At 31.0% G+C, this 67858-nt stretch overlaps 15 protein-coding genes across 16 annotated transcripts; 9 read left to right on the top strand and 6 right to left on the bottom strand.

Moving 5' to 3' along the window:
- Positions 1 to 21941: 21941 nt before the first annotated feature.
- MED14 (mediator complex subunit 14) lies at positions 21942 to 27618 on the bottom strand. Its single transcript, XM_070646038.1, has 8 exons — positions 27379 to 27618; positions 27155 to 27256; positions 27057 to 27091; positions 26903 to 27000; positions 26670 to 26842; positions 23330 to 26606; positions 22759 to 23208; positions 21942 to 22588 (listed from the first exon to the last, which is right to left on the bottom strand). The coding sequence occupies exons 1-8, from the start codon at positions 27429 to 27431 to the stop codon at positions 22085 to 22087; spliced, it is 4692 nt and encodes a 1563-aa protein (XP_070502139.1). The 5' UTR covers positions 27432 to 27618; the 3' UTR covers positions 21942 to 22084.
- Positions 27619 to 27797: 179 nt separating this feature from the next.
- LOC139094840 (PRKR-interacting protein 1 homolog) lies at positions 27798 to 28699 on the top strand. Its single transcript, XM_070646029.1, has 2 exons — positions 27798 to 27999; positions 28059 to 28699. The coding sequence occupies exons 1-2, from the start codon at positions 27892 to 27894 to the stop codon at positions 28620 to 28622; spliced, it is 672 nt and encodes a 223-aa protein (XP_070502130.1). The 5' UTR covers positions 27798 to 27891; the 3' UTR covers positions 28623 to 28699.
- Positions 28600 to 29396, bottom strand: LOC139094841 (uncharacterized). The gene is made up of 2 exons (XM_070646030.1): positions 29037 to 29396; positions 28600 to 28979 (listed from the first exon to the last, which is right to left on the bottom strand). Exons 1-2 carry the CDS (start codon positions 29338 to 29340, stop codon positions 28702 to 28704), a joined length of 582 nt encoding a protein of 193 aa, XP_070502131.1. The 5' UTR covers positions 29341 to 29396; the 3' UTR covers positions 28600 to 28701.
- Positions 29397 to 29750: 354 nt separating this feature from the next.
- On the top strand, positions 29751 to 30263 carry Tim8 (translocase of inner membrane 8). The gene is made up of 2 exons (XM_070646031.1): positions 29751 to 29937; positions 29999 to 30263. The coding sequence occupies exons 1-2, from the start codon at positions 29839 to 29841 to the stop codon at positions 30173 to 30175; spliced, it is 276 nt and encodes a 91-aa protein (XP_070502132.1). The 5' UTR covers positions 29751 to 29838; the 3' UTR covers positions 30176 to 30263.
- A 59-nt stretch (positions 30264 to 30322) lies between these two features.
- LOC139094839 (small ribosomal subunit protein mS39) lies at positions 30323 to 32486 on the top strand. The gene is made up of 2 exons (XM_070646028.1): positions 30323 to 30700; positions 30757 to 32486. Exons 1-2 carry the CDS (start codon positions 30377 to 30379, stop codon positions 32437 to 32439), a joined length of 2007 nt encoding a protein of 668 aa, XP_070502129.1. The 5' UTR covers positions 30323 to 30376; the 3' UTR covers positions 32440 to 32486.
- Positions 32487 to 34169: 1683 nt separating this feature from the next.
- Positions 34170 to 40334, bottom strand: sti (sticky). Its single transcript, XM_070646027.1, has 6 exons — positions 39970 to 40334; positions 39796 to 39893; positions 39369 to 39732; positions 39174 to 39313; positions 35354 to 39116; positions 34170 to 35259 (listed from the first exon to the last, which is right to left on the bottom strand). The coding sequence occupies exons 1-6, from the start codon at positions 40184 to 40186 to the stop codon at positions 34220 to 34222; spliced, it is 5622 nt and encodes a 1873-aa protein (XP_070502128.1). The 5' UTR covers positions 40187 to 40334; the 3' UTR covers positions 34170 to 34219.
- Positions 40335 to 40474: 140 nt separating this feature from the next.
- On the top strand, positions 40475 to 43597 carry pav (kinesin family member pavarotti). Its single transcript, XM_070645997.1, has 5 exons — positions 40475 to 40615; positions 40691 to 41431; positions 41488 to 42350; positions 42416 to 42927; positions 42996 to 43597. The coding sequence occupies exons 1-5, from the start codon at positions 40605 to 40607 to the stop codon at positions 43449 to 43451; spliced, it is 2583 nt and encodes an 860-aa protein (XP_070502098.1). The 5' UTR covers positions 40475 to 40604; the 3' UTR covers positions 43452 to 43597.
- A 26-nt stretch (positions 43598 to 43623) lies between these two features.
- Positions 43624 to 47281, top strand: exd (PBX homeobox extradenticle). 2 transcript variants are annotated; one of them, XM_070646000.1, is made up of 5 exons: positions 43624 to 43781; positions 45045 to 45457; positions 45525 to 45699; positions 45797 to 45907; positions 45972 to 47281. In XM_070646000.1, exons 2-5 carry the CDS (start codon positions 45064 to 45066, stop codon positions 46408 to 46410), a joined length of 1119 nt encoding a protein of 372 aa, XP_070502101.1. In that variant the 5' UTR covers positions 43624 to 43781; positions 45045 to 45063; the 3' UTR covers positions 46411 to 47281. The 2 variants fall into 2 exon arrangements, with proteins under 2 accessions (XP_070502101.1, XP_070502100.1); XM_070645999.1 differs by having other exon boundaries at positions 45510 to 45699.
- Positions 47282 to 48898: 1617 nt separating this feature from the next.
- Usp5 (ubiquitin specific protease 5) lies at positions 48899 to 51662 on the top strand. The gene is made up of 4 exons (XM_070645998.1): positions 48899 to 49052; positions 49120 to 49245; positions 49313 to 51110; positions 51172 to 51662. Exons 1-4 carry the CDS (start codon positions 48957 to 48959, stop codon positions 51564 to 51566), a joined length of 2415 nt encoding a protein of 804 aa, XP_070502099.1. The 5' UTR covers positions 48899 to 48956; the 3' UTR covers positions 51567 to 51662.
- Positions 51663 to 52395: 733 nt separating this feature from the next.
- LOC139095086 (zinc finger protein 813-like) lies at positions 52396 to 53267 on the bottom strand. The gene is made up of 4 exons (XM_070646334.1): positions 52837 to 53267; positions 52728 to 52782; positions 52565 to 52669; positions 52396 to 52509 (listed from the first exon to the last, which is right to left on the bottom strand). The coding sequence occupies exons 1-4, from the start codon at positions 53265 to 53267 to the stop codon at positions 52396 to 52398; spliced, it is 705 nt and encodes a 234-aa protein (XP_070502435.1).
- Positions 53268 to 54674: 1407 nt separating this feature from the next.
- LOC139094952 (calcium and integrin-binding family member 2-like) lies at positions 54675 to 55840 on the top strand. The gene is made up of 5 exons (XM_070646185.1): positions 54675 to 54760; positions 54818 to 54943; positions 55116 to 55272; positions 55379 to 55496; positions 55554 to 55840. The coding sequence occupies exons 1-5, from the start codon at positions 54675 to 54677 to the stop codon at positions 55634 to 55636; spliced, it is 570 nt and encodes a 189-aa protein (XP_070502286.1). The 3' UTR covers positions 55637 to 55840.
- Positions 55643 to 56957, bottom strand: LOC139094951 (inhibitor of growth protein 1-like). Its single transcript, XM_070646184.1, has 3 exons — positions 56664 to 56957; positions 55895 to 56600; positions 55643 to 55832 (listed from the first exon to the last, which is right to left on the bottom strand). The coding sequence occupies exons 1-3, from the start codon at positions 56773 to 56775 to the stop codon at positions 55751 to 55753; spliced, it is 900 nt and encodes a 299-aa protein (XP_070502285.1). The 5' UTR covers positions 56776 to 56957; the 3' UTR covers positions 55643 to 55750.
- A 1167-nt stretch (positions 56958 to 58124) lies between these two features.
- On the bottom strand, positions 58125 to 58840 carry LOC139094975 (protein KRTCAP2 homolog). Its single transcript, XM_070646211.1, has 3 exons — positions 58758 to 58840; positions 58541 to 58695; positions 58125 to 58483 (listed from the first exon to the last, which is right to left on the bottom strand). Exons 1-3 carry the CDS (start codon positions 58759 to 58761, stop codon positions 58238 to 58240), a joined length of 405 nt encoding a protein of 134 aa, XP_070502312.1. The 5' UTR covers positions 58762 to 58840; the 3' UTR covers positions 58125 to 58237.
- Positions 58841 to 59048: 208 nt separating this feature from the next.
- On the top strand, positions 59049 to 60775 carry O-fut2 (O-fucosyltransferase 2). The gene is made up of 2 exons (XM_070646136.1): positions 59049 to 60043; positions 60167 to 60775. The coding sequence occupies exons 1-2, from the start codon at positions 59162 to 59164 to the stop codon at positions 60629 to 60631; spliced, it is 1347 nt and encodes a 448-aa protein (XP_070502237.1). The 5' UTR covers positions 59049 to 59161; the 3' UTR covers positions 60632 to 60775.
- Positions 60776 to 61378: 603 nt separating this feature from the next.
- Positions 61379 to 62831, top strand: LOC139095085 (lipoprotein lipase-like). Its single transcript, XM_070646333.1, has 5 exons — positions 61379 to 61407; positions 61590 to 61839; positions 61896 to 62138; positions 62198 to 62490; positions 62738 to 62831. The coding sequence occupies exons 1-5, from the start codon at positions 61379 to 61381 to the stop codon at positions 62829 to 62831; spliced, it is 909 nt and encodes a 302-aa protein (XP_070502434.1).
- The last annotated feature ends 5027 nt before the right edge of the window (positions 62832 to 67858 follow it).

Below are 67858 nucleotides of genomic sequence, written 5' to 3'. Positions count from 1 at the left end.
AGGAATTTAAGTAGTTTTTAATAATATAAAAATTTTCATTTAATTTCATCATTTTGCAAACGACGACGCCGTGTAATTTGTATAATATATATATACATATATGTTCGCGTATATATATTTTTTTATAATAATCTCAAATCCATAGAAACAGCACGAAAAAATGTAAAATTTTGTGTGTTTTTTATGTATAGAATAAAAATTCAAATATGATTACAGCATCCATTCATTCCACCCTCGCTATATTCATTGTACATAATACAACATACACATAAACGCGATTTTTTTATAATTTTTTCATCCCTTTCTAGTTTTATCTCACTTTTTTTTAAAATGTATATTCAAATACACTCAGGCAAAACATTAAATATACAGTTTTTTATATTAATATTTAAAAAAAATACCCAAGCACTAACACTAATCTAGCGATGAAAAAAAATTATATAATACGCATTGAAATGAGATTGGGAGAAAGGCGGAAAAAAGGGATGACGATGATGATGATGATGAGGTGGCAATGGAAATTAGTCGGGTTTTTTTTCAACATCGTCTCTGAAAAATATGAGCACTAGTAAAAATTCTAGTTATGTTTGGCAAAATTAGTGGTTTATGAGGCATAATTGGATTTTATCTAATTTTAGTTTATGGTAGTAAATTAGTGAAAACATCCTTTGTGAAAAAGGAGTTCGAATTAATGCTTCGAAAGACCAGGAGAAACTCTATTTAGTCAGGCTTTTCAGATGACAGAAAATCAAGGGGGACCAGAGAACTCATGGAAGAAAACTGTTGATAGATGTAGCACTGTGATTGATAATTGCGAAGTAGCAGCTAGCGATAGAGCCAGGAAGGTTTTATCCATAGAAGCCCATAGATGATAATTCATCTTTTAGATGATCTTAACAAGTAGTTTAGTAAGAATTTCATTTGGATTCAGCTAACTTATTACTATTTAGTTGCAAAATTTTACAGAATATTCAATCAAATGTCTCTAAATAGCTTCAAAGCAACAAATGATGTAAATTATAAATGAAAATTTGTTTGAAATAGAATTTTTTTGCGCCGCTCGGTTGAGAATGAAAAAAAATATATAAACATGGTGCCCAACAGAAAAAAAAATTTATGGCTAGTTTTTTTTCATTAACATTGTAACCAATGGTCCTTTTTTTCTCGCTTTACAGTATTTCGCTTCTCATGCAAACTGTTGTGAAGGAAAGTAATTATTTCTGAATAAATATTTTTTAATATTCTGCAACTGTGAAGTGGTTTTAACATTTTTTTTTTTTTGCCTGCCTCCTCCTCGCTCTCATTTTTATTTTTATATTTTTAATAAAAAGCGCTGATAATAATTCAATTTTTTTCTCCTCTGTCCCTAGCCATTGCAATTTAAAAATGCGTAGTTGGAGACACAAGCAGAATGCAGCAGTAAAAAAAAAATTATGAAATTATTTGTTTTACACATGATTGATTTTTAAATTTTTAATTGCAAGTTTGCATTTTTTTTTATATTCCTCTGAATACACATACATTCATATGTATTTTTTTTACAGCCCCATCCAACAACCCCCACTTTATGTCAGATCACATGCATGCCAAGGAAGCCTTTTTTTATATTGCGTTAATTTTAAAAACTAATAGGAAAATCGTTGTTATGCTTAATTGGTAAATTGATGCGCTTTTTTTTCCTTCTACGTAATACAAATTAAGATGTATTATGCTTCCTTGTGTTTTTCCACTCGATTGTTTTGTCCTTTAGCCTCTTTTATCCCTTTGAATAACTTGCTCATTCACCCTTAAAACCTTTGTCTCGATTCAATTAACTCTTGCAGCCTTGCTTTGTTTTACATTCGGCGGACATTGACCTTTCTTTGATACACTTTCGCTGCATTCTAGGATGCTTTGGTAATGAGCTATTTTAGATTATGTCTAATTTTCTATTTATGTTTGGGGCATTAAGTTACTACGTCCATATATCCTTACTCTTATTGGTTATTTTAAGAAAAGTTGGATAAGCAACAGAAGTGGATACATCGATTGTAGCAGATGGTTACAGTCTTAACCTCTCACTCGATAAACGCAGATTACCCTCTATGGATTAAAGCTGTTTACATGTCAGTCAGTCAAAATTCATTCAGTAAGCAGCATCAATAAGAACTAAAATCACCCAATATTTTTTTTTCGACACAAGCATGGCAATGGAATGAGGAAAGGCGAGAAGAAAATCATATTTTTAATTTGCACAATAAATGCTGAGGGAAAGGGTGAAAAAAATTACAGAAAAATGTATGCAGAGAAAAAAAAAATAAAAAAAAAAAACTGCAACGATAATGAATAATTGTTGGATGTACAATATATAGCAACATTTCAGAGATGAATGGAAAATAAAAATATAAAAAATTAACCAATCCGGGGATAAGAATATATCATTATAAATGTTTGTCGTGTAAATATTATGCAAGGAGCCATAACAATCAACGATTAATTAAAATAATATTAAAAAAAAATCCAGGCCTTTTCTTCTGTCAATGCAAAACTGCTTCCATGCACGCATTCAGACAAACATACAGACATACAGATAGTGCACCATGTTGCATAAGCTTATAAGCAATTTTCACTTATTGTAAAAATATATATAGATATATGTTCGCCAGTTTTGTATGCAATCTGATTGACCTGCGGAAGGCTTTATTGAGGAATATTTTTCCACGATGTTTTTTATTTTTCACTTTGCTTTTTTCCATTTTTTTCTCTTTTTATTGAACATTTTTGTGGCTTTTTGGCAATGCTTAAAAATGAATTTTCACACCAAGTCTCCATAAATCTTTCATCTACAATATTTTTTTGATATGTTTCTCCTATATAATATGGAATTGGATAGTTTTATATTTCAGATAGGTATGATGATGGAATTGTAAAGTTTGACTTATTTGTGTAACTGAGCGAATTTAAGTCAATCATATGATGAATATTCAATGTGTTATATGTTTTGGGAGATATTGGATTATGAATCTTCGTTATGTGTCACATTTCAAGGTACAATATGGAATCTTTTGTGTATATTCGAGTGTGTAATGTTAATACAATCATGCTAGTCAGTGATAATATACGTTTTGTCTTAATCGAGAATAATTTAATATACTTCTCATGTTAAGCATACCAGACGGAATATAAAAGCTCTAAAGCAAAATTACAGCAACATAAGACATTTCCTAATTGTTACAAATCAGACAAGAAACCCAAATTATCACGAATATTTTATTAAAATAAAATTTCTTCCCATAAAAATTCGAGAACAAATAAAAAATTGTTAAAACTTTATTTCCGCCATGAAAATTAAAATTGATGAGATTCGCACTTAACTTATAAACATGAACATAAAAGAGAGATTCTTCATCTCTCGTTTAAAAAAATGAAAAATGCTTTTATATGCTTCACAATTCAATTCAATTGGAAATGAATATAAAAATTGTGCATTACTAATTATTTTAAATAATTGAGAATAAAAGAGTTGTGGATATTTGCCAGGCACTTATGCTCAATGTTGTTATCATTGTTATTTACGTTCACATTTTTTTATATTTCGCCTATAATTTTCTTGTTCATTCTCTGATGCTATGTCATATATTTGATTATACACACATACAGAAGTGGAGAGGATAAAAAAATGTGTGTATGATGCATCCCACTTTTTTTTGTTATAGTCGTTTAAAAATTCATGCCATTTTCAAACATATAAAAAAATATCACATATAAAATTTGCATTAAAAATATTTAACATCGATATAATATGAAATGAAACTTGTTAAAAAGTCATGGTTGGTGTAAGATGGGATTACTTGAGCGCATTTATTTCTTGTTCTTTCCAAATAAGATGAGATATTAATTATGAAGTCATTATAGATATATTAGGCATTTTTCGAATAATTTGTTTCTCTTTTCCTTAGGATGAATTTTCAAGGTTGTCACACAGCTTCGCAATATTCTTCGAAAATGAATTAGCTTAAGATAATGATCTCTAAGAATCGGATCCACAATCTCGACATTTAAGGCTTATTAAATTATATGGATCCAAAATCACCAAAATCACAATTTTCATGAAATTCCTTTAAATTCATCACCAGAGTCATCACTCAATCATTCAGTCAGTCAGTCATTTAATCCCCAGTCCACAATCCTTCCAACATTAATTGCTGTGGCTCATTTTATTTTACAAAAAAAAATGCAGCTAAAAAGCAGCAAAATATAAAAAATTGTGTGTATTAATTGCTGGGATGAGGATCAATAAGGGTGGTAAAATGATAGCGAAATAAAAAAATAAGCTAGCGGGAGGTGGACCAAAGAGCACACAATACACAAAAAAAAAATTGCGGAAAAATGCAGAGAGAAAAAAAAAAATGCAATCGCGCAAAAATTATAGAAAAAAAGTAGCGACCAATAAAAAAATAAATTTAAATCAATATAATAATATAAAAGCCTATAGAGATGAATGAGCCGTACTCAGATCCACTTGTGCCATCAATGTTATGAGATGATTTTAAACATTTCCAATTACGACCCTCACTCGCACCATTTTTTTAATGATGCAAAATAACTAAATTTTTTTCACCAATGAGAAAGGGTGAAACTTTTTTTCTCTCTGTTCTGAATGCAAATTGTTGTTGCTCTTGCCTTTGCTGTATGTGGAAGAATCACGGCAAATAATGGGAGGCAAAAAAAAAAATGTTTTATAAAAATTTATATTGTCGACATATCTGTATTTTTAATATGAGCGAGAGAATGAACATAAAATTTTTTTTAATGTACACAATTTTTCCATAATTGCCAATTCATCTGAAGCTTTCCACACTCAACTTTTCATTCTCTCATTCTCATCCTGAATGTTTCTTCTTCTTCATCTACTTGAATATTTTTTTTTTGCTCCCTCTTTCTTTTTTTGACTCGATTCAATAAAGAATTCATGCTAATTTTCTGATGACGGCTGTAGTGCATACATAATTAAAGTTTGTCAATGCATTGAAGAGAATAAAAGGATATGAAAAAAACGTTTTTGACGGCAATAAATTGAGAAAAAAAATTGTTGTTCTAATTACGGCTCTGGAATACCGAAAAAATCTCATTAGAAACTTTCTCCGCACAACGAATAAACGTTATTACGAATGGATGTATGTTGCTATGAGGGAAAAAAAAATTAGTGAATTTTAAAAAGAATCGAAGAAGAAAGAGGGTTTTGATACTGCAGTTTGACTGTCTGGTTGTCAAATTGAAGTCAAAAATGGTCAAAATATACTAAGTTTTATTTTAAAATTTTAATTTTTTTTGCATTTTAAAAAAAGAAAGCACATTCCTCCTAATTTACATTTAATAAAGATCATATCCATATTACTAATTGTTCTACTTCTACATCTAGAAATCAATAGGAAAATAAAGAATGTTAAATTAAATCTTAACAATGCAATTTGTCGTTAATTCTGTCAATTAAGTAGCAGCGGCAAGCAACTTAAGTGACAAATGACAAATAAGTGATCAAAACGATCATCTTTGTCACCTGAGTTGTCTGTCACCTGTAAGTGTAACTAATAAGGAAAGTCAACCTACATTTGAAGATTTCGGACTAAGATTTCATAAAAAAAAGCAACTTCCCTAGAATCTTGATAAAAAGACCATCACAATTTTACAAACTATGAATGCAACTAATTAATATACTCTTCCTCTTTAGAATGCGCTCAAAACTCTCATATGCATACAACATGCACTACCTCAACTGCAACATGTAACACCGCACAAAAAGGATAAATAATTATTTCGAACGATAGTTGAAAGAGTTTAAAAAGGCCATCATAACAACCATTACATATACTTTTTATTACCTTGATAAAAAAGATCGCGAAAAAAATTATTTTCGGCAATGTAAAGTGAATCCTACCCTGTACAACATACTACGTAAATAAATTTAATTATAAAACTTTTACATGAAAAAAAGCGCCTGATGATGGAAAAAAAAACTCCACGCTCAAACAATTTTCAAATGTTTTTATAAGCAAATGAGAAGAAGTTGGCATTAAAAAACAAAAAAAAAAGTATACTCTGCGCTTCTCATCTACGCTAGGGTTACATGTATGTATTCATATACAATTTTTTCTTTTTTCGAAAAAAAAGGCACAAAATAAGTACGAGGAATTTAATTTCACGTACATACACTACATTAAAATAAAAATTAAAATCCTATATAAGTTCTCCCAGTTTTTTTTTTTTCATCAACCACCCATCAGCCACCCCCAATTTGCCTTGTTTTTATAATACCATCATCGTCACATACTACACACAGTTTTAACCTTCTCGCGATGAAATATAATAAAAAAATATATATATCTACATGATACGCACATGTATGATGTGCGAGTTTTTTTTAAAAGGGGTTAAGAATAACAGAAGAATGGGATACATACATATATATGTGTTATACTATGGAGATGAAAAAAAAATGTGTGTAGGGGAGTCGGGCGCACCGCATAATGAAATAAAAATATTTTTTTATAATCACGGCAACAAAAAAAATTTTTTTTTTTCGTTCGCTTATTTTTTTTCTAAAAAATTTTAGGCGTGGCAGTATAGCGGAGCACAACATTATACATTCATTTTTTTGTGTATAGAAAAAAAACAGTATAAAAATCTACCACCAAAAAAAAAGTTCGCTTCCCATCATACACACAGCATCCACCTCATTGCCTACACGCTCTCACTCTTTTTGCTTTTTTTATATTTTTTCTCATTCACTCGCTACCCCATGCTCCATTTGTTTCGCGAATGATCCCCCCACCTCACATCATCATCTGCTTACCCTTACCGCTGTCGCTGATGCTTAACGACACTCTGCTCTTTCTCCTCTTCTCATTCTCTCTAAAAAAAAATATAAAAAAATAAAATAAAAAAATTATACATAAAATAAAAACCGACCCCATCATCAGTGGAGAAAAAAAAAATATTCAGGCTGAAGAGCGCTTAACATAAATATAATGATTTTTTTGTGTACGGTGTTGCCTGCTTCTGGTGCAGAGCTACTGAGGCTCAACTGACTGAGGCGTATATTATTATTATACTGTATGCTAGCATCCAAATAACTTTTCATTCTCATCACTTGAGGAGATCATATTTTTTTTTTTCGGGGGGAATGGGCTAGTTAGTAACAACGGCAATAGAAAGGAAATTATTATGAAAAACAACGAGTTAGTGGATTTTAGATAAGTTAGGTAGAATGAAGCGTATTTTAGTTGTATTTTATCAACTGAACTGTCACTGATGATCGTCTACAAGAAGCTAAAGCTTTCAAGAGGAAGAAGCTCGACTTTAAAGTTTTCCGAAGTCTCAAGTTCAATGAATGTTCGAGATCGAGTCCGAAACTACAAGGGAATCCTTCGAAACCTCATTTTTGACAAATCTCCAGTCCAAGATCTGGAAGTCTTTGACTCGGTCTCAAGGACCTCTTTTCTAATTAAAAATAAGCACACTTGACTTCAAAACCAATCATAATACGACCCGATCATAGCCTAAGAATCATCAGTTGTATGCTTAAGATATCAGTATATCAGATTCGAATGAAAAGAAATTCTCTAAACTAATTATAATAATGGATATGTTCATCGACAGACCGTCAAAACTTCAGAATATTAACTTTCTTTTCCCAAAAAGTTACTAAATAATTTTTGTGAGCGTATATTGTGGGCGCGAACTTTGGGATAAAAAAAAGAAATATGATGATGAGGATGAAAAAACTGTTTTAAATGAAGGATGTAGCAGAGCACACACAAAAAAAAAAAAATTATGCGAATGTACTAAAATAATGTAACAATAAAGGCTCATAATATGGCAGTAACTAAGCATATGAAAGGGGGGATGAATGCGATTCATGTTACAATATTCAACGACTATGCCTCGTTAGATGGGTTGTATACATATTTATACGATGATAAAAAAGCTATAAAATGAAGTTTTAAATTTGTATCTATCTATTCTGCCATTCTTTTTCCCTTCTTTTTTTTCATCTCTATGTTATGCTACATGAACGATACTTTATTTTTACAAATAAGAAGAGGAATAAAAAGAAAAGAATGAAAGGAAAGTATTTTTCTATAGGAGAAAAAGAAGTGTGGTATGTAATGGGGAGGTGGAATTTTTTTCTTTTATTTTTTAGCAATGGATTCATTTCTCTATCGTTGTTTCACATTTCTTTCGTCTTTGAATTTTCATGTAATGGCAATTGATAGATAACCTGATGAGATTTGAATTGAAATCTTTGAGATTGTTCTAGATAATTAGAGCATGCTAGGAACTTTGATGCTGAATTCAGGTTTATTACTTTCAATTGCACAGTCCGTAATATTCTTAAGGATCGACAAAGCATTCAATTGAAGCTCAAAATAACATTTGCAATTCAAAATACCCAGAATATCGAGATTCGAACCTTGAATTCTATGATCATTTTAAACAAAAGTACTAGACTTAGGTCCCAAAAACATAAATTATTCAATTATATGATATAAATCAAACTATTCATCCTCAAAATGTTAACTAATCTTATTTCAACCTAATGAACAACCAACAATAATGTAATTTCTATTTGTTTTGTTGATTGAAAAATGAAAATCACTTAATAGATCATCAAATTGATCATTTTAATTCAATATAAACAATAAAGTCACACTTAATCATTTAGAAAATCCAAAAAACATAAATTATTCAGTTAATATGAATTCATATAAATCAAAATATGACAAATATAATTTGTAAGTCATCACAAATACTAACTAATAGTTTTATGATTATTGACAACAAATAACGACTGAACAACCAACAATTTGTGTGTAATGTAAGTGACAACAGCACACCAAAATCAATTTGTTTTTGTTGACTGTAATATTGTTTATGATTTAAAATGTAAATTACATAGTTTATGGTTATCTAATAATCCGTTTTGTATATGCTGGATTAATTCTTGGAATTTTATTTTGTTAGGTTTGATGAAATTTTAATTAAATATTTTAAAGTTCTAGGTTTTTAGGTTCAGGAGGATGGTTGAGTATTTATTAAGGGACATCTAATTCTGTTCAAAATCTTTCATATATTAAGGTGCAAGAGTTAAAGAAAATTCCTCTACAGCTATAACCCGAGTGTGATTCGAACCCACGTCCTCTTGATAACATATCAAGTACTCTAAGCTCTTACAAACTCAGATATTCGGAGATTGACAAGAATCGTGACACAAATCACACTTAAATCCTTCTCTATTACACATTGCATAGCTCACATCGTTGTATTGAATCAGGATGCAAATCCATCAAATTCATCATAATCTATCAATTGTAATCGCGTTATATTCTATGAACAACCAATTGAATTAAAAATACAAAAGCTAAATGCCATGCCATCCAAAAGTTAATGAGTTCAATCAAATGTTTCACATTTCCTTGACTTGATCCTCAAAAAACCTCTTTCCATCGTCTCTTTGCTTTTTTTATTTTTTTTTTACTTTCCAAACCGACTCTTTTTTTTCTTTCAATTTTTTTCCTCTTTTGTTTTTCTTTTTTTCGGCTCTATACAATTTTTTTCGTGAGGAAGGAAAAGAAAAAAAAAACTTGAGTGAAAAAAAAGAAAGAAAAAGCATTCCTCATACCAATTAGTTTCATTTTTTGTATGCCTTCATCTCAAGAGTCGTTCTTTTCTCTTTTTTTATGTACGTATCTATATGTATATATATTGTACGATGTTATTTTCTGCCTTCGTATCCAACGGCATTGAAACACATAAAAAACATATAAAATACCATTTTCGCGTTTCTCTAAACACTCTCTAGTCATATCATCAGGCTGTACAGCCACCCAAAAAAAAATCTTGTACCACCACTACTGATACCATCGTCAGCGCGCTTAGTAAACGAGCGAAACTTTCATGTTTCCTCCTTATTCATCCTTCCTTTCTACTACTTCTATGTATGTATCCGCTCCAAAAAAAAAAAATAATATAAAATAAAAAAAACGAGAATGTAACACAGCATTTATTCTTCATCTTCTTCCTCATTCTTCTTCTTTTCTCATCGTCGAAAAAATAAAAAATAAAATATAATGTAATGTAAAAATCTATAAAGTTGTATAGTCGCAATATAACATTGTTGTCGAATATATTTCTATACATACATTTTTTTTAACAAGGCAACATTATTAGTGAAGCGAAAATGTTGGAGCAGGGTTGTTGGAATCAATGCATTAGAACGGATTGAGTAATGGGAGAAAATTGTATGATTGTTGGTGGAAATATTACTTTGAATTTGGAAGGTGTAAAAGTATTGAAGCCTAAGGCCGAACTTGAACTCATCTTATTACTACAAATGAATTATGGGTAGATTGAAAGTTGATGCATGTCGAAGCAGTCATAACGAGAGGTTCATATAAATGAATAACAAACATATTCAACAGAACTCATGAAGCATTTGCTTTCATCTGCAAAGCTTAAACTATGTGGCACTAAAATTAAGGTTTCTCAATATGCTAAACATGCAAAATATTGAATATTCTTCCAATAGTTTTTACTTTTCCAATAGAAAATCATGATTACTCTGCATTAGTCATTTCTCAGTAACATTTTTGAAATACTCTAAAAAGTATAATAAATTTGGTAGTAGACCGGCATGAGACACACTTTTTACAAGATTGTTGAATTATATTCAATATTTTCATATGATGAAATTGTTATTCAACTTTGGAATCATTTACAATAGATCAGTGTTGTTCAAACTTTTTTAAGACATTGGACATTGTGGTTGCGGAAAATTTTTCCTGACACACAATTTATTAACACTATTATAATAAAACATTCAATAAATAAATAAATAAATTTAAATTTGAGAGAACATATATAGACAAAGAATACCGACGACCAATAGATCTATCATCTAACACACAACCCTTTATGTTGAATTATTTTCATCTGAAGAGCTCACGATAAATAGACGACGAAATTATATGGAAAAAAAATTTATTTTGTCCACTTCACCATGTAATACTCCCCCATTAAAATAGATTGTTGATGAAATATGAGTTTTAAAACTCTGAATTATCCAAACAACTAAAACATTTATCCTCAAAGTCCCCTCGCTTTTTTTTTAAAAAAATGAAAATTATTTTCCTATTTTTTACCATTTCCCTTTCTTCCTGTTTCCATAGAATTACATAGCATCATTATAATACAATGAATAGAGAACGAGGAGAAGGCAACAAAACTAAACCCAACTCGCCTGCTCTCATCTCATTCCGATGGTTAAAAAAATATAAAATAAAGCACAAAAAAATTTTCAGATACACTGTATGTTAAATTCATCCCATCACAACCTTTTTTCCTCATTTTTTTCCTCTAACGCTCTGAAAAATGAGATGAGAAAGGAAAAAAAATTTGCCTGGAATTTATGCAAATAGATTTTTTTTTTGCTGCTGCCGCTGCTTTTGCTATATTACTGTTCGTTCATCCTTCGCTTGTTTGGTTGTAGTGTAAAAGAGCATATACATGTATATAAAAAAATATAATTACTATTACCATGATAACACAATTCGATGATTTAGGAGCTGAAGAGCGCGGGTGGATTTTTTTTTTTATTCACAATCAACCCATCTACACCCCCCACCCTACATCGACCAGCGAGGAGTATGAGGAACTGAAAAAAAATTGTGATAGGGAGAAATAAAAAATAACGAGAATGTTAAAATAGAAGCAGGCAAAAAAAACTAATCAATAAAATTTAAATTAAAAAAATGTTTCGCTTTTTTTTACAATTTTTTTCCGATGCTGCCGCGCACAAAACAGATTTAGAAGATGATGATGAAAAATAAAAAGTATGAAGCATAAAAAAGGAAGGATGAGGGATGAATATTAAAGGGAACGTTTTTATACTGCATTGATAACGAAATAAAATAAGACGAAGATGTGAATAGAAACTACTTGAATTGATATCGAGAATGTTATGCTGATCACACGCAAATACACACACTCATACACTTTTGTATACTGCCTGCCTATCGTCCCCTATTTTTTTTTCAGACAAACATCTCAAAGGAATTGCAGATGCTGCGAGCAGTTTGTCTGCATCTGATTACTGTTACCATATTATTAATCTGACACATATGATTGAATTTAAGCTAATGGTAAGTGATGTTGGAAGAACACAAACATTTGTAAAAAAGAATCTAAAAATAATGGACTACATTTTAGACTACCTTTAAGCACCTACAATGCCAGACAAATCGAGAAGCTACCCTAAGTTTGCATCATTCACTTCTGAAGTCGCATAAGCTCTAGATATGCATAGTCAATAGAAATATTCTTAGCGCTTCTATGATCTCATCCTTAGAACAGCATGATACTTGATTTTACATTTCACTGCTGTTACCATTTGCCTCTTTCTCTTCTCTCCATCATCTTCATGCACATTAATTATTGATAAGATGTAGTAAAAAATATAACGACTTGTGCCTCGTCGAATATCTCGTCATTCCCATCATTTGTGATAGAATTTTTAATACACAATTCTTTTATTTTTTTTTCTTTGCCTTTACTGATGCTATGCGGTTGACAGTTGTGTGTATGAAATAAATTTTTATAAATGTACTAGAGCCTCTACATGTGTATGTATATATGTTTGCCAAAAAAAAATAAGAAAGAAAAGACTGAAATGTTTGTTACTGGGAATATTAAATATTCATATCAAATTCGAAATTGAAAGAGACATAAAAAATATAAGAAACATTCTTTTTTTCTCGAGAGCTATGTTTACCAATGAAGACAGAAAGAAAAGCCATACAAAGTTGCCATTTTATTGTGTGTACTTTTTTTTATCTCATCTTCTTGTTCCATCGCTCTTTATTTTCATGTCAATGCTAGTCTGTGGAGGCACACAAAAAGGAACTTTTCGTCTCTCATCTCCTGTATCATCGTGTATGACTGAATATTGAATGGGTTTATTGTCATATTCTTAAAATTAAAAACGATGTAACTATGAGTTACATGTTGATGTCGAATGCTAATAGCTTTTAGGAACTGACAAAACATAAGGTTAGAATATGGTATGAAGGTTGAGAATCAATGGTTGTGTTGGATGAAAAATGATAGCTTGATGTAGTTGTTTATGAAGGTAAGTACATATCCAAAATTGTACATATTAGACAGATATGTTTATTAAAGATTTTTTGGTATTTTGATATCATTTCAAGGAATGTCTGGTAGTCTAATGATGTAATTTTAGATAAAGAAAAATTCCAAGACGTGTTTCAAAATTAAGATTATTCTTATTTTAGGACTTATTAGCGATTTTTGTGAACTAATTCATTTTTTTTCCATCTTAATAATGAAAAAGAATAAATTTAATAAGTTTCAATTTTTAAAGCTTTTCATCAAAGCTTTTTGATTAATTGCGATAGAAAAAGTTTGAAGTTATTAATAGTTTAGCTTAATTTAGCCAAATTTTATCAAAAGCCGTGAATTTGTCTTTTCTTTTTCAAAATCAAGAAGTTCAATTTTAATCATCTCCAATTTACATGATTTCTTTGGTTGTCTTTTGCCTTATTGATTAGCAAAATTGATTTAAAACAAAATTTTAATTGAATCTTATAATTTTTTAAGCTTCACTATTACTTAGTTGCTTTTTTACTGAAATCATGCTTCGACTTGGAGCCTAAGTTACTACAAAAGACTTTTCCCTGACCACTTCACAATTCTTATTAAAATTTTCTGAAGCTTTACTATTCTCATGATAATACTATTAACAATATCAGCAGTTGTGGGCAGATTAAAGTGCATTTACTCCAACTCTAAGCCTAACTTCTATTTTTTTATTGAGAAATTCATAGTTAAACAAATCAGTGAAAATTCATCCATCAAAATTGCAGTAGAAAAAACAATTTATTACCCTAAAGAAAATTTCGAGAAACATCAAATAAAAGGTATTCATGTAAGTGTATAATGCAGACATAATCCACATTCATACACATATCCGCATATATCCGTAATTCATAAATGTGCTTTCGTACGCATCATGCAAATTTGTAATGAAAGTTTATAGCACAATAACATTGTTATGACTTAAGAAAAAAAATAGCAAATATGCAAAATATGTCTATTTACTTCCTCATACATAACATACATTAAGTGAATCTGCAAGCACTTATAAATTTCAATCATTTTACGCTTATTTCATGAAAACACCTTCCTGTATAGAGCTCAAAATTGTGCGTAAATTATTCGTCTTCACCCTCTGTTCTCCATTCTTGGAGAAATTTTTTTTATTTTACAGCCCTTTACTTTCTTCAGGCGATGAAGCACTTTTAAGGCGATCATGAAAAAAGGCAGAATGGCAGTTATGGTAGAAGAAAAAAAAAATTTAAACATAAAATTGCGATATAAAGAAATTTCATGCATGTTAAAAGAAACCTCATCAGAAATGAAATTTTATGCAGGCAACTGCCATGAAAAAATGTTTTTTAAGGGAAGAAGCTGCGGTAACAAAAATAAAAATTTACTATAAATTTTTTTTTTACTTTTCGTACGTATATTATACAATTCTCTCACTCCCACATAGCACATTAAATATGATTTTACAGTATATGTGTTTTTTATTAGTAATTTCGCAGTTTTCTCCTTCAAATAAGCGCCATGTTCGCTTCAATTTCAAAGGCATATCCTCATTCTCTCTCTCATTCGGTTTTTTTTTTACAAATTTCTTTTAGTACATTTTCCACCCATAAAAAGGCATTTTTTCTCATTTTTTCGTTGCGTATTTTAAGCATCTTTTTTATGGGAAATACCTACATAAAATTATAAAGAAAATGTGTTTTTGGGGAAATGAAAAAAAAAACAGCAACAAAAAAAAATGAAACTCTATAGAAAGCCTTAAAAAGTTTTTTAGAGGCACCAGAAAGGAATGAAGTACTTCGATCGTCATCAGAAGCGCCTTTGCCCTCTTTTATGATTCTGAAGTTGTTATTAAGTAATTAAGATTTTGGTGATAAATATGGTACTAATATTGTTACTGATTAATGATTCAAGTTTGATACTTAAGATTTGTGATTTTTATTGATGAACTATTAAAATAAAAATTATTAATTCTTTAATGTTAGATTTCAAAAAAGTTGATGACATGCACTTGGATCTTTATCTTTCGTTTTGTAATTGTGAAAAACGTTTCAGAAATTAAAAAGTTGAGATCAAAACTATTTAAAAATCAACAAATGAAGATTCTTTAATAATTGTTCACTAATTTTGAATATTGAAACATGATCACTGTTTACACATTCAGGAAATAAAGATAAATAAATTAATTCATCAAATTATAATTTTAGTAAAATTCAAGTTCCCTAGAAATTTCAAATTTATAAAATTCCTGGTTGCTTTGTCCAACTTTTGATAGAACAATGAAAAGCGACAAAATAATTTCAATATTTCATGAATAATTAAAGTGACCAATTTAATTTTTTAATTACAATATTTTATAATTTACTTTAAAAGTTTTCATGCAGATATTTAAAAATTAGATCATCAAAAGATATTAGGTGCACCATTCTGACAGTCAAAACGTTTTTTTCATTTAAAATTCTCGATCACTTGATCAATATACAAATCAAACTGAATCATAATAATATTTATTTGTTTGAATAAATGAAGGCTTCACTTATTTCCATCAGCCCATGCTGTGTCTGGGTCCAAATTCTAGTAAAGCACTTAACATAAAAAAATCAAAATAAAAATTTCGCATATCCTCGCATACACCAAATGAGAAAAAATGAAAAATAGCGTGCTGAAGTGAATTTATTACAGCCCATATAAATTTTAAATCATGCGGATGTTATAATATTTTTTTTCTGGTTTCATTTTAGTGCTTCAGTTTACATCTCATTCTTTTATTTTTGTTGTTGATGATAAAGTTTTGTTCCTTTGCTTGTTCAAAAAGGTATTAACTTTACTTTTATGGGTGAAAAAAGAAAAATTTAGAATAAAATTTGAGATGAAAAATATTTACAGAAAAAATTTTTTTAAGAAAAAGTGAAAAGTTACATGTGGCTGCCTTCGGCAATGTGTGGATGTGCATGAAAAAATATTGGGTATTTTTAAACTTAAAATGGAATTAGACTGAAACGCATAAGAAAATATAAAATTCTTAAAAAATTGAAAAAAAAGGCTTTCAAGATCTGAAAATTAATGAAATTTCCAGAAATATTTTATCATAATTTAGGCAATTTTTCTACATTATGTTCTTCTTGTGATCTTCCAAACCAGCGCTGTCACTTAGGTTATAGAAAGGTTGGGTTAGGTAAGGTTAAGCGCCACACCAAGTGTGCTAAAGTGAGTAAACTCAAAATTTTGTTGAATTAGAATGAATTGAGCTTGTATTGCGACCCAACAGTGACAAAAAGACGTTTTAAAATGCGTTCCACACACAATAGAGTGCATTACTTAGATTATTAGTTTAAAAACTTAAATATGACTGGATTCTGACCATTTCTTAAGAACATACGAATGATTTAGAAATTCTAGCATTTTTTATGCATTTTCTTTAAAGAAAATAAAGTTTCTAAAATGTTCATTAATAATTCAAAGCCTTCCAACATTTTTAAAAATGTAAAAAAAATCCTAATCCAATAATCCTCAAGGAAAAAAGAAAAACGAAGCAAGTCATATTCAAATATTAATTTAATAGACTTTAGCCTTAGATCTTAATAAAGTTAAAATAAACTCTTTTGAATATATATTTGTCATCATAAACCAGCAATTTACAACTAAGTAAGGAAAATAAAGAAGTAGCAAAAAAAAAATATCTTTTTATCTTAAGAAAATTATATTTTATCGTGCATCCCAATCAAAAGAAATAGAAAGCAGCACGAGGAAAAAAAATCATTCCTTTTGAAAAGATCATTTTTTTATCATTCCTTTCACTTTTTAGTGCTTTTTATCCTTTTTTTTTTTTGCTCTACCCCAGGAATGAATGAATGGAAAAGGAAGAAAAAAAAATTATAGCGAAATTTATATTTTTTTATCTGTTTTGATGATGAAATGAGAAAGCAGCCAGGAGAAGGAGATGAAAAAAAAAAAATGTTTTAAAAAAAATAAATAAATATAAAAAAAAAAGTAAAAGAAATAAACATGCATAGGATATAAGTACAAGATGAATTTCCTTCTTTTATGTTTTTTGTGTTATAATAAAATCAGCATTTTGAGTATTCATTCCATCAACTTCTGCTCACTGTGTCGTTTTTTAGCACGAGTAAAAAAGGTTGTTTCTTTTCCATCCATCCTAATCCTGACTGAAAAATTATGACTCCCAAATAAAAAAAAATAAAGAATAATAAGAAGAAGCGGAAATGTTGGTGGCGTTGGAAACTTTTAGATATTTTTCGCTCATTTCGCATTTTTATTCATCTCCTTTTTTTTGTGTGTGCCCCCTGTATTACAAGCAAGCAAGACATTAAAATTTTTTATTTCGCATTCGAGATCATAAATATTTTACTATCTACCGAGAAATATACTCGTATATATACGAATTATTTATCTTTTTCTTTAGCATTCTTTTCTAATGGCAGAGAATCTAATTTATAATGTCCATCTTATGACCGAGGCTGTCTACTTTAAAGATATTGACATTAGGATTAAAATTTGATCAATTTGTTTTGCTTACTTTTAGATTGAATTAATTTCCATTAATTTAAAGTTAAAATAGTTTGTTCCGACGCTATTAAATGAAATTCATGCGTAACCAAAAAAGCATTTCAAGTTATGAACTTTATTCTAATAAATTAGTAATCAATTAATGAAAATTTAAGACATTGATTAAACTCTAGACTCTGTAAATTGAAAAAGATCACTACAATGTCCTAAGAACTCATGTAAGTATACTCTTGAAGAGTCAGTGCTGTATTTGGTATTGAATATTAGCAAGTGGTGGTTTGTGATAGAGTCAAATTCAGGAGACATTTGAGGAGGATCATAGATCATTATTAATCTTTATTTACAGCGAAGTAAGCAAGTAATGAGTGTTAAGATAACAGCTTTAGTTTAGCACGAATTTTGAATAAAAACAATTCGACTTTCTATATAAAATTCAATTTTACTTCAAGCTCTATTCTAAATTTGATTTTTTGAAATTGCTTGTGAAATTTAATAATTATCGATTGAAACCAAATTTTAACCCGAAATGAAGATGTAGTTAAGCTTTGCACTTAACGAATTCAAGTAATAAAATGTTATCATTGAGCGAGAGATTGACAGCCAATTAATAGCATCTTCATAGATTTCAGATAATTGGATATAATTGACTTTCTCCAAAACCAGTTGCCTTTGGCATTTAGATGATCTTGTAAGATAATCTTTAAAATAATTAGGTTTAATGATTCCTTAATAATTGATTTCCTGATTTTTTGAAATATTCAATAGAATCTGTATGTGATTTCTGTATGTGATCTGTATTTTGATAGTTGACCTAAGTCTTAGAAGCTGTCCGAAACCATTTTATTCTAACAGAATTTCTTACATGCAAGATCATTCCATAAAAGCGTTATAACAAGCTATTTACAAAGACATTTTAAACTGTCTTTTTTGTAGCTGATTGTTCTTGATTGTATCCCCATTGGTATGCAAAGAATGGTACACAAATGCAAACAACGCACCATTCATTTTAGGTCGTTTGTTCCCATACTCTTGGCACAAAATGAATGGATTTACAGACACTGAACGTCCAAAAGAACCTTAAAAAAAGTATAACTTTTCTAATAAAAAGTGCTCATCAATAACCCCACAGAATAATGAAGTCGTCTCATCTAGTTTCTTATTGTCATCTCACACCAGCCTTCCGAGCTCACTTTATTTCAACCCCATTTTTTGCAATATATTTTTTAATTTCCTTCGAAATTTTCCATTTGGCGCTTAGATTTATGGATCAATTTTATGGATCGTAATATTTTTCTACTGCTTACTTTTTTTTTTCCTTTCACTCCAAATGGCTGTAATTTTCTAACTGTTGTTAAGATGATGAAACTTTATGTCTTTATATCGCCTCTTGCTCTTTCTTATTACTGCTGTTCATTTTTACTTCTATTTTGGCATTAAAAAATTATTATTTGCTATTTTATTTTTTTATATGACGCTCTAACTTTCTAGAAAATTTTGAACAGCTAATTATGAAGGAAACTTTTTTAATATCTTCACTTCTACTTTAGCTTTTTGGATGGTTTTTTTTTGCAGTTAAAAATGAACAGAAGTTGGCTGTAGTGCTATAATTTTTTAAGAGTAAGTTTTAACAAATTGAATTTTCTATAAGTTTTGTAATATTTCAAGTTAATTCTTTTTCTTTTACGGTGACTTTTTTCCTAACTTAACTATGGTGAATCTAACTTTTTCCTGGATCATAAATCACGTTTAAACGACGTAATTTCGTTTAACCATAATGGTTTATTCGATCTAATGAGCTTAAGATTCAATCTCAGCTTTAATTTTCAATATAGCACAGTAAGTAATTGTATCAATACAAGAAGACATGATGATCCTGATTTCGAGACTGCATAATGCAACTTGTAATTATTTGAAAAATAGATCGAAATACTTATCATAATTTAGACATAAATCAATCGGATTCATGCAAATCAATGATTAACTGTAAACTACTGTACAGTATACAGTGTACTTATATGTATCACATAAAATAAGTTATGAACGAAGCTTAAGACAACAAACAAACTTAAAATTTGTACTAATAACCAAAGATATATCTCTAAATTTAGATGCAGTCTACGACCAAAGTATGTTAAAAGCCAATTTTCGTACAGAAAAAACCAAAGTCAAACTTTATCCGGCTGGATAAATTATAAAAGTCCCACGCAATAATCCAAAAAAAAATCACTTTTCCCCAACTTTTCATGCTCCTTGAGACCTTGAATTTCTTCAGACTTTCCCACAGAAAAGAGCATATCGAATTCATTTCAAGAAATTAATTTTGTATTATTTCTGGGAATTTTATTTTTTTTTTTCTCGAGTTATTTTTGAAACCGTAAACCGTTCTTTCCTTTGAAAGAGCAATGCAAATTGAAGATTCTTTCGTATTTGAGCTTTTTTTTGTAAACAAGTTTTAAATGATCTTAAGGGTGGTTCTTGTGAAAAAGGTCTCGTTATTACTGGTTAGAAATATTGAAAGTCAAATTAATATGGAAAATTCTTTTGAAGAACCAATTTAGATACTCAAATTACAGCATCATGTGGTAAAAAGAAATTATTGACAATTTTCTCATTTGACAGGAGATTTTGACTTTAAAAATCAATAAATATTAAGCTGAATTTTAATAATATCTTTAAAATTGTGTAGAGAGGCTCTCAGATGTTATTTGGAATATATTTTTATGATAATAAATCCAAAATAGACCAGTTCTACAAAAACGTTCCAAAAAGCAAAGCAGTCGCATGGTTTTTATCAATTTATAAAGAAATTACCAAAAAATGTCTTAAAATTGAACCGCTAATCAAATTATTTTGCTGAATTAAAGAAAATACCTCAAAGGATTGATCGATTTCAAGTAAAAACCAATCTATAACATCAGACGTCATGCAACAAGAATGCATAATGTGATCCACAAAAAAATGTTCTCATAACTTCTTTTTTATCAAATTATTTCGATGTGTTCTACATCAGAATCAATGATAGAATAATATATCAATGAGAATATATCATTGGATGTATAAAGAATAAAAGAAATTCATCATTCATTGGAAGTTAAAAAGAACTCAAAGAGAAGAAACAAGAATAAAAAGAATAAGGAACAAGCATCAATTGATAAAAAAAAAAGAAAGTTGCAGTTGATTACAAAACAAATCCTCTGATTCCTTCTTATCCCATAAAACTTGCAGACATGCGTGCGTATTGGTGAGACAAATTCTTTAGGAAAATCCACTACAAAATATGTGCCGCATTGCTCTCACTGAACTTTTTATTTTTTTCGCTCTCTTCACATACAAGATTTTCACATTTTTATTTCAGCTGCTTCCTTCTTACTCTTTTTGTTCTGTCGAATCAACAGAATAGTGAAAGTGAAATAACACATTGCGTTCTTTTCGGATGTGTACATAGATTTTCGGATTGACTCGGCTTCGTACACAATCAAAGACTTTTTTTTTCTTCTCTTATGTACATTCGGTACTACGAATGGAAATTTTCTTCCCCTCAAAGCATGTTTTCATGAATGAAATTCGTCAAGCAATGATAAAACAGGTGCTATTCGCCTATTGCCCATAAATTGATCTAGATAATTATGATTCTGGATTAAATTTTGCAATTTTGTGGATAGAAAATTAGTTAAACTATCGATGGCGTTCATAGCAATTTAGCCAGAAGAATTTAATTATTTTTATAAGAGAAAATCCAACAACAAGATATGGAAAATTGAAAAATCGGATCTTAAATGTTTCAAATCCTGACAGTAGATGTCGCAAGTGACAGCATGGAGAAAATATTGAATTTTCTGGAAAACTTGGTGGATTTTTTTGCAAATTATTATTATTCCATAAGATTTAGTCTCTAAATACTTATATTAAGCATAGTTAATCAAAAGGCGTTAAAAAACTGCTAAAATTTTATTTTGTTAAACTGCACAACTTTAACAACTTACTGCACATTTTACACTTCACAAGCACATTTTTTCGCGATATTTCCACGTTAATTTAATTAATTTACTTGCACTGAAAATTTTCTTCGTTCACTTTGATTTACAACCGACTTTATTTGAAAAATTTACAATGATTTTTTCCAAAAAATCTCAGGAATGTTTGAAATCTACAAAAACCGTTAAAAATCAAAAATTTTCACAAATTGATAATTGACAAATTCAAATCATTACAGCTTTGATTCTTGAACAAAATGAGTACAAAATTGTGTAAAATTAAGTTTTTAAATAATTCAAATTTATTCATAAGACATCTAAATTTTCAAGTGACAATACATAAATGTAAGTTAAAATAAAGTATTCAAAACTTTTCATTATCCGCGATCTTCTAAATCGTACCTATTAATTAACATTCAACCTCAGTTTCCCATCGGATTCATCATTTGATTTGCTTGCATTGGATTATGTTGTTGATCCATTGGATTCATTTGTGGTGGAATTTGTTGTTGTGGTTGCATAAATTGTCCAGGCATATTTCCTGGCATGTTTCCTGGAATATTAGCAGGCATATTTGCAGGCATGTTTGCCGGCATGTTGGCTGGCATATTACCTGGCATATTGCCTGGCATATTAGGTCCCATCATATGAACTTGCATTTGTTGAGGCTGTCCTTGCATTGGTAAAGTCAAATTTGCTAATAAATATAAAACAGCAGCATACAATGTCGGTTCTCCTGTATTCATTCCTTGTCGTTCCTCATAGAATTTCCTCAATTGCATGCTTACTGCTTGCATAACAATAATCGGTGTATTTACATCCCTTCTCTCTGCAAGTTGTAATACATGTGCGACCATATCGTAAATCATTGGAAATACGATACTTTGTTGATTATTTGGTTGATCAGTAATTCGAGTCAGTTCCAACTGTGAAATTGAAAAAAGAAAATAATAAAATGAAATTATCAATAAAGTAGGATCAAAAGTGAGATAAATTAATCATTTGACTAGATTTAAAACTCAACTTAAATCCCATGATGGACTGGATATGGATATACATCAATTATATGCAAATAAAAATAGTTAAAGAAACTTACGAAAAATAACAGCTTATTTTTTGTATTAACCATAGCTGGTGCACCCAAAGGAATAATTGGCAGCACAGAGAATGATGCTCTCAACGAAAGTGTCACCGTATAATGAAGTCCCATAGATTTGCACTGTTCAGCTTTCATTTCTAATCTCAATATTTGTATTATATCCTTCAAAACATATGGTGGAATTACGAAGAACTTTATAAAGACATACATTGATGACTGACGATATGGAGGCGATGCAACTTTTTGTTCAAAATATGTCTCTAATGTCTGCAAATCATCGTGATTCCATTGATATGGAGGTTTCATGTCTTGTGGTCCCATCATAACTTGCGATACTTTGACATGAAGTGATTGCATATGATCAGGATTTGAGAAAACTTGACATTGAAGGCCTTCAACGCGGAACAAAATTACACCTGGTTCAACAGTTGGTGATTGTGCAAAGTTCTGTAGGGAATAGAGAATGAAATTATTAATTAACGGTCATCTTTTTTTCAAATATTTGAATTTTTTTGTCGTTACTATTCAAATATTATTTGATCGTTATTTCTATAAATCCAATACTTACACTTTCTTTAACCATTCGTTGTAATTGTCTCTTCATAAATACACAGCCCAAGAATCGTTCAAGTGGACTCATATCAGGTCCAGGAATTCCATTTAATGGACATGGTTTGCAGAGAATTTCAAAAGCTTCTTGTGTTAAAAGTGTCGGAATTGCACCTGCCCAACTTCTTGCAGGCAAAACTCTCGAATGATGTGGTGCTGAAATTTGTGACGATTTATGATCAGGCGATTGTCCAGGACGAGGTGATGGTCGTGGAGGCATTCCAGGAGATGCAGGCCATGCAGACGCAGCAGCTGGTGACATTTGCGCTCCAAATGGACTATCAGCATGCCCTTGTAAATAAATATTTGGACCTGGTGACATTGTCATTGGACTTGGTTGATTTAATGGTGATGAAGGAGGCATAAATCCAGGCGATGGATGTGGAATATGAGTCGGTGGAGATGTCATATTGAAATTTGGATATTGTGAGCTTTGATGTTGAGATGTAGGATGTGGACTTGCTGGTGTATGAGGATTAGACGTTGAAGGAGGTGTTGCTGGAGCTGCAAATCTTAATCCAGAATCAATTCTAGGACTTGCAGGTCCTCGTACACCGCCCCATTGTGCAGCTTCATCTAATTGAGGAATTGGTGATGGTGGATTGTCATCTTCAGACTGCGATCGTCGACGATAAACTGCATTTTCATCAACATATTTCGATAAAAATCCTTTAAGACCTTGCGTAGGAATAAATTCCATAACAACATTTACACGATCAAAACGACTATAAGCTCCATCACGAATAGACACTAAACCACCGCCTCTTAATCGAATTTCCAAACAATAAACTCCTTGAAATGCAATTCTCAATAATGTTGGCGATTGTGGTATTATGCAGAACGATAATACAGGAATTTTTGGATTTGGAATTCCGAGTTGTGGAATTACAGGTAATTTACCAATTGATGACAATGGCTGATGTGTTTCATACAAAATGTGAACAATTTGTGCCAAATTATGATGAGTATTTAAATGACTTTGTAATTGATCTTTTAATAATGTATGTGGATTAACATACAAGTTACTTCCAGTGAAAATCATTTGAAATTGCTTTGTTTCATCGGACCATTCAATATTTACACAATATTCCTTTTGCATTCCATAAAGAAGCACAAGACTCGTATAGCTGTATGACTTAATTGTCACAATGTTCTTTAAATTATATTTGTCAGCATTATAAAGTTCAGCAAAGTCATGAATTAGTGCATATAAAAGAACAATTTTCATCCAATCACTTAACATTGCATCAATTGTCTTTCCAACAGATTCAACAGGTAGCATTTCATATTGAAAATAAACTGCACGTCTCTGTCCTTGTTCCTTGTAATGTACCGTTTGTAATGGTGTGCTGTAAAATATCAATTCAAGGAGCCAAAGACGTGGCAAATTTGTCTTGTGAACTTGCGTTCTGATGGAAATTGATAAAAGCCGCTTCATCAATGCATTATAAATTGATTTAGTAACAAATGATTGAAGCAATAGCTGCTTTTCATAATGATTCTGTTTTGGCGGTTCACTCTTTTCTGCTTTGTCCTTTTCTGGCGATGATTTATCAAGTGACGGCGTTGTAATATTTATGTCGAATGGAGATGGAAGAGTCAATAAATTCAGAACTAATGAAGATGCATGAGCTTCATCCTGCAATCCACTGTGTGGGATATTTCGTTTAGACAATTCTTGTGCTATTGCGACTAATGGAAGCTTTTCATCACACATGGCTACAACATGTGCCAATTCAGGTATGAAATAAGCTGGCGACATTGTTCTAGCATGTTTAAGTGGCGGTCCAGCACAATCGCCTAATTTTCTCTTCAATCCAATTTCATCGTCATCACTCTTTTTAATTACATTCGTGCCTGATCCATGTGTAGCTACAAATGTGTCAAATTCAACCATTGTCATAACTCTCAAAAACATTTTTGGAATATCACTGCTTGATTGACTTGGTGCACTATTTGATGTAGTTCCGCCATCCAATAATTGCTCATCTGAATTTGTATCCATGATTGGAACATGCTTAATATAGACCAAATAGAATGTATATTCCATTTCATTTGTATTTGATTCCTTTGATTTAAATCCAACAATTAGAATAACATTTGAATGTCGATGTAATTGAATAAACATTTTATGTCTTCCAATTTTTGTTGCTGGATGTGCTGGAGATGTTATTATTGGTAAGCGTTCTTTTGCTGATGCTGGCAAATGCTGTAAAGTTTTCTCACAACGTCTCTTAACAAGCCAATAACGAAGTTCATTTACTAATTCTGGCAATTTTGAATGATCAGAATTAAGTGCTGCTTGCATATCATTCATAATTGAGCATTCTGGATGTTTTGGTACATGACAGTGATATCGTCCTGTATGAGTATCAACAGTAATGTGAATTTGTTCAGCACGAAGACATGGAGTTAAAACAGGAATTGTTAAAATTGCAGTTGTTCCTTGTAAGTTACTTTCGACGTCTTTCATAAATGATTTAAATTCAGTTTGAATGTCTGTCAATCGAGCAACACTTCGGAAATAAACTGTATGCACTAAAAGTCTTTCCATTGACAACATTTTAACTGCTAATTCCGTTTTTTCACGAACTTTTGATTCAGAATCTTTTGTTCCTAATGAAGTTGATGGAAAATGAAAAACAGCCAAAGAATTGGAAGAATCAGCTTGAATAGTTATGCGATATCTCATTTCTGACTTATTTCCTTCTTTACTTCCAGATAATTCACGCCAATATGATACAGTCAACTTATTTCCAAGAGAATATTCATCAACATGAATATTATCATCTAATCGATCACGACATAGACGTAAAGTTTGTGTATATAAAACTTCTAATTGAAGTGATTGACAGAAATAGTGGAGGCAATTATAGACTTCACATAAAGCCATTTGCTGATTTGTATTAACAAGACGTCTTTGAATGAGTTCGTGAATATAATTTACTTGTAAATTATGAACCAATGGACGTCCATCGCCTGTTTCTTTATCTTCAACTAATATGTCAATATCCAATAGACGCCATGGAACGTCACTTGCATCACCCATCATTGTAAGTGACACAGAAAATTCATTTGGAACATTAAATGTGACACGACCTTTGTCAATTTTAAACTTCTTGAGCTGTGGCAGCAAATTTCCCGTTACGAGACGATGCTGAATCACTTGATTTAATCTTGCAAGCGTCGTATCTACTTCTTGTGGCAAAATTGGATCTGGTTTTACGAGATTTTCTCTGAAATTAAATTCGATATAAATTAAAAAATGTTGTAAAACGTAAGATTAAGTATAAACTCACTTGATACACAATGGTAGACGATTGTAGGAACCAGTTGTAAGGACTTCAACGGCAGCTGGAATATGGAACGATGGCAATCGTGCATGAACAAGAGTTTCTCGAGCCATTTTTGTCAACAAATCTGCAGTTTCAATGAATAACATTGATTGTTTCTCCAAAAAACTCATAATAAGCTATAAAGTAAATAAGACATAAATCATCACTCTTATTTTCAAGATTGTCTAATGACTCACAGTTGATTTGTCAACTTTCGAAGCTGAATTAGCCCATTTAACAAGAGCAAGAAGCCTGATGAACAGCTGTCTCGTTCGTGCAGCAAAATTGTAGATCTCTGTTGAGAACAATTTAATTAGAGCACTGATTTTGCAATATTATATAATTAATTACCTATTTTCCGTTCCATATCTGTCTTTCTCGGCAAACTGAAATAATGTCCAGGAATATATTTATTTCATATACAATTTCATGTTAATAGAGCAACTTACAGTTCAGCCAAAATAGTAAGATCATGATAAGTTCTTTGAACGATAAAGTCTATGAGCATTGAAAGAGAAATTGAGCCGCCGGTGACTTCCTGCATCATTGCACTGAAAATAAGGCACGGGATTTTGTTAAAATATTATTAATTATTGAATAGAATTGTTTGGTTTGAAAATAATTCATGATGACAATAAAATCTGTCTAGAAAGTTATTGAAATTAATACTAACGTTTGTTGCTGAGGTTGTTGTGGATTTTGTTGTTGCATTTCAATAGGTGGCATTTTGAAATTCAATTTATTTCACTTTCTTGGTGATTTTGCGTGATTCCTTTACTTTAATTTTGATTAATGACAGTTTAAATACACAGTTAAATAGTTTTTAATTAACTTATGACGGTATTTCCATGTTTTTATATTAATTTAAAATTTTTGATGTTGATTTTTTGAAGCTACTTTTAAGAAGGTCAGGAGTTCTACACAACATTTGTTTGAATTTTTAATGGTCGTTTAGGATTTCGACTATTTTTCGAATGTTTACATTCTTAGCTTCCTTTTCAAAATGATGAGTACGTGTTATTATTTGTCTAAATGTCAATTTGAATTGAAATTTATTTGAAACTTTGAAATGCGCTTTAGGACATAATTCAGTTTAGAAACTTTAAACTGATTATTGTAAACATTGCGAATTGCCGATCAAAACAAATCCAGAAATTTCTCTAAACTATTAATTAAATCTTAAAAAATGGAGATTAAGAATGAATGCAAGCAAAAGGAGGAAAAGAAAAAGTTTGTGCAACGCAGTTTGGCTGACATTCAAAGAGCTAAACTTAATAAACTGATGGAAAATCCGGTAAATAACAACTTGCTTAATATTTTGTCAATGTTTTAAAATGTTTATTAATTTTCCAGGACAAGCCAGTAATTATACCTGAAAAAGATAAGAGAGATAAGGAATACGTTCCACCTAGTTTTATCAGAAATGTTATGGGAAGTTCTGCTGGTGCTGGATCTGGTGAATTTCATGTATATCGTCATTTGAGACGGAAGGAATATGCTAGACAAAAGCATATGAAGCTTCTCAGTGAAAAAGAGATACTTGATATCGAATTTCAGGAAAAACTAGAGAATAATCAACGAATGGCTGAGGAAAAAACAAATAAGAAACGCGAAAAAAGACTAAAGAAGAAATTCAAGCAAAAAAATAAGGCCAAAAAGCCTAAAATTGAGGAGAAAAGTGAATCTGATGATGAAGAGCTATCTGGAAGTGATAAAGAAGGAACGAATGAAGACCAGAATGATGACGAAAATTCACAAGAGACGAGCGAGAGCACTAGAATTGAACCAGCAGAGAATGAAGAAAATAGTCAGCCAACTGCCTCAGAAAATCCAGAAGTAATCACTGAAGAAGGTCCAGAAAAAAAAGAAGAATCAATTGAAAAAGATCCAGCAATTGTCGAGGAGAAAGATAAATAGGGAAAATATATTTTTTATTCAGTTTTAAACACAATTACATGATTAAAATTAATAAATTTCAGTCTGTTTAAATCTTAGCTTATTGATTCCGATAAATGTAAAGCTTTTTGATCCACTTGTCGACTCTTTTATCGTTGTCGCCTAAAAAACTTGGATGAATTAAGCTCTCATCTTGAGCGGCAGCCGAAGTTGTTGGAAGCATAATTTTATCCTTTTCCAGATCTACAATAATTTTACTGGATGATGATTGTTTAAATGATGCCTGCTTAAAAGAGTCTGATTCGATTTCCTCTAAAGTCTTTATTTTGTCCTTTTCTTTATACAGTTCATCTAGATCGAATTTTTTAACTTGCTCGGCTGTTGATGATATTAAGCATGATTTCATTGTATCACAGAATCGATTAATTGACTTACGTTCTTTTTGTATCGATGTTGACTTTTTCTGATGTATTGAAGACGACCGACTAGAATGATTTGTTCGCGATTTACTTCTAGAATCACTGCTTTGACTACTAGTGCTACTTGAACGACTGCGTGACGATGAACTGTTAGAGCTTGATGTTTCTCGTTTGCGGCTACTTTTATATTTATCAGAACTTTTCTTTGACCGTGACTTTTCGCGACGTGATCTTGACCTACTTTCGCGATAATCATCTGAAGAATCCGATGAATATCTTGTCCTTTTGCGGTGCCTTTCACGATAATCTCTTCTGGGCATTTTTGCGACTTTTACTAAAAATTTTCTTTTGTTTGGATAAATACTAGTCTACAAGTAGAGTTATTATGATGGAATAAATTGTAATAAGCGCATAAAGCAAAGGAAGCACTCAAATTATGTGATTAAATGAGGACAACGTGACCGTTATAAGATCACGTGTTCAATTTGCTAGCAATTCATTCATAACGATTTTTTGAAATTTAAATAATGTCATAAAAAGTACTCCCTTGTCAATTGTGTTGCTATGAATTGGGAATTTGAGTAACTTTAATATAATTTAAAATAATTGATGCAAAATTTATGCTGATTATACTCAAATACTAGGCAGTCTAAGCGATGATAGAGTTTTAATTCTGAAAACAGCATGGACAAAGTGACAAACTGTCACATTTCAAAAAATTTAGCTACAGTTGTGTAGAATTCTTGGAGCTAAAATAAATTTCACAAGTTTCTTGATAAATATCAATTGAAAATTTAAATTTAATTAATTTAAACAAAATGACAGATTTGGATCTTAGCGGTGGTGATCAGAAAGTAGATTCCGAATTGCAGGAATTCTTATTGGTCGAAAAACAAAAGGCTCAAGTTAATGCACAGGTAAGTTTTCAATAAAATAATTTAACATCGAAAATATTGCTTATTTTTGTTAATCTTCCAGATTCATGAATTTAATGATATTTGCTGGGACAAGTGTGTTGACAAGCCAGGATCAAAATTAGACAGCAGAACAGAAACATGCCTAAATAATTGTGTTGATAGATTCATCGATACATCACTTCTAATAACAAATCGTCTTGCACAATTGATTCAGAAACAATCGAATGGATTGTCATAAATATAATATCTGTAACAAATTAATGTAGATCCATAATGATGTCATTCGATTAAAGTATAGAAATAAATAAAGAAATTAAAATACAAAATTTTACTGTATCTTTTTAACCTAAAAATAATTTTACATAGTTTTCAGTGGTGTAGAAGTTTAATTTAATAAATAATCACAAGAAAACATAAATTTATATAATTTTTAGTCAAAATGCAGCATTTAAGGCGTTCTGTTAATTCCATTTCGTACTTAAATCGGTCATCATTATCAAGATGCAGGAGATTATTCGCAACATCTACCGAAACAGAAGAAAAAATCGAAATTCCAAATTATATTCATCGATCACCAACTTCAATTTTAAAAGCATTATCTCAAACTGTAGGCTTTGATCCAACTGCTGCTCATTATAAATATCATGATGATCCTTACCTGATTCCATTATCCAATGTTGGTAAGCGATCATTTGCTTTGGCAATGGAATCTGGACGAAAATCCGCAACATTTATTCGTCAACAACATAGCAACTTATTTCAGGTAAATTAATTAAATTAACTTCAACTGGATCTATGATAATCGACTGTATTTTTTAGCATCGTGAAGCTGAGCCACCAATTGAGGCATTTATTCCAACAAAAATGTTTACAGTCGATAGTGAAGTTGAAATTTCGGATCTTGTAACATCAATTGAGCATTCTCATGTCAACGATGCGATTCTTGTGTATTCCTTGCTAAAAAAGAATAATGTAGAGATACCAAATGATCTGAAGCAAGCATTTTTGGAAATGTTATGCTTCTATAATTGTGAGGAGCCGCTCGAGGAAGAAATGATTGAAGAAAGATGGTTTAGACAGAATCAACGAATGAGAGAAAGACACAGAAAAACATGGAAAGACAATGACACAGCTGAACAATTGTACAATGAGATTGAACCAAAAACTCCTCAGACTTATGCCAGTATAATTCGTGGAATGTGCAAATACTATCAAGTTGAAAAAGCATATGCCATTTTCCAAGATTGTTTAGCCAACAATGTCAAATTGGAAGTAGAGAGCTTCAATTCAATCCTCAATGTTATTAGATTCATTAAAGAAAGTGCTGATTTGAGATGGGCATTAATGTTGGATCTATTGAAAACAATGAAAGAAAAAGGAATTAATCCAAATCTCGGTACATTAAATGCTTGTCTTAATTCGATCAGTGAAATGGGAACAAAGAATGCAAAAGATTATGCCATACAAATAATGACAGAATTCAAAAATATTGGAATTGAACCATCACTAGCAAGTTATTATCATATTTTACAGACATTCTGTAGAGATAGAGGTCCAGTTTCACACGTTTTAGTGGACATACTCAATGAAATTGAAGGAAAAGAGTTTGAAATGTCTGACATTAAAGACACAATGTTCTTTGTAACAGCTATGGATGTTTGCAAGAATCATCTTTATGATTTAAATCTTGCAAAAAGAGTTGATGCCTTCTTGCATGTTGGCGAGAATTACAACTTAATTGGCGATTCTTACAAAGAATCGATTTATTACAGAAACTACTTCTCATTATTAGTTCAAGCAGAGCCATTTGAGAAATTCATGGCTGATTATTATCATCTCTTAGTTCCACATGTTTACATCCCGGAGCCATCTGTAATGGAAGAAATACTTAAAGCAGTTGAAGTCACTGGTGCAATTGAAAATATCCCACTTTTATGGTCACATATGATTTGTTTCGAACAAATTAGTCGTGATAATTTACTTGCACTTATTGTTCGAATTATGCTACAAAATAAGCCAGACTTGACAATTAAGACACAAGAGAATTTAAAGGAAACATTCAGTCACATTGCATGGGATATTTGGTGTAAAATTGAAGAAAAGAATGAACTTAGATCAAAACCAGTTGTTTGGACCGGAAAACTATTAGGAGATATTCTTCGAATAATTTGCACATCAGAAGATGTCGACAGAGCGTCAGTAATAATGGAAAAATTGCTAAATGATCAACAGAAGATATTAGGCGAGCCAGATTACATTGCAATGGAAGATTTTGTCCAATTATGTATTACAAAGAAACAGCCAAGTAGAGCAATTCAATGCCTTCAGTACTGTACAGAAATTGGCTTTAATGAGTCTAAAAATTTAGCTAAAACAATATGCAAAGGATTTACATTAGACGAGAATCATACGAGACGAGTTGTTCGTTATGTTGGTGAGAGTGTTATTCAAGAGATTGAAAAAGAAATGCAAGAAGAAGCAGCGAAAAATGTCGCACAATAAATTAGTTAATGACATGATTAGTCGATGAATAAAATAAAAACTTTATTTGTCTTTATTATAATAAAATTCCTATTGTTTATCACTGAGGGTTTTTGAAAAGTTTTATGTTTAACGGTTAATTCATTTTCAAAACTATACGCATCGTCATATTTTCAGTCCCTTTTAAAAAATCGTAGTTTTAGTCCATTAGAAAAAAAACGAGCAGCACATTTAAATTCTTTTTGTACTCAATTGAGTTTATAAAGGTTTTCAAGTTTAGAGAATCAACTGTAAATTAAGAGGATACTCTATTATAAAGAGTAGAAAACTTAAAGCTCTATAATTAGGTAAAATGCAATTAATTTATTAAATTAACATATTTTCTGATTGAAATCATGGAAATCAAGACACTAATCAAATAATTACACATGTCTATTCATATCAATAACGTTATAACAATATCTAACATATCAGAAAAATTATAACAATACATAACTGATTTAATTTTCTTAAGGCTTGACACAAAGGTTTTGAGGTTAATCGATTTTGCTCTCATTCAGGATAAAAATCAAGATGGATCAGGAAGACCATCTTCAAACCAAACTTCAATTAATTTGGATACCTAGCTTGGTTATCGTTTCATTAATAATTATTCTATGGTTTATAGTGAAGAAAAAAACGAAACCTTTTGACGAAGATGATGAAATAAATCACACTAGAAATGGTCGTTTAGTGTACAAGAATACATCTAATAATAAACTTAGTTACGGCTGTACTGTGGTGCCAACAAGCAGTAAGTTATTTTGTTGAATTTAAAATATTTTTATTTAAAATTTTTCTTCCTTATAGAAAGAACTTTTGAAACGGCAGCTCACTGCTTCGAAATTGACCCTAAAACAAACATGATTTTGTATGGTATGGAAATACTTGATAAAACCGGAAATGTGATAAGAATTCCCAAAAAAAAATTCAATTTTGAAAAGCATCATGGTTTTAATTATACAGCAAAAGAGAACGATTATGCCAAAATCACACTGTTGTCAGACGAATATTCAGATATAATCAGACCAATTGATAAATATGACTCTACCGGAATTAATCAAATAGAGCTATGGACCAGTCAAGAAATTGGAAATTTAGAAACGCAGAATAAAAAGGTTAAAGTATTAACAACCGACGATTGCAAAGAAAAAAGTTCTGAAAGTGAAGCAATGCTGAAGCTTATAGAGAAATCAGAAAATGGAGAAATAGAGCCTTTGTATTGTATTGATCATGAAGGTAAGTTATTATTGAATATTAATCCTATGTATGGTAAATTATTCTTTTACTTTTAGATAGCATAGAGCAAGGAAATAGCGGAACTCCTTTGAAAGTCGCAGTAGGAAATTCTGTGGCTTTATCCACACTATCAATTGGAGCTACGAACGGAAACAGCCTACCATCCATATTCACTTCCGTTCCTAATTATTTTAAATAATTTTAAAATTTAAATCTCATAAATTCCATTGCATGTTTTATTTCAAACTGAAGAAAAAAACGATATTAATCAAAAAATATTATAGTTAAAATGAATTAAATAAAAATATAAAGCAAGCTGTATTTTACCTAGATTTTTTAAAAACTTGCTCAAGTAAGTTACTCAAAATTCACAAAGAAATTAGTCATTGAATAAAATGAAAACTTTTATTAAAATAATAAATCAAGACAATATAATAATTAATAAAAATGATTTAGAAAATAAGAAATATGCAATTACACGATCCACAAATTAAAAAATATATATTACTTCCATGGAAATTAATTAATTTACTGTATCAGCATCGCTACTTGATGCTGTACTTAATGTGGCAAGAGATGTGTTTGAATCAGAAATAAGTGACGTAAGTGAGCGATTTAAGTTGATTTTAAATACTTTTTCAGCATCTATGGAAATGAGATCTTGTAAATTATGTCCATTTTCATTCTTTGAGTTCTTCAGGATGTTGACACAATATGCATTTATACAGCCATTATGTGTAAACTTTTTATCACCATCAATTGTCATGAATGCTCTCGACTGACTAAAATCTGTCAATGAATGTTTCTCATGCTTTCTGGCACTATTGTTAATCTTTAAGATTTGAATACATTGATCGTGTATGACATAGAGTAAAAAGTTTTTAAAGAAGAAGCTTCTTGGTTCATGTGTCCAATGGATATTTTCTTCACGAGCTCTTAAACCATATTCATCTACAAATATTCCATAATCTTTAAAGCACAAAAGGAATTCACGAGAATTAACACGGAAAACGCTCATTGGTTGACTATTTTTTGTTGGACGTAAACTTAAGTCACTCATGTCCAAAAACTCTTCAGCTACATATGAATTCAAATCAACTTCAAAGAATTTATCGCATGCAACAATAGCTGAATGTTGTGTAAATAGAATATCTGATATAGCTGTGACTGTATCTAATGATCTAACAGGCTTAAATCTACCAATTTTTGGATCATACTTAAGAATTACCATTCTTGATGATGTTGCAGCTATGGCTATAGAATCATTAAGATGCTCAGTAGTTCCATGTAATTCAACCTTATGCCATTTTTCATCAGCACATCTATTAGCAATTGACAGATCAATCACTTGAATATTCAATTTAGGCTCGAGTAGTCCAGATTGATGACTCTTATTCATAAGGACTCTTAAGTCGCATTCATACAAATTCTCTCCGTTATCTCCAATAATTATAGACTTTGTCAAGTTTGGTTTAATTGAGAAATAATTGACATTGCTGATTCCTTTGATCAAAACAATTTTATTGTCATCAATGTGATATGAATATAGTCCATTTGAGCAACCTATGAAATGTAAATTTTATTAGTAAAGAGTTTAAGTTTTAACGGATTTTTAAATTTTAAATTTTTAATAGAGAAATAAGCAAGTTTCACTTACCGAACAGAATGACATTTTTAGTCAACTCATAAACAGCATTAATCTTGGGTGTTGATGTCATTACCCATCCAAGACCAAATCTTGAGGAACATAAAATATGATCGCCACTATAAGAATTAAGTATCAAATCACTGCCACTTCCAATCGATGAAGAATCATCAAAAGCCTTAATTCCATCAACGTCATCTAACTGAATTTTCTTGCTTCTTCGTCTGCTGTCATTTAACGTAGCTGTTGTAGATGTAGAAGTTGTTTCAGAAGATGATGAGACAAGTCCATCATTCATAAGGCATGCACTTCTAACCATTCCACGACATTTTCTATGAACTGACAATTTACATTCCTTACATTGCCAATAAGGCTGTCCAACAAGTATGAATTTATCGCATGCTAAGCAAGTTGTTGGTTGGATATTTGGTGATGGTGAAGCGGTTTCAATTGTCATGGCAAAATGATGAGATTTAGGAGATGATGATGAGTCACGCTGGAAATTTTCTCTTTGAAGCTTAACACTTGGTTCTGCATGAACTGTTGCTGTTATTGTCTTTACTGATTCTTCTGGTGCCGTCGGAGCAATTGACTCAACTGTTGATTCTCTTGTTAAAACTGCCTTTTCTTTCTCTGGTGACTTCATACTTGCACTTTTTCTTATTTCCAATTTCGTGAGCATCAAGTTCTCCTTCAACTTTTGATTTCGTTCTCTTTCACGTTTAAGATCATCCTCAATCTTTTTATACTTTGTGTTTTCCGATGTTGGAACTGGAGGGATATTTTCCTTTCTAGCACTCTTTGGTGTCTGTGGTGGATGAACTGGAGTGCTATTTGTATTTGATCCAAAAAGAACTTCGGCAATTCCGCGTTTCTTCTTGTTCTGAAGTTCCTCAACACGTTTAGTCAAATAGTCAATAAGTTTCTTCTGTTGTGAAACTGTTGCTTCGGTTCTTATATCTCGTTCCTTAGAATGGATTTTCAACTCAGTCAATAAAGTATTAAGATGATCTTTTTCTTGTGCTAATTCGTCAATGTCTACACGTGCATCCTTTAATTCCATTGACAATCTCTTTGCTTCCTCTTTTGAACGATAAAAATCTGTCAAAATTCTTGTCGTTTCTTCTTTAAGGATGACAATTTCATTCTCATAATTAAGCTTTAATTTTTGAAGATGCTGTAAATCGGAACTGGATATTTCGATATTTTCTTGTGCCTCATACAAAACTTCTTGCTTTTTAACTAATTGATTTTGTAAATCCAACATTCTCATTTGAACATTTTGTAGTTCTTCCTTCATCTCATCAACCTCATTTTGTAATTGACATCTATTTGATTCTGCTGACATTTTTAGTGCCTTTTCTTGACTCAATTCTTTTTTAAGTTTCGAATTTTCTTCATCACGACTGCGAAGTTTCATCCATAAGTCATCAATTTTCTCGCTATTTGTCTTATTATGATGTACTTCCTTATTAAGCATTTCCTCAATCATATTTAATTGAGTTTCTGTTGTTGCTGCTGCTTCCTTAAGAAGTTCATAATTTCGAGTTTTTTGTTTCAATTCATTTGTTAAATCTTGAACAGTTTCATCGAATGTCTGACGTTGAGACTTTTCGTCATTAAGTCGTCTCTGAAGAATTTCCTTTTCGTCTGACAATTGAGATACCTTTAGTTCCAACAAACGAATTTTATTTGTCGATTCCCTCAACTTCTCTTCCAAATTCTTAATTTTCGATGCCTTTTCAATGATATCAGTTTTTTCAGCCAATCGATCACGTTCTGATGAACTCCATTTTTCACGTTCTTGCTTAAGTTCATATTTGTAATTTCTGATGTCTTTTTGCAGATCAATTATTTGCGATTCCTTTGTGCTGATTATGTCAACTTGTTGTTTAAGCTTTAGTTCCAAGCTTTCCTTATCATGAATTGCCTTTGAACATTTTTCATTGACTAATTCCAATTTCCTATTAAATGTTGTCTTTTCATGCTTTAAGTCACCAACTTCTTTTTCAAGTTTATACAATTGAAGATATGTCGATTTTGTCTGCTGTCTATCAATGATTATCTGTTCTCTTTCGGCTGCCAAATCTTTTTCCAGCTTTTCATTTCTCTTCTCTAACATCCCACCAACTGTATTATCTGCTGTCGCATTCAATTTCCTGACAACTTGTTCTAACTTCTCGACGACTTGTTCCAAATTTTCAGCTCGACGACGTTGAATGTCCTCATTTTCTCTGGCACGTGCTAAATCATTCTTAAGGTCCTCTGTATCTGTAACGTTTAATTCAGTTAAACTTCCATGGGCACTTTGGAAATCCTCAAAACTGTTTCTAGATCCTCCTATTTGAATTGGCTGTGTGAATGTCTTAGACAGTTTCAATTGTCTCTTGATATTTTCCTCCTGCAACTTTATTATTTCCTTCCTTAAATCGTCATTTTTTTGATTAGCTTCAATGATTTGTTTATCAAGCTCCTTCTTTTCATTCTTTAATCGATTATTCTCATCAATTTCCTTCCCCAATTGTTTTCTTGTTGCTGTTAATTCCATTTCTGTTTTATCTTGTGTATCAACTATTGTTTTATTGGAATCTGTTGCTTCGTTGAGTTCTCTACGTAATTCTTTAATGACTTTTTCTTGTTCTGATCTAAGCTTAGTTTCTGCATTTAATTTGCTTTTTAATTCTTGAATTTTGGACTCGGAATTTTCCGTTAATTTTCGACAAACATCTTCGTAGTCTGATTTATCGGAAATAGCTTGTTCCTTTGCTGATTTGAGCATGTTTTTATATTTTTCGAGAGTAATGTTAAGATGTTGACATTCTTTAATTTTTTCATCCAATTCCATCTCTAGAATTCTGGCTTTTTCATTCATTTCTGACAATTCACTTTTCTTTTCAGCTATTTGCTTTAAAAAGTTCTCATCGGACCTTGCCTTGACTTTTTCCCACTTTTCATAAGTTTGTGACATGACTTCAGCATTTGCAGCATTACTTTTGGCCCTCATTTCTTCTTCAATTTTTAAGGACGTTTTGAGAGTTTTAATTTCAGTTTTACAAGCAGCAAGTTCTGTGATTTTCTCTTTTAGCTCCGCTTTAATGGAATCAAAGTCTTCTTTTGTCTCACTGTAAATTTTCTCTAAAGAATTCATTTGTGCTGCTTTCTTTTCAGCACACAAAACATCTTTCTGGAGTAATTTTATTTCTCTCATCTGTTCCTTAATTGTGGTTTGTAAATCATTTATTTTAGTTGACATTTTAGTTTCTAAATGTGCAGATGATGATTTAGGCGTTGCCTTTAAGAACTTTGAAGATTCTTCATAGATATAAGTATATCCCAAAAATGGCAAATCTTCTCCAGAAAATTCTGTTGTATTTATTGATGTGAATGTCGATTTCTTTAATACTGGAGACCTCTTCTGTGACTTGTCGACATCATCAAAATTTGATGTATCGTCTTCGCCGTTAAGTGTTGGAATTATTGGAGGAACTTGTTCTCTTAATGAATGCCAATTGATTCCACTGAAAAATGGATGGTCTGTAATTTCATCAAAATCCATTCGACGACTACGTTTTGTAATTAATCCATTTAAAAGATCTTTAAGGTTTTTCGTCATTCGAACATCTTTTGGAAATTCCAAAACTTGCATTAATCTTTTATCGTCTGAATAATGTTGAATAACTTCATAGGTATCAAATACATTTTCACTGTGAAATGGTGTCTTTTCTACAATCATTTCGTATCCAATAATTCCCATCGACCAGTAATCACATGAAACCTGGAAAAAATATTGAGTTTTATATTATTAATCAGGACATAAGATTAAAATACTTACATCCAATTTGCTACATGTTTGATTTCCTTTTGTCGATAAAATTTGGAGTAATTCTGGAGCTATATAGTCTGGAGTTCCAACAGGATTAATGCTCATAAAGCTTCCATCCTCACTTAGGGCAATAGAAGATCCAAAATCAGCTGTAAATATAATTTATCAAATTACATCCAAAAAACTTTAAAATTTGTAATTTACCTAATTTCAAATGTCCACAACGATCGAGCAATAGATTCTCAGGCTTGATATCACGATGAACGAATCCAAGATTGTGGAGAGCATTTATTGCAAGTGCTATTTCTGCAAGATAAAATCTCGCTAATTCCTCATCAAATGCTCCATGTCGAATCATTAAACCCAATAAATCACCGCCAGGCAAATACTCCATTACTAAATAAAGATTATTGCGATCCTGAAAAGCATAGTGTAATCTGGTGATCCATTCACATTTTCGTCCAAGAACCAGAATATCTCTTTCTTCGCGAATTTGACAGTTGCTTACAAAAGCCTTTTTGATAGTTTTCATTGCATAGACATCTTTCGTACATTTTTCAGTTACGAGCTGTTAAATTCAAATATGTGAGATAAATAACAACTGTCTATAAACCAGCATAAATAAACTTACATGAACTTCTCCGAAATAACCGTTTCCAATTTGGGATTTTACATCAAAATCACTTAATCCTACTCTTAACTGCTTAGTTTCTCGAATAATTGGTCGATCTATGAGATTAAAATGCATAAAATAGCACAAAATTATGAAATACAGGTAAATAATGCATAAAATCTAGTCACATACATTTTGTCGCAAAATCTTGAATATTTTTATGTCGCTTTTTCAAAGCATCTTTACTGCATTCATCATAAAGCAGAAACAAAGCATCCAGTAATCCTTCTCGATTGATTGCGCTGCAAATTTCCTTCTGTTCCTTAGACAAAGTTTCCGGACGATTTAAAATTAAGGTATTCAATCGAGATGCTCTTGTTTGGATTGTAATTGGTGAATTTCCACTCATTTTGCTTAAATCTATACCTTTTCCCCCGACACTAATAAAATCTTGGCATACTATTGAACGTTTTACAATTAATTACATTAATTTTAGTTAATTATACACTGAGAAATTAAATAAAACTTTTAATACACAAATTTTTTTTGTCCAAATGTGTCCGTTATTATTTAGCCGTTAAAACCCTTTTGAATTAGAACATCCAAGAGAAAAATAACAAAAATTCCAAAGAAAACGAGATCATTTTTATGGATTTGACGATTGTAACGGCCAAATTTGAAATTGAATTTAACTGAAAATAAACGATTTACAATTTTATTAGTTTGTGCAAAATTTAATTAAATACATAATAACTAGCTGCCTAAATGGTTAATTAATAAGTTTAAAGTGATAATCTTCAGTTTACGAACAAAATAAGTTAAAAATAATGAAATCTACGTGAGTATTTATAAGAAAAACATTTTTTTGTTGAACGAATTCCAAGAATTCCATTTTTTTTATCAAATATAATAGGAGAATGCGAGCTCCAGCGACACCGTCGCGTCCAATGTTACCGCCAAAGACTCCAAAGAGTCGTCAAAATTCAAAAGAGAATCTAGTTCAAAAAGATCCTGTTCAAGTATTTTGTAGAATTCGTCCTATGCAATCAGAATCGGATCTTTCATGCGTCAGAGTCGTTTCCTCATCCACAGTTGCACTTATTCCACCAGAAAGTGCTATAAACTATAAGATTTCAAATAACAAAGAGACACAATATGTTTTTAAGCATATTTTCGATGTAGATTCATCTCAACAAGAAGTCTTTTGTACTGTTGCCCAGCCATTAGTTGAAGGATTAATTAAAGGAAGAAATGGATTGTTATTCAGTTATGGAGTTACTGGATCTGGAAAAACATATACAATGACAGGAAATAAACAATATCGTGGAATTATGCCTCGATGTTTAGATGTCTTGTTCAAGACAATTTCAGATTATCAAGCAAAAAAGTTTGTTTTTAAGCCAGACAGATTAAATGGATTTGATATATTATCGGAAGCAGATGCAATGCTTCATCGTCAAGCTGAAATTAATTCTCGATTAATGAAACTCGAACGAAAAGATACTGATATTGAAATTGCATCTACAGCTTCGTCAGACGTTACAGTCCTTTCAGGAATTGATGAGGATAATAGTTATGCTGTATTTATTACTTATGTAGAAATTTATAATAATAACTGCTATGACTTACTCGAGCAATCAAATAATCGTAATCAGTAAGTTGTTATTACAATTTCCTTAATAAAAATAATTAATTAAAAATTCTTTACAGGCCAATGCAGACGAAAATCGTCCGAGAAGATAACAATCGTAATATGTTTGTTCATGGCGTAACGGAAATTGAAGTAAAGTCTGTTGAGGAAGCATTAAATGTTTTTCATAAAGGACAAAAGCGCAAACGTATGGGACATACAATTCTTAATGCGGAATCAAGTCGAAGTCACTCAGTATTTACAATCCGTTTGGTCCAAGCTCCAGTTGATTTAAATGGGGAATATGTTGTTCAAGACAGAGATAAAATCACTGTTTCTCAACTATCCTTAGTTGATTTGGCGGGGTCTGAGAGAACAAATCGTACAAAAAATACTGGACAGAGACTTCGTGAAGCTGGAAATATCAACAATTCATTGATGACTTTGAGGAATTGTTTAGAAATTTTGCGTGAAAATTTGTTAACTGGAGGAAGTAAGAAAGTTCCATATCGTGATACAAAGCTCACACATCTCTTTAAGAATTATTTTGATGGTGAAGGTCAAGTAAAGATGATCGTTTGTGTTAATCCTCGATCTGAAGACTACGATGAATCTGCTCATGTAATGAAATTTGCAGAAATAACTCAGGAAGTTCAAATTGCTCGTCAAACGCCAATGAAACCAACATTTGAAAATGGATTAACGCCTGGAAGGCGTAGGGCTAATCAATTATTCCGTCAAGCTATGCAAGTGCTTGAAGAAAACGGACAGGAAGATGCCAAAAGTTTGGAAATTGATTTGGGTCTTATATATAAACTTCCAAGCTTCTCTGACTTCCAATTAAGAAATGACAACATGAATGATATCATGAAGGAACTAATAATCTGTCTTGAAGATCGAATTAGATGTCGCAAGCGCTTAAATGAAGATTTTGATGTTAGACGTAAGTTGTGCATGAATCAATTTTCTTCATTAAATTTGAATCTAACGGAAGATTTTATTTTACAGAAAAGGAAGTCCGTCAGTTGATTTACAATCTCGAATCGGAGAATATTCGTTTAAAAACTGAAAATGCTGCAGTAACAGCAACATTAACTCAAGATCGTGAACGAATGAAGATTCTCGAGACCAAACTTATGAGGTATGAGACAACAATTGACTCATTAAATCGCAAAATTCGTGACAAAGATGAATACATTTCTCATATGGAACAAGATTTGAATGAGAAACAACATCAAATTAACAGGAAAGAACATGAAAAGGAAAAGCAGCGCAGGAAGTTTGACAATAAAATGGCAGAAGAACAAGACAGGAAACAACGTGAATTGGAACTAAAATTAAATGAACAGAAGCGCAAAATGGAAGATCATATGAGAACCCAAGAAGAAAAGCTTCGACTTGTTACCGACATTATTAATGATAATGACTTTAAAACTGGTCCTGTATCCAACTTAATTCATCAATTCAATTCAAACAGCGAAGGAAATGCACCACAAAGTGAACGCAAAGCACGTCCAAAAGTGAGTAAATTTAAAATTTTCAATTTTTTCAAGAATATCCTAAACTTTTGAGTTTTGTCCCATTTAAGACAACAACAATATCAAATCCTCGTCACCGTCGCTCAAAGAGTGTTGGAACTGAAGGTTGGCTAGAACATCGAGCACCAGCAATTGTTCATCCAGGCACAATTCTTCAGCCATATTATAATCGAACAAAAACTGTAACAAGTCCAGAAATGAAGGATGTAACAAATAAAAGAACATCTCGTTACTGCTTAATTACACAAGACGCTGATACTGATGGTGAACTTGAGACGAAGCTTTATAAAGGGGATGTAATTCCAACAAAAACGGGTGGGGCACAAGTGGTTTTTGATGATGTTGAATTATTAAAGCAACAGTCACCGACAGGATCTCCAAATACATCTCGCAAACGAAAATCAGAAAATGAACATAAAACACCGAGTAAGAAATCACAGACAGATGTTGGAGCTCGCTGCTCGACTGGCATTGAAGGACATTATCCGAAAAAGCAACGCGTTTAAGTATTAATTAATTAATTTTGGGTTACTGCTTAACATTTTTAAATTAATAATTTTTATTTTTATACACGAAATATTAAAGAATCTAATTTTTATACTGTATGATTTTTTGTCTGAGAAATAAAGCATAACGAACAAAAATATTTTGAATTGCACAACATAAGTTTTAAGCATAAATCTGATATGTTCCTATCCCTTCGTTGTTTCGGCCATTTTTTCTTAAAGTCATTTTAAACAAAAAATTAAATCTCATATATTATAAGTGTTTAAGCATAATATTTGTTACATAAAGTATACATAACTGAGTGCTCATTAGGAAGGGATTGAAGAGAAGTAAGAATTTAATCAATTTCGATTAATTATATTGACTTGAAGAATTTTTCGTGTAGCATTTTTGTGTACAAAAATTTATCCAATTTTGTTGCTTATTTTTATGGTTTATGATTGTTATTTTTGGTAGGATGGAAGCTATAAAGTTTAAATTATAAGAAATTTCAACTTTCGGTTTGAAATTAAACAGTGAATTCGAGAAATTTAAATTAGAATCGACCCTTCTGACTAAAAAACTCATAAATCATCGTGCCTTCTCTTTCACTCTTGTTGGATAAAATCAGTGCAGCATCAAAACTGTTTAATTCATGCAATTAAGATTCGATAACTTTATTAATGTGATTTATAAGTGAATAATATCAATATCTTTAAGTTGTGAACATAAAATTTTCAAAATTTCCATCATAAATCCTTGAAATAGTGCAAATACAATTTTTACCTTCAGTGATCTTTCGTCTCTTTCTAACATATGCTTACATGCATGGAAGATTAAGAAACAAAACTTGTTCCCCCTAAGAAAAAATATAATAACATAAAGAAGATGAGATGGAGAGAAGAAAAAAAACGAAGATGCTTAGGGGTATGGCCGAAAAAGTGTGAAATGAGATCGAGAAATTTAGAAGTTAATCTGCGATATTCTAAGAAGTTCAAAAATTTAACGGTTTTAAAAATTTTAAATCCCACGGTTCAAAAAATTTCAAATTTCATTCGACGAAATCAATAATCTCCAAAAGAACAATTTTTGCCAAAAAATACTGTAAAACTTAGATATATATTAACAAAGACTTTTTTAATACCTTGAATACATCTTTAGCTACTTTATCAAGCATCAAATTTCACCAATATTAATGATTTTCTGGTTTTAAATTAGATTTTAACAATTTTGTTTACAAATCATTTCATCGAAACAATTCGATGAGATGAATTCAAAATTTTGAAAACTGTTATATTTTCAAAAAAGTATTCAAAATGAAATCCAAGAAACAATTCCTTACTGCCTTAATACATTTTTCTGTCCATACCCTTAACGCTTTATCGACAAATTCACAGAGAGAGAAATAATGGAAAAAAAGGAAAGAAAAATGCATTCGAAATGAGTTTGAATCTTTTTTTTTTCTCTTATTGCCTTCTTTTGTATTTTGCAAGTCCAGTGTCTCGGTCATAAATTTGACTGTTTATGAGATTAGTTGACAAATATTATACCTGTGAGCTTACACGCAGTGCAAAAAAATATAAGAAAATTTTTTATTCTTGACTTTTTTGCAGCATTTTTTGGCCGAAATAAATGGAAGATCCCAATCGAATGATGGCACATAGCGCTTCCAATTCCTCATACGCACAGGCCTATGGAATGCCAAGTGATTCAGCTGTTGATGATCCAAGAAAGCAGGATATTGGAGAAATTCTCCAACAAATTATGAACATCACGGATCAATCGTTGGATGAGGCACAAGCCAGAAAGCACACATTAAATTGTCATCGAATGAAACCTGTACTATTTGCTGTATTATGTGAGATTAAGGAAAAGACCGTCTTGTCATTGCGCAATACACAAGAGGAAGAGCCACCAGATCCGCAATTAATGCGTTTAGATAATATGTTAATAGCCGAAGGAGTTGCTGGACCTGAAAAAGGTGGTGGTGCCGGCGCTGCAGCGTCTGCATCAGCAGCAGCATCAGGTAACTTGATCGTAAATCATTGGACATATGCACAATTGTTTAAATTCAAAAGCTTTGTCATTAACAGAGGACTTCTCAGACATGGGACCATCACAGGACAATGCAATTGAACATTCGGATTATCGTGCAAAATTGGCTCAAATTCGTCAGATTTATCATCAGGAATTGGAAAAGTACGAGCAAGCCTGTAGCGAATTTACCACACACGTTATGAATCTTTTACGTGAACAAAGCCGAACACGGTAATTATTACTGCTTATTTTCATTGTCAATATTTATTATTTGCCGTGTCTCAAAATAAATAAATTAATTAATTTTTACTTGTTTCTTCATACATAGTCCCATTACACCTAAGGAAATTGAACGCATGGTACAGATTATCCACAAAAAGTTCAGTTCTATTCAGATGCAGCTTAAACAGTCGACATGCGAAGCCGTCATGATCTTGAGGTAATGCAACTTATGTCTATATAGCATATAGCTTAATAGTAATCAAAAATATCAATTAATATAGATCACGATTCTTGGATGCACGTCGTAAGCGACGAAACTTTAGCAAGCAAGCTTCCGAAATTCTCAATGAATATTTCTACAGCCACCTAAGCAATCCATATCCATCGGAAGAGGCCAAAGAGGAATTGGCTAGAAAATGTGGAATCACTGTCTCCCAAGTATCCAACTGGTTTGGTAATAAGCGTATTCGCTATAAGAAGAATATTGGTAAGGCACAAGAGGAAGCAAATTTATACGCAGCTAAGAAGGCGGCTGGTGCAAGTCCATACTCAATGGCTGGACCACCTTCAGGCGCAACAACTCCAATGATGTCTCCTGCACCAGCACAGGATTCAATGGGATATTCACTAGGATCTGGTGGATATGATCAACAAGCAACATATGATGGTAGTATGGGTTATGATCCCATGCATGGAGGTAAAGATCGCGATGACTTTTGAGTCAACTAAATTGATTGTCAACCACTAATAATTTTTTCATTTTTAAATTAACTTATAAAACAAATTTTTTTTAAACTTCTTTGACTACACATTCGATAAATGTGTTTTATGAATATTATTAGTTATTATCAATTATGTTCTATGAATCCACTATAAGTTAGAAAAATTGCAATTAGATTAAAACATTTATTTTTTTCATATTTTAATTTCTCTGTGGTTTTAAGTAGGTCAGATTAATTTCTTTATGTTTATTATTTCTCATCATTGTACATGCCAATTAAACTATATATTTGAGGATATAACAAAAAAAACAATTTAGTGTTTAGAGAAAATGGAAATGAGAGGACAAACAAATAATTCGCATAAAATCTTTTTTAATATTAGAAATTAAGCTAATATATTTTCACATACAAAACATACATACATACTAAAAACCTACAAGTAATTCTTTTTGCAAAGTATACTAAAAAAAAATCATTGATAATTGAATTTAATTTAATTCATGAAAAAGCTTTTGATCTTTATATGATTTCGGCAATAAATGCACAAAAAATTAAAAATAACGAAAGTATACAAGCTGGTGGGGAATTTATGTTCAAAATCTAAACAAATTGATACGATACATTTTTGTACCATAAGATATACGAAGCAATTATACGAAATTTTCATCATTTTCATTTCATATCTGCGAGCAAAAGTTTTTTGAAATTCTTCTCATTTTGTGTTCTTATCATTAACTTTTTGAATGAATGAATGACAGGAGAAGATGTTGAATTTTTATTTGATTGACATTTGAGGTAATAAGAGGCATTGTATGCATTGATTGTGAACGTGGAGATTATTTTCATGAATCATATTAAATGAATCAAAATTTTGAGTGAATTTAGAAATTTAACGGATTTGAAATATTCAAAATTAATATTGTTCTAAAAACCTTACAACAACTTATTTTGTTCTAAAAACCATACAACAGCCGTCAAATTGAAAATTTGGTTGTTATTCAGAAAACCATACAACAGATTTCATTGCAATTATATTGTTTTGATAGTTTCTCTTGAAAACCTTACAAATTCAATTCAATTTGAAAATTAAAAGATCGTTATATTTTTAAAATCATACAAATCTAAATTTATTAAAGAAAATCAACGAATAATAAACCTCAATGTCAATGGAAAACCTCAATAAAATCAAATTAGTTCAACATTCACTTCCTGCATAAAAAGCTCATCGAAGAAAAGAACAAAAATATCTTTTCATAAAGAAAAAAAAAATTTAAATTGATCAAACAATTTTTGAATAATAATGGATATACGTAATACATAAAAAAAAACTTTGATAAAGTTAGTGGTGCAAAATTTTAATTTCATTATCATTTCACGGCATTGTTCGGTAACATTTAAAAATATATTGTGTTTGTTTAACGTTTGGAATAGTAGAAAAAAAAAGTAACAAATCAAGATTGAAAAACGAAGTATACGAAAAATAATATAATTAAAAAACTCAATGAAAGCAGTTACGTTTTTAAAACATTTTTAAATGAGAAAAATTGATTTTCTAAATTTTGTTTGAAAGAATTTTTCATTTTTGGTCACAAAAATTAAACGCTAAAACAAGTATTTGACGATATCAGAATCATGTCTGAAAAACTTACAAAAAATTTGCTTTTGCGGAATGTGTGAAATTTAATTTCGGAACTGAAAGGGATTTCACTTCTGTGCGAAATTAGTTAATGATAAACTATTGAATAAATTTTTAATTTCAGCAATGCTTTTTCTTAGAAAATTAAACTTTTTATAGGACATAAGTGATGTATGATAAACCACAAAAGAAAAATCTCTTCTATTTTTTTCTTTAATCCATTCTACTCCATAAATTAGAGCATCTTGCAATAATATTTGTCAATAATTTCATCTATAGATTCTAAAAAATTAATTAAATTCATTCAAAATCAAACAAAAAAATAATAATTAAAAAATTCACACAAAAAACTACAAATTAAATGAGTATACGAAACAAAAACAGTGGTTACTGAAATGTTTGAATGATATACAATTTCTAATAATAGTAAAACACTTGATGTACTTAAGCATAAATAAAATTTTGAAAAATAAAGAAACATAATTCTGAAAAAACCTTCTATTTTCATTAATTCCTTAGCTGTATATACTTATTATTGTTCTGTTTGAATTATAAACCTTATTAGATTCTAACATGAACAGCTGAGCATCGTATGTAGTTGTAAACATCAGTAAACATAAGGATTCAAAATAATCTGAAGACTCCTTTCTTAACGGTCAAAAAATATTTGAATTTTTCAAGGGTTGTTAACATTCAGCAAATTTTTCAAAAATCTTCCGTGAAAACTATTTAACAGACCGGCAATTCCATTGATTCTAAACTTAATCTACAGCCAGCAATCTTGAGAGACATCATATCTGTAGCACCAATTCAGAATACCATAATAAACTTCTAGTTTCCATCCCTTGTCTCAAACAAAAGAAAAAAATTAGCAACAACAGAAAAATTTCACAAATAATTAAATTAGTATGGAAATACTCAACGAAAACCTTAAACAAATCAAAATTCCAACATCCAACGACAATATTTATAGCGAGGAATGTGTTTTCTCGTACGATACGCCGGTAAATTCATTGATAAAATTGATTTTGAAAAATTTCGCAAATTTTTTTTTATTGTTTTGATCTCCAGGAAAGTGAAAATGGATTATACATAAGTTTAACGTCTTTCCTGTCATTCGGTAAAGACTATGTTGAACGGTATTATCAGAAAACCAAAAATGCTGTGTTCCTTCATATCAAAAGAACCAAAACTGAGGTAATTAATTTTTTCGAGGTTAAAGTTTGATGATTTCGCAAAATTAATTAATTAAACAACATTATAGATTCCTCAAAATGACTCTGAGGAAGGTCCCGAGAAAAAAATTACTCGACTTGCGATTGGATTAGAAGGTGGATTACAGGATAACTCCGCCAAGAAATATAATTATGAAGATAATTATCAAATTGTTGTATTTCCATCGCAAACGAAATATCCATTTCCAAACGATAATCTACCAGCTATTGTTGTGGAATCAGTAAATGCAATCATAACATCGGATTCTGCATTTAAGAAACTTGAAAAAGAGCAATTGACTGGAACATGGGATGGCGAAATGCGTCAAGTTTCAGCTTGTGCATTAGATCTACAGCAATTAGAAAATGGCAAGAAGATTCCACCGACTGGCTGGAAATGCGAAAAATGTGATTTGACTAATAACTTATGGTTGAACTTAACTGATGGATCAATCATGTGTGGACGAAGATTCTTTGATGGAAGTGGAGGAAATGATCATGCAGTCCATCATTATCAAGAAACAAAATATCCATTGGCTGTAAAACTCGGTACAATCACTGCTGATGGAAAAGCTGATGTTTATAGCTATGCTGAAGATGATATGGTCATTGATCCTTATTTACAACAACATTTAATGCATTTTGGCATTAATATCTTTCAAATGGAAAAGACTGAAAAGTCAATGGTTGAAATGGAACTTGAATATAATCAGCAATTTGGTGAATGGGCAGTTTTACAAGAAAGCTCTGCAAATTTATTACCAATTGCTGGGCCAGGTTTAACCGGAATGACTAATCTTGGAAATAGTTGTTACTTGAACAGTGTCATGCAAGTCATGTTCACCGTTCCAGATTTTATTGAACGTTATGTTAAAAAGGCTGATGAAATTTTCAATGCATCTCCATCAGATCCAGTTAATGACTTTAATGTTCAAATGGCAAAATTAGGTCATGGCTTGTGGAGTGGAAATTACAGTTCAATTGGAGACAGTTCCTTAGATACCGGTGCAAATGGTATCAAACCAACAATGTTCAAGAATCTGATTGGTAAAAATCATCCAGATTTCTCAACTAAGCAGCAACAGGATGCACAAGAATTCTTACTGCATTTGTTTACGGTTATTGAAAGAAACAGTCATGGACAATCGAATCCAACAGATTCATTCAAGTTTCAAATTGAAGATCGTGTTGAATGCTTAAGCAGCAATAAAGTTAAGTACAGTTATCGTGATGAATTTTTATTACCACTGCCGATTCCACTTGAAAGTGCTACGAATTTAGATGATGTTCGTAAATATGAAGAAGCAAAGGTTGCTGCAGAACGTGAAGGACGTAAAATGCCCGATGATTCACTCGTTCGTCCAAAGCTCTCTTTAAAATCTTGTCTCGAAAAGTTTGCAGAGCCGGAAAAAGTTGAACAATTTTACAGCACAGCATTAAATGATAAAACGACTGCAAGTAAACGAGCAAGACTGTCAACAATGCCTGATTATCTCATTTTGCATCTTAAGAAATTCACATTACGAGAAGATTGGACATCCGTTAAGCTTGATGTCTCTGTCGATTGTCCTGATGAGCTTGATATTTCATTTTTACGTGGTACTGGATTACTTCCAAATGAAGAGGAACTACCAGAAATGAAAAACCGTCCACCATCGCCACAGATGGATGCTGAAGTACTTTTATCGCTACAAGACATGGGATTTCCACTTGATGCATGCAAAAAGGCTGTTTTCTTTACAAAAAATACTGGCTTAGAAAATGCTACAAACTGGATTATGCAACACATTACTGATGACGATTTTAGCTTACCATTCGTGCCGCCAGGTCATGAAAATGTCCAAAAAGGTATGCAAAAACTTTATTTTCATGTTATTTACATAAATTCAATATTTTTGTATAATTTTAGAATTTATTCCGGACGAAGAAGGATTAGCAATGATCCTATCAATGGGATTTACAATGAAACAAGCAACAAAGGCGCTTAAAGCCACAAATAACAATACAGAACGTGCTGTTGATTACATTTTCTCACACAAAGATGAAATTGATATGGAAGACGAAGAAAGTCCAGCATCATCTTCAGCAGCACCAAACACCAAGCAATATCGTGATGGAGATGGCAAATATCGCTTAAAAGCATTCATATCTCATATGGGATCATCCTCTCAAGTTGGACATTATGTTTGTCATATTCTAAAAGATGATCAATGGATTATTTTTAATGATAATAAGGTGCAAATCAGTCAGCGACCTCCAAAGGATTTAGGATATTTGTATCTATATGAACGCATTAAGAACTGAATTTATTAATGATAAATTTCACGAGTTACATTTTTTAATAATTGAAGATAATTTGTGATTAAGAGACTCTAAATTTAAGGTTTTGTAGGGTTTTTAGAATCATTAGCTTCGCTTTTTTAAAACCAAACAAATACTGGTTTTAAACATTTGTGAGGTTTTCATGAATTTTACACTGAAGTCAACAGTCGCCAATAAAGAATTCGTAAGGTTTTATCGTCAATTATGTTTTAAACACTGAATTTATACCAAAACCTCACAAATTTTCTTAGTGCTCAAAAACCATACAAATTCAAAATTTCAGTCAAAATTCTTCAATTTTTTTCATTTTTTATTAAAAACATTTTTTTTTCATCAATAAAATTCTTATTGTACTAATTAATTTCATTATTAACTAATAAATTATTTGAATTTATATGCTTTCGTTTTTGGTGTCTTGTCAAGTGCGATTTTGATGAAAATGACTTGTCACATTTATCACAGTTCATTGGACGAATTTTTAGATGAACAAATTGTTGATGTTCCTTCAGTGAAATTTTACGTGCGAAGCTTTTGCCACAATTTGGATAAGGACAAAGAAAGCTTTTTTGAGACTGTTTGTGGAAATTCTTCACATGCATTTTAAGGATGTATTGGGAAGTAAGCTGTGCTGAACATTTTGAGCATTTAAAGAGTTTCTTTGAAGTGTTCGGAAGATGTGTGTTCATATGCTTTCTGATATTTTCCTTCTTGAAGGTCTTGTGACCGCATTTATCACATTCGAAACGAGTTCTGGAAATGAAATAAAAAGGATTATTATCATGTTATAAATTGATCTGCAAGACACTTTTTCTTACATTTTCATATGATTAGCTTTCTTATGCCTCACTAAACATGATTGCTGTGAGAATCTAAGAGCACACTGATCGCAACGATATTTCTTGGCATTAGCAGAATGTTTTCTATGCTGGATAGTAAATTTAAAGACAACTATTGGATATAACTAAGAAATTGAAGCTTACTTTAGAATTTTTGTGACACTTAAGCTCATATGATGAGAAGCAACTGTATTGACAATGATTACAATGATGCTTCTTAACTTTTAGATGAATTCGACTTGTGTGATCCTGAAAACATGATTTATCCAATAAGAAAATAAGCTGACGGCAAGGAACTACTTCATACCTTTAGAGTCCGCTGACTAGTGAAAATTTTGTTACAGATATCACAGAAAATTGTCCTGAAATTGACGTTAAGCTATTAGGACTTAAGAATATTCTTAGATTTATAATACCTGTCAATCGTCTTAAGTTCAACCTTCACTTGCTTATCGTCAAACTCTTCAACATGATACAATTCTTCCGGATTTCTCAAAGCTATAACATCCTGACTTTCACTTAATTTACTACTTTTGTGTTCATGAATTGCTTCAACTTTAACATACAAGTCATTAACTTGAAGACTTTCACTTTTCTTTAATAAATTAACTAAAATTTTTTGATTCTCAACAAATCCTTTCTTCATGGCTGAATAACGTGACAGAATTGAGAAGCAATTATAGCAGATAAATTGAGGTAATTTTGTTGAGGATAACAGCTCGAATTGTGTCATTTCAAAGAACTTTTCTCTTACAATTTCACCGATGCAAAGCTTCTGTTGATCCTCAAGGATCCGTAAGCAGCATCGACATTTAGTTGAAAAAGTTTTTAATTCATCACTTTCCATTTTTGTGAGAAGTTATTGCACTATTGTAAACATAAACAAAGACTGAAGGTTGGGTGAGTATATGAAGTATATTCACACCGGTAAAATGTTCATACATAGCTCTAAAAGTCTGTAAATAATCAATTTAATTTTATTGAAAACGGTTGAAAAATATTTGAATTTTATATTTTGTTGAAATATTCAAATAAATTTTGACAGTTATGTGAATTTCAAACTGTTGTACTGATCTCAAAAGCATTTGTAAGGTTTTTAAATGTCCATGAATAACATTCAAATAATAAAAGACCGTTAATTTGTAAAAAAATCAAATCTTTGAATTTTATTGATGAACTAAAGTTCCTTTATTATGCAGAAAATGTATATCACGTTGCATATCGTTCCTTTTTATTTTGGGGATTTTGCGAAAGGATTCTTCTTTTTCTTGGTGACCTCTTCTTGAACTTCCTCTTCTACTGGTGTGGTATAATGAATGTAGAATTTATATCCAACATAAGAGACAATAGTCAGGAATAGAATTGTTGATGTGGTCCGTGCGACTAATTTACAGTTCATTTTGACGCAGGAAAAGTTTTAACGTTCTTGATGTGAAAATAACGATGAAATTTTGATGAAGAAATTTTGCAATGGTGACTGAGATTTGATAATTTTTATGGGAATAATTTAATTAAGTTTATTTTTTAGTCACACAAGTCCTTCCAGAATGAAAGCTTTTGGAAGAAAGTTTTCTCTTCTGGCACTTCTGGCATTTCAATTGGTGGTTCCTCAGCACGAATCTGAACAAATTCTTTCGGACTGATGCTGTAGCATGTGACTCTGACTAATTCTCTAGTGATGAGAGCTAAAGTTGCTGCTGTAAAAATATAGATAGGAACGCGAAGCTGTGCCATAACTGAAAATTTTGAAATATTTAAGAATTTTGTTTTTTAAACGAAAAGTAAATTTTGAAAAGTTTTTCGAAGAATCACAACGCCTGCTTTAATTAAATAATTTTTTGGAGATATTTAAACGGCCGAATTTGAAATTTTAACCTCAAAACCATACAAATTTTTTGATTTTTAAATTTTATGAATCCGTTTAATGTTTGAAATATTTATTTCTGTTAACTTCTAATCTAGCATGTTTATAGAAAATTCAATATTCTTAATTCCACTTCCAAAAACTTTCCCGCTCATAAGAATTAACATAAATCATACTTTATATCCATACAATACAGAACAAAACATGTAATAAAGAAAATGTTAAATCTATATTGAATTCCCGTCCACACCTTGCTGACTTCCACTCCTTAAAATTTATATGCATATTCCAAGCGTTTATCCTTGCTGATTATAAATCGAATATTCAGTCCTTTCTGTGAACTCTTGTGGTAGACATAACTTCTTTGTTAAAAAATAATTCGTGCATAAAATGGGAAATAAGATCATAACATTCTCACATGAGCAGCTTGATCATTATCAAGATTGCACGTTTTTCAATAAGAAGGAAATTTTAAAGTGAGATTTGTCGATTTCCTATTGAATTGCTAATGTTAAAATTTATTTTCTTATTAGAGTTTTCAAAAAGTTCAGAAATTTGGCACCAGATTTGGTTCCATTGGAAATGACCACACCTGAGGCATTAAAAATACAAATTCCCAAGGAACGGATTATCAGACTGGCGGAGTTGATTGAAAATCCGTAAGAATTGAATATTTAGTGCACATTTGTCGAGCTTTAATGCAAAATAGTTTAAATTATAAAAGAATTATATAATTCAAGTGATATTGTCAAATTAACGACATTTTGAATTTTGAAAATGTGATTTTAAACATCTAATAACTGATATTGAACAATCTGTTCCTTATTTCAGTTTTGCAGAACGAGTTTGTGAATCCTTTTCGAAAGATGGATATGGAAATTTGAACTTTGAGGAATTTCTTGAGTGCCTTTCTGTGTTTTCTGAACATGCACCAAGAGATTTGAAGATCTTCTATGCCTTTAAAATTTACGACTATGATGGAGATGATGTAAGCACAATTTTATAATTTTTGAATATTTTTCAGAACCATACAAATTATTCATATCGATAAGAACATTTGTACGATTTTAAAACATTTAAATTCAATATTTCAGTTTATCAGTGAAACCGATTTGCGACTTGTCCTGAAAGATTTAACAAAGAACGAACTCACCAATGATGAACACGCAAAAATAACAGAGAAAATCATCGAAGAAGGAGACATCGACAATGGTAATATATCAATTTCTAATACACTTTTCATGATTAACAGAATTAAATTCATTTCAGACGGAAAGCTTTCCTTCTTGGAATTTGAAACTGTCTTGAAAAGATCACCAGATTTCATCAATACCTTCCATATTCGTATTTAAAAGACATTATTAAATTTTACACACAAATAATTTAATTTACATTATTATTATTAGCTATTTGACATAGTAGTACGCAATTAATACAAAAAGAGCACAAATTCTTAATTAAATTAATTAAATCGAACTTTCTTGTTGCTTTTTACGCAGGTTTTTGTTAATTACATTTGGCTTATCTCCCCTACATTGAGGGCAGAACCTGTAAAGAATAAATATGAATCAATAAATGTAACTAAGTCACTCAAATGTTTTGTTCCTTACCATCGTCCTTTTGGCTTCGCTGTGAGATCAACGCAGCTAAAATGGAACCATTCAATTTTACAACCGTCATTTTCACAAAAAATCATCTCTCCATATGAAATTTGTTGACATATACAGTACGTTGTTTCATCAGTAATTCCTTCTTCTTGAATCACCTCATCCAAAGCCTCTTGTGCACTTTGTGCAAGCTGCTTCTTTGTTGGTTTTCGTTTCTTTGCTTTTTTAGCAGAATTTGCAGTCGACCCTCGCTTTGTGGCATTTCCAGAAGCCTGCAGTGATTTTTCTATAGTCTTTGCAGGTGGTAATAAATTATCGTCAGTTAAATCAACATCCAAATTATCAATCCGTGTTTTACGAACTCGTTTTGTAGTCTTTTCTTGACTTTCTGGTGGGATATTAGTTGTAGACGTTGGATTTGGTGAATTTTGTGTCTGTTTTGTATTGTTTGTAGTTTGTTGGATTGTTGATGTTGGTATACTTTTTGGCGTTGGACTTCTTTCCTGCTTAACGACGAGATTTTGTTGATATGAATCAGTTACTATCTTTAATCTGTTTTCAATATGTGATGATAATGTTTGACTTAGTTGTATCTTTTCGTCCTTTAATTCGGTTATTTTAACTAAAATTTGTTGCATTTTTAATGATGCCTTCTTATCCGATTGCGTAGTCTTCTTGTCACACATTTTCTGAACATCTGATATCAGATCTGAAGAATAAATAATTATTTTTAATAAACAAAAGTGTCATAAATATGCATTAATTCACTTACTTTTTGTTTTATAATCCACTTCTCTACATTTAGTAATACATTTTTGTATTTCGTTTGGAATTTCCTCCACAAAATCAAGATAATTTTTCAGGAAAATTCCCGCGTCATACATTGTTTACTGTTAATTTTAATTGTTCCTCTATTGAATTGATATAATTTGATTTCGTTAGTTTAAATAATACAGTTTTCCTTCCAAAATTTACACTTTTGACTTAAAATTCTCATTAAATTTAGTTCTTCTGTCTTATCAAAAACTAAAAATTTTTTGTTTGTAAATAAAAACCTTTCATAATTGACTTCCAGGTGGCGTTTCGAATGCTGTGCAATTTATTTAAATATTCGCAATTTAATAGGTATTCTCAAATGCCTTACTTGAATGAATGAATTATTTTTATCTGTTTCATTCCTGGATATTTTTGTGATTGTGTGAGTGTTGTTATTGTGTTTTTTCATGGATATGTTAGAATTTGGAATATTTCAGTCTCCTCTATGTCTACTATTTCCTGTTATTAGATATTATTTATGGAAATCTATTTAATCAAGCATAACTGAAACCTTTTGTTTTATTACCTAAATCCTTAAAATAAAGCATATTCTTATTGAAAATCATTTCTTTAAAAATCCATCATTTATCAAGGATTGCTTTGCATAAAATTCAAATTTTTGTAAGTCGTTAAATTGTCGATATTTATTGAATTGTTCAGAATTGAGGAAATTAAGCATGTTTGTGGACACATTTAATCAATTTTTACATATAATCAATATAATTATTAATAATAAACGATAGACTGTTACATCAGTAGCTATCTTTAGCTTTAAATTGTATTTTTAACAATTTAAGAAAAGAAAGCTTTAATTTTTATTTGTCTTCTAAAAACGTATTATGAATGCCTTTCCTGCGCAGCTCATTCAGTCCAGTGCTATGATGAGATGGACCTGCAATGGAACCTCCTTGCAATGCTGAAAATAATTAACTTTTTAAAAAATAACAGTTTATTTATGAAAATAATAACTTACCGATCCAAGTTGTAGTCTTTAAATTAATTAAGGCAGTCGTTATTTTAGTCACGCGTTCAACTTGTGTTTTTGAGACATTAGGCAAACGATAAATACAGTTAAATACCATCAAAATTCTCGAAAGATAAGATTCGACCATTTCCATACGAATATCCAAATTATCATATTCTTCAGAATCTTTTACAAAAGCTTCAGCACTAGATACAGTGTCCAAAAAGATCAGAAAAGGCCTAAATCCAGCCATAATAATTTTTAACGAAGCACGCACAAATTTTTTCCACAATGTAAACAAAGATTTTATTCTGAAAAATTTGAATTTATGAAAACCGTTTCATAATGCACATTTTTATGATGAACACAGTGTTTCAAAAACAGATGCATGTGTCTGTGACAAGTGTGGCCTGTGACACAATGCTGTTTTACAGGCAAATAAAAGATTGCAACTCTGGTTGGACACTTTATTAATTAAAATTCATATCTTAAGCATAAAATTGGTTTCAATAAAAAAATTGAATAGAATACAAAAAATTAGGAATGCAAACTGCTCATTTTTCACTTCATTTTCTCTTCTTCTTTGACATGCTAGCATCTAAAGCAGCAACGGGGGCGGATGTATGGAATTTCTGAGAAATGGCATTCAAATAGTAGAGGGCGATGAATGAGAATAAGATGCATGTAGTCACAGCAACACGATGAACTGTTGAGCATGCGAAGCAAGCAGTAAGCAGGCAAATAAAAACTTCTGGGAACCAACGGGATTGAAAGCCTTTACCCAATACTAAAGCTTCAAAATTTGAAATTGCCTGTAATTAAAAACACAAAATTATATTGGATAGTTACATGACATTAAAGAGACTTACAGTCAATGACAAAATGAAGAATAATGATCCAATAAATCCAGCCAAAAGAGTCAGTGATTGAGAGGATGCAAAATACTTTTTGCAAAATTGGAGAGCAGCAAAGACTAAAACACTCGATAAAAGTGATACGATGAACGACAGAGATGTTTGGACAGCTGTAAAATATAGTCGAATTAATTAACTTTATGGTGATGTAGGAAAAACTATGAGAAATTACCCATTTTATTAGTTAAATTAAGTTTTTATAATTTTAAATACTACACGTATTTATTTACTATTTGCCGATAGCAGCCAGTGTTGGTAATCGAGTACTTTTCCTATTTCCTTAATTTTCTCATTTATTCTTTCTTTTTTCATTGCATCATCTCACTTGATGCTGTAAAAGTTGCTATCAGCAGACAAAAGCTTAATTAAATTAACATAAATTGATAAATCTATTAAAAGTTCTCGAGTAACAACCCTGGATTATTGAGAGGGGTTAGTCAATTTTTTTCCAATAAACGTAGTTACAGTCCCCATTTTTCCTAGAAATAAACAATAAATTTTAAAAATTTTGTTAATAATAGAAATATGCAAGAATCAAATACAATGAACAACTTTTAGTGATATTAACAATTGATTATGAACTCTGTGGCACTAATTAGTATATTTTTAATTATATTTAAGTTAGTTTTAAGTCAAAATTCATGCAATATTAAGGAAATTTTTGTGATTAGAGATAATGTTTGTGAGATTAATGAAATTCCAATTGACAAGCCTGAATCCAGTAAGAATGATGCCATATATATTATATATTCTGTGAATCCAGTTGAAGGATTTAATTTAAGACGAGATGTTTACTTGAGGATGGCAATTTTTGTTAAAAACTTGAGAAAAGTAAAAGGATATGAGAATGTCCAGCTTGTGCTTCCTGTTTTTCATCATCTGTATCACTGGAAGTCTCAATTTCGTCAAAATAACATTTTTTGGAATCACTTTTTTGACTTGCCTAGTCTGAAACTGTTCACAAACATTCTTGATATGTGGGAGTTCTTTGACATCATCAAACAATCCACAAATAAGGACTACATCGAAATTGGCGAAACTTACAAGTTACAGCATTTTGAGAACATGTTTGAAAACGGCGTTTTTGTAGATAAATTTGAGGAAGCAGTATGTACTCGTCACGATTATGATAATTATCATTATATGGAATATTACAATATAACCGAGAAGACAATCACTTGTATAAATTTTCAAGGAAGCGTAATGCTACTTAAAGACATTCTTGAAGAGTACAAAGACAAAAATCACAAGCCTGGTAATCCTAGAATTGTATTATTTGCGCATGCTGAGACAGCATTGCACGAATTCTTCGGCGATGATGAATACTGGATGGCAAGAAGATCAATGAGATTCAACAATGCTCTTCAAGGTATTGCATATGCCTTTAGATCTGACTTTTTCGGATCGACTGACGAAAAGGATCGTGTTCAAAGACCAGCAATGTGGACAGACGAAAAGGTAATGATTAATGTTGAATTTGGGAGGCTGACAACTCAGATGACAAAGCTTGTCATTCTTGCCACAAGTCACTTAAGTTGTCCAACTTCATGTTCCATTCATTGAATGTTCATTTTCTTACAGCCATACAGACAAGCAATAGGCGGTGATTACCTATGTGTTCATATGAGACGAGCAGACTTTGTTTATGGACGTGAAGCTCAACTTCCATCACTGAGAAGTATCGCAAATCAAATAAAGCGAGCACTAGCTGAATTAGGCCTACACAAAGTCTATTTGTCTAGTGATTGTTCAGGCTCAGAATTTCATGACATGAAAGCATTTCTGCGCGGTGTGAATCTCTACAAATTTAAGCCACCATGGGAATATCATGTTCAATTAGGTGATGGAGCTGTTGCCATAGTCGATCAAATTATTTGCTCTCATGCCAGAAAATTTATTGGAACTTTTGAATCGACATTTACTTATCGCATATATGAGGAACGAGAGATTCTTGGATTTCCCCAAGACATGACTTTCAATACGCTTTGCAAGCGAGACGATTTGCTTGATTGCAATAGGAACTCAATATGGCCTATTAGATATTAGAAAATATATATTCTAATCAATAATTTAAGTTGTTTTTTAATCTCATCGACAACCAAAAAATTTAGACATTTTTTATTGTCAGAACTACCTAACTTAATGTGAAATAACTTAAAATGTGCAATAAATTTAAATATTTAAATGACAGCCTGCTTTGTTTTTTGATAAAACCTATTTTATTTAATTCTTATCAAACAAGGATATAAGACTTGTTCCTTGATATTTCCCAAAAACCATATTCATCTGTTTAAAGTAGATATAAATGCGTAATATTGTCACCAATATAGGTAAAATCACGAATTAGGTGAATCATAATGAATATTATATGTCAAATTATGTAAACTCCCTGGTGAACACAAAGAAAGCATGTGCGAAATGAAACAAGTTTATTTTATTCAAGTCTCAGTCTGCAGTCTGCAGTTTGAATCGAATTCGACATAAACAAATTACAACTCGATAATGAAGGTGGTTTATTTAATTCTGGCTGTGCTTTGTGATTATTCTTTTGGTCAACCACTTGAATCTGTTAATCTTATTGATAAATCAAGGATTCTATTGTTCTATGGGTAGGTATTGCATTAAACTTACATAATACGGTGAATTTTTGGATATTACCACAATAAAAGTTGAGGCAGGTTGTGGAACAAGTTTTAATTGATTATTAAATATTGTGAAAAGTGAAAGTACATGATGAGCCAATTTTTAAGATTAACGAACCGCATTGTGTCACTCGGGATTATCTTTAGCTTGATGGATGAACTTCAAGCTAAACGTAAATTGTAACAATCGTTTGAAATTCGTCACATTATTGGAAATTAAATTGAAAAATGTGCACATTTCCTAGAAAATTGACTGCTAACCAATTCATTAACACAGTCAAAGGTGTGGAACTAATCAGTAAATTTAAAAAATTTGTATATTCCATCCAATAACTTCCAAAACACAATTTCTTCTACTCCAGAACAACTTATGATGATCACGTAGCGTTTCCTTTATCATCAGCACAAGAACTTTTTAATGATCCACATTTCGATCCATCAAGAAAAACAGTTCTTTACATGCATGGATATGATCAGCTGATTGACGATGAAAATATCCGAACTATTGTTGCTGCATATCAAACTAGAAATGATTACAACATATTAATACTTGATTGGATAACCATAGGCAGTGGAGACTATATATTTACTGCGCTTCCGAATACGGCTGCCGTAAGCTAATTAAAAAAATAATTAAGAATTATAAAAACATATATCAATTATTTTAGTTTTCAAAAATTGTGGCTGATGTCTTAATAGACTTGTTTACTCAAGGTTTAGATATCAAAAAAGTTCACGTCGTATCACATTCACTTGGATCTCATCTTGCTGGAATGGTCGGTAGAGAGATCCAGTTAAAATCAAATAGAAAGCTTATTTTGAAAAGAATTACTTGCCTGGATCCTGCATTTCCAGGATTTTATGCACCTATACCATTTTTCAAGGCTGTGAATAAAGATGATGCCGAATTTGTGAGTTGTTACTACGCTTTGGAATCCTTACAATTTTAAATTCATAATTATTTTCCAAGGTTGATATAATTCATACAGAAACAGGAACATACGGAACACCATTTCCAACAGGAACTGTAGACTTTTGGGTTAATGGATTAACATTTAATCAGCCTGGCTGTCCACCAAGAAATTTTAGAATGCTGGATAAAAATGACCTTTGTTCGCATCATCGATCATGGAGAATATGGGCTGAAAGTGTATCAAATAAATCTAGTAAATTTTGGTCACAAAAATGCAGTCCATTCTGGTTCTTTAGCAATACATGTGAAAGCAATATGTTTGTCAGCATGGGAATTGATTGTCCAACAGGGTAAGCTTTTAAAATTTGAAAAGTTTGAGAATCTCAATTTTTCATTTGATCAAAATATTTTTAGAATCACTGGAAATTTCTACTTGAAAATTCGCCCAAAAAGTCCATATTCATATTAGCTTTTAAGTAAGTTTTTAATTATAAGGAATAAATATAATCAGAAGTAAAATCCAAACAGAATTTTTATTTAATTTTTAAAAATTATTAACTTTTCCTTTCATTAATTGTGGCTTGTTAAATATTTTAGCATTTCATCAATGAAATGTGAATCATTTAAAGTATTTTTCCTTGATATCGTTGACCTTTTGATGAAATCACAAATCGCTGTTGATGCTTGTTAATTTTCCTTTTTAATGGTTTTATACTTTTTTACTTCTCGAGTTAAAGTGACATTCTTCTCCGTTTCCATTTCACCCATTATTTTTGCAGATAATTGTAATGTGGATGCAGAGTTATCTGACACTTTGATGCAACAGTTGACTATGTAGCTGTTGACTCAACAGATGCTCAATGAAGAGTGAGATTTTTCCTTTGAATAGCTCTTTTTTGGCACTAAAAACATCTTTCTCCCCTTTAATTATGTTTTTTGAATTCCAAATGACCGTTAATGTATTAATTTTATAAATGCGCTTTAGTCTCTAATTTTCTGCTAACTATTTTTCAAAATTATGCATTCATCACATGTGCATCTAATTAAAATTAAGCACCGAGTAGACAGACAGTTGTTAGCAGTTAATAATGATGCATCATACTTATAAGGAAGATTCTCATATGTACATAAGCTCACTTTTTCATCCGATTATTGACATTTCTACCGTGATTTACCATAAAAATGCTTGTTGGTACCTGTTTCTTAAAGCATAAAGTGAAAATACTCAATTGTGCATTAAACATTGCATCTTGAACCTTTTCTTTGCATTGAAAATTGCCCTTTTTATATGCGAAAGTGATTTAAACTTATTTATGACATTGTTTATGCTTACTTTCATTGTTAGTAAACGAATGCATAATATCTCGTTAAACTAATGTTATAAAAGTAGCTAATACCTAGCGAATTAGATGGCAAAGAATGAAATAAAGATTAAAGAAATTAATTTCATAGTAAAGTGGGTTTTATTGCTATGTTCAGCTCAATAGTTCAAACGGTTTTCAATGATTACCGAATTAAGAATAAGTGTACCTTCAGTGTTCCATCTACTTGATGATTTTCTTTATGAAATTTTTGATTACTGTTTAAAAAGTAAAAGAAATAAGAATGTTCTTACTACCGTTCAAAAAAAGAAGAATATTCAATAGCTGACTCGGTTTCTGTTAATTTTAACACTTTCTTTTGCTAAATTTAAATCATCATTTACTAGAGTGAACATTAATATTTCGGGGATTTTCCATCTATGGGATTGTGTACAATTGACGTCCATCAGAAAGTAGGAAATACAAAACATCAATTCAACTTTCTTCCTAAAGAGTTAAGACAAGACTTCTAGACTGCTTTCAAAAAATGATAGTCGTCATAGCTGAATGATCCCTAATGGTGATCGTAACTCAAAGAACATCTCAAGCAATTGAAAATTTTTATGTAATTTTCTTTTAATTAATCTTTTACTTTAATTGCTGTGATTCACATTTTCCAGTTCAATACTCAAAATTTTTTGATTTATTTGGGCTTTGAGAACAGCTTGAATTATGAATTGTAAATTATATTATGAAATTTTTAGAAATGATCTGTTTATGCTTCTGAAATAGCAATTTTTCTTACTTGTGCTAATATGAAGTAACACACAAGAAGCTGTTCTATTAAATGATTATTACTTTAAATTTACTGGACATGAAATATTGTGAAACTCGACATGAGTCATTTAGTCATGATATTATTTTATGCGTGAGAAGCTTCCTTAGATCTTAATATTAGTAAATAAAGCATTAAAAGAATTAGATCAATACTGAATGTTTCCCGCAGCTAAAGCTTTCATATGTGGTGCTAAGCAATGTTTGGTGCTATTATATAATTTCTAATAGTCACTAAAGTCGCGAATATTTTATTTACAATGATGTTTATTCTTCAGAGTTTAAAAACAAACTGAACTTTCTATCAAAAGGGGGTTACAACTATGTTCTATAAATATTATTCAAATCTCAAATGAACGGTATAACAATATTGTCAGTCAGAACAACATCGAATAGTTTGTAAAAGCTGAATTGAAAAATACGTTCTGCACTGTGTTATCCACAGGTCAAAACGTTGATCAAAGTTCTAATGTAATATCCGTAAAAAATCTCTTGTTGAAATTGTAAACAAAGGGACTACTTTAATTAATTCCTCATTGCAATTAAAATTGTACTTAATGAAGCAATTAAATACTGAATATCGCAGCATCGAAAAACTCGGGTCATGCTAATTAGTTCTTCTACAAAGATTTTGCTTATATCCCATTGTCACATACTTCATGCTAAAGAATGAACGATACACTCACAAGCTAATTATCAATTGCATGACTTAACATGGAAGTTGATTTAAAAGAAATAACTTTATGTGTTAAATGTTAAAAATTCACATGATTTTACTAAATTTTTATAAGCTACCTTATATAGCCTTAACAATCTTAATTACGAGTCCATAATTAAATCAAATGTTTCAAATTGTTGTTATCGCTTCTATGATTAAGAAACAAGACAACAAGCTAATTATGATCATCGATTTCTTTTTAAGAATATTTATGACAAGTCAGAAAATCTCATTTCTTCGCGTGAAATTCCAATTCCCTTTTTCATCAAAGAATTTCGTAAATAAGGTAACACTTAGAAGGAGGTTGCTTTGTTACAGAGTACAATGCATTAAGATGCAGAGAAGCGTTACGTAATCTTCAGATGTTCCCGAAGTTCTTATACCTCAACAAAGAGAAATGAATCAACTTTTCTTTTCTACTTTCAATATAGTTACACTAGATTGTGATCTGATCACTTACTTATGATGTAAGTATGACGACTGATGACGACACAAATTATTCTCAAAGAATAATAGATAAAATAAAGAGAGTTGTGTAGTTTATATGGAAAAACTGGAAGAAGAAATTACTCTTATGGAAGAGACTGCTTGATAAATAAGACTTGATCTAAATGTCAACAAAAACTTAAAATTTCACTTTTGATTTCCTCATTTTATTCCGAATTCAACCAGCGACCCTCAAAGTGCTGGTTCAGAACCGTTTTTGAAACTTACTAACCAAAATTTAGCATTGAATCCTGTAGTTAAAAACGAAATATGTCGAATTGATTGCCAAATTAGATATTTTGATTGTCTTACCAGAATCTGTAACCAATTTCGTTGAGAACACTAACAAACTTCCAAATAAAAGATCACCAAACGGTTAAGTAAATTCACACGATTACCTTACTGAGTATATTCATTCCATATGAACAGAAACATGAATGGAAAAAAGAGATATGCTGAGCAATTGAAAGAAAATCTCGTTCTTGGAGGGAGCTTAGTGAGCGATGAATCGAAGTATAGCTTATTGTGCGCTTAACCATTTCAATTCTTCAGTTGTTTGTTAGACATCGACGAGAATTGAACGCGAATAAAGTAATGGAAAAAAGTTTGTGAAGAAAGTAAAGTCACAAAAGCATAAAATTTCTCTTAGTTCTTTTAAAATTTGCATGCTTAATTTATTCGAAAAAGTTATGCAATGAATGTGTTCAATTAATGATTTATTTGGTGACAATGACTACAAAAAGAAGTTGATAGTTTCACTAAAGGAAAGGATCATTAAGTGATATGTACATCCATCCAAACGAGACAGAAACTCAAAGAAATGGATCGGAATTGTGATAAAAATTGAACTGGATCTTAAATCAGAACGAAGAAGAAATCTTATATAGAAAAATTATTAAATTAGAAAATGAAATTGTTGGCGTTCTTGCTGTTCTTTTTAAAACTCACAACAGGTAATCATTTGAATGCTTGAATGGTGCTGCATTAAAAAGTGAAACATAAAATAAGTAATTAAAAAAAGATTTCTAAGAAGAAATTAAGCTTGAATTGTTGTTGAGCGTGACAACTGTTTTCTTCACGTGCAAAATATTTTGAAGTTGATAAAATGTGAAGTTTTGTGAAAAGTGCTTGAAAAACCTTAAAAAAGTGACGGGAGCTTTGAAATTCTACTATCAACATTACGCAATTTTCATGCCTTAATTAGCCCATATCCAATAAAACATAATAGTGGAAATTGTAAAAAAAAAAACTACTGGATCTGTTAAATGAAGCAGAAATTTGAAGTTTCCTGGTTCCAAAATGTTACATCAATAAGACATGCAATAAAGCCCGAGCGACACAAATGCAGAGGGCTCTGTCAAGGAGCTTTCAACTCTCCGTAATGCCTTCCCATAGATGTCGCCTAAATAGAACCACTAGAAGTCTCTTGTTGGCGAGCATTTAGGATTCTTCAAGAAGCATAGTGGCATTTAGATCTTAAACTTACAAGATATCAGCCTGACATATAAAAATCCTTGATTTATTGCAAAAAGGTTGAGAACCAATTTGATGTTTCTCAACTCGTGACATGACACTTAAAATATTTAACTCATTATTCCTAGTACTTTAAAATATGCAAACATTCAATGACAACAAATTCAAATTAAACAATTTGTCCGGAAAACATGATTTTTGCAAGATTACTCTCAATTGTTGCTTGTTGCTCCAAAAATAAGGCGACAAAATCTTATCTTTCGTTTTCCGTTTATGCGATAAGGGTTATGGAATGATGATTAGATGTGACGGATGTCATGTTGAAAAGTACAATATTTATGCACAAAGGTGTGGTTTGCTGGGATGGGCTCAAGGATTATGGATATGAGGATTTTATGAGAAAAATTTAGTATTTGCAGAAGAATCTTAATTCAACAATACACGATGATTCCTCCCGCATTCATACATGATTCCTCTTATCTATTCAAGATTCATAATTCATAATCCACTTTGTAAATAGTACAATAGTTTGTCTGCTTAACTTCCAATAATGAACGTTGGGTTCCATAAATCTGCAAAAAATCTTATGATTTCCATGTTAAGAAAGAATTGATTCAAAATAATATAATTAAGCGACTTTTCTAATTTAAAATCATGCTTTAGTGAACAACTTTTCAATCTTTCAAATGCATAACGAGCGTTCATCACGTGCTAGTTTATAAAATCTATAATTTATAAATTATGTGTGAATTTAGTATGAAGAAGCGTAACATTTATGCAAATAAAGAAAAGAAATAAAGAACAAGCACAAAAGAGACGGAAAAGATTTTTGTTTTCTTCGAAAATGCAATGTGAAATTCCCAGAATTGAATTCAAATTTAAATTAGGGAAATGCAGGTAGATAAG

This window comes from Chironomus tepperi, unplaced genomic scaffold, assembly GCF_022539635.2.
Source record: "Chironomus tepperi strain 1889 unplaced genomic scaffold, CSIRO-AGI_Ctep_v1 contig_359, whole genome shotgun sequence".
Classification (NCBI taxonomy): Eukaryota; Metazoa; Arthropoda; class Insecta; order Diptera; family Chironomidae; genus Chironomus; species Chironomus tepperi.
The sequence above is the reverse complement of the archived record's forward strand: the minus strand, read 5'-3'. Positions and strand labels throughout refer to the sequence as shown.

Excerpts from the sequence above, each read along its gene's own strand:
- MED14 (XM_070646038.1), bottom strand. The coding sequence starts at position 27,431 with ATGCCACCTATTGAAATGCAACAACAAAATCCACAACAACCTCAGCAA. Across the intron at positions 27,257-27,378 it reads CAACAACCTCAGCAACAAAC|TGCAATGATGCAGGAAGTCA; the intron begins GTTAGTATTAAT and ends CCTTATTTTCAG. Across the intron at positions 23,209-23,329 it reads AACGAATGGTTAAAGAAAGT|AACTTTGCACAATCACCAAC; the intron begins GTAAGTATTGGA and ends TATTCCCTACAG.
- LOC139094840 (XM_070646029.1), top strand. The coding sequence starts at position 27,892 with ATGGAGATTAAGAATGAATGCAAGCAAAAGGAGGAAAAGAAAAAGTTT. Across the intron at positions 28,000-28,058 it reads ATAAACTGATGGAAAATCCG|GACAAGCCAGTAATTATACC; the intron begins GTAAATAACAAC and ends TTAATTTTCCAG.
- LOC139094841 (XM_070646030.1), bottom strand. The coding sequence starts at position 29,340 with ATGCCCAGAAGAGATTATCGTGAAAGGCACCGCAAAAGGACAAGATAT. Across the intron at positions 28,980-29,036 it reads AACATCGATACAAAAAGAAC|CCGAGCAAGTTAAAAAATTC; the intron begins GTAAGTCAATTA and ends TATCATCAACAG.
- Tim8 (XM_070646031.1), top strand. The coding sequence starts at position 29,839 with ATGACAGATTTGGATCTTAGCGGTGGTGATCAGAAAGTAGATTCCGAA. Across the intron at positions 29,938-29,998 it reads AGGCTCAAGTTAATGCACAG|ATTCATGAATTTAATGATAT; the intron begins GTAAGTTTTCAA and ends TTAATCTTCCAG.
- LOC139094839 (XM_070646028.1), top strand. The coding sequence starts at position 30,377 with ATGCAGCATTTAAGGCGTTCTGTTAATTCCATTTCGTACTTAAATCGG. Across the intron at positions 30,701-30,756 it reads AACATAGCAACTTATTTCAG|CATCGTGAAGCTGAGCCACC; the intron begins GTAAATTAATTA and ends TGTATTTTTTAG.
- sti (XM_070646027.1), bottom strand. The coding sequence starts at position 40,186 with ATGAGTGGAAATTCACCAATTACAATCCAAACAAGAGCATCTCGATTG. Across the intron at positions 39,117-39,173 it reads AAACATGTAGCAAATTGGAT|GTTTCATGTGATTACTGGTC; the intron begins GTAAGTATTTTA and ends TATTTTTTCCAG. Across the intron at positions 35,260-35,353 it reads TAAAAATGTCATTCTGTTCG|GTTGCTCAAATGGACTATAT; the intron begins GTAAGTGAAACT and ends TACATTTCATAG.
- pav (XM_070645997.1), top strand. Across the intron at positions 41,432-41,487 it reads CAATCAAATAATCGTAATCA|GCCAATGCAGACGAAAATCG; the intron begins GTAAGTTGTTAT and ends AATTCTTTACAG. Across the intron at positions 42,928-42,995 it reads AACGCAAAGCACGTCCAAAA|ACAACAACAATATCAAATCC; the intron begins GTGAGTAAATTT and ends GTCCCATTTAAG.
- exd (XM_070645999.1), top strand. The coding sequence starts at position 45,064 with ATGGAAGATCCCAATCGAATGATGGCACATAGCGCTTCCAATTCCTCA. Across the intron at positions 45,700-45,796 it reads CGTGAACAAAGCCGAACACG|TCCCATTACACCTAAGGAAA; the intron begins GTAATTATTACT and ends CTTCATACATAG. Across the intron at positions 45,908-45,971 it reads GAAGCCGTCATGATCTTGAG|ATCACGATTCTTGGATGCAC; the intron begins GTAATGCAACTT and ends CAATTAATATAG.
- Usp5 (XM_070645998.1), top strand. The coding sequence starts at position 48,957 with ATGGAAATACTCAACGAAAACCTTAAACAAATCAAAATTCCAACATCC. Across the intron at positions 49,246-49,312 it reads TCAAAAGAACCAAAACTGAG|ATTCCTCAAAATGACTCTGA; the intron begins GTAATTAATTTT and ends ACAACATTATAG. Across the intron at positions 51,111-51,171 it reads TCATGAAAATGTCCAAAAAG|AATTTATTCCGGACGAAGAA; the intron begins GTATGCAAAAAC and ends GTATAATTTTAG.
- LOC139095086 (XM_070646334.1), bottom strand. The coding sequence starts at position 53,267 with ATGGAAAGTGATGAATTAAAAACTTTTTCAACTAAATGTCGATGCTGC. Across the intron at positions 52,783-52,836 it reads GAACTTAAGACGATTGACAG|GACAATTTTCTGTGATATCT; the intron begins GTATTATAAATC and ends CGTCAATTTCAG. Across the intron at positions 52,670-52,727 it reads CTAGTCAGCGGACTCTAAAG|GATCACACAAGTCGAATTCA; the intron begins GTATGAAGTAGT and ends TCATGTTTTCAG.
- LOC139094952 (XM_070646185.1), top strand. The coding sequence starts at position 54,675 with ATGGGAAATAAGATCATAACATTCTCACATGAGCAGCTTGATCATTAT. Across the intron at positions 54,761-54,817 it reads AATAAGAAGGAAATTTTAAA|AGTTTTCAAAAAGTTCAGAA; the intron begins GTGAGATTTGTC and ends TTTTCTTATTAG. Across the intron at positions 54,944-55,115 it reads GCGGAGTTGATTGAAAATCC|TTTTGCAGAACGAGTTTGTG; the intron begins GTAAGAATTGAA and ends TCCTTATTTCAG.
- LOC139094951 (XM_070646184.1), bottom strand. The coding sequence starts at position 56,775 with ATGTATGACGCGGGAATTTTCCTGAAAAATTATCTTGATTTTGTGGAG. Across the intron at positions 56,601-56,663 it reads AGTGGATTATAAAACAAAAA|ATCTGATATCAGATGTTCAG; the intron begins GTAAGTGAATTA and ends TTTATTCTTCAG. Across the intron at positions 55,833-55,894 it reads GCGAAGCCAAAAGGACGATG|GTTCTGCCCTCAATGTAGGG; the intron begins GTAAGGAACAAA and ends TATTCTTTACAG.
- LOC139094975 (XM_070646211.1), bottom strand. Across the intron at positions 58,484-58,540 it reads TCTTCATTTTGTCATTGACT|GCAATTTCAAATTTTGAAGC; the intron begins GTAAGTCTCTTT and ends TTTTAATTACAG.
- O-fut2 (XM_070646136.1), top strand. The coding sequence starts at position 59,162 with ATGAACTCTGTGGCACTAATTAGTATATTTTTAATTATATTTAAGTTA. Across the intron at positions 60,044-60,166 it reads CAATGTGGACAGACGAAAAG|CCATACAGACAAGCAATAGG; the intron begins GTAATGATTAAT and ends ATTTTCTTACAG.
- LOC139095085 (XM_070646333.1), top strand. The coding sequence starts at position 61,379 with ATGGATGAACTTCAAGCTAAACGTAAATT. Across the intron at positions 61,408-61,589 it reads CTTCAAGCTAAACGTAAATT|AACAACTTATGATGATCACG; the intron begins GTAACAATCGTT and ends CTTCTACTCCAG. Across the intron at positions 62,139-62,197 it reads ATAAAGATGATGCCGAATTT|GTTGATATAATTCATACAGA; the intron begins GTGAGTTGTTAC and ends TTATTTTCCAAG.